At 36.8% G+C, this 72089-nt stretch overlaps 1 protein-coding gene and 1 long non-coding RNA gene across 3 annotated transcripts; one reads left to right on the forward strand and one right to left on the reverse strand.

Moving 5' to 3' along the window:
* Positions 1-21763: 21763 nt before the first annotated feature.
* Positions 21764-44091, reverse strand: LOC121425236 (glyceraldehyde-3-phosphate dehydrogenase-like). 2 transcript variants are annotated; one of them, XM_041621254.1, is made up of 8 exons: positions 43755-44091; positions 38508-38613; positions 37174-37286; positions 36117-36326; positions 29677-29815; positions 28247-28341; positions 24120-24285; positions 21764-21851 (listed from the first exon to the last, which is right to left on the reverse strand). In XM_041621254.1, exons 1-8 carry the CDS (start codon positions 43778-43780, stop codon positions 21846-21848), a joined length of 861 nt encoding a protein of 286 aa, XP_041477188.1. In that variant the 5' UTR covers positions 43781-44091; the 3' UTR covers positions 21764-21845. The 2 variants fall into 2 exon arrangements, with proteins under 2 accessions (XP_041477188.1, XP_041477187.1); XM_041621253.1 differs by lacking the exon at positions 21764-21851 and adding an exon at positions 22879-22980 and having other exon boundaries at positions 43755-44090.
* Positions 30714-33951, forward strand: LOC121425237. The gene is made up of 3 exons (XR_005971483.1): positions 30714-30888; positions 31777-31869; positions 32396-33951. It is a non-coding gene; the product is annotated as an uncharacterized LOC121425237 (long non-coding RNA).
* Positions 44092-72089: the final 27998 nt, after the last annotated feature.

The following is a 72089-nucleotide window of genomic DNA, read 5'->3' on the forward strand; positions in this document are numbered from 1 at the left end:
AATAACTTTTTTGGTAGTGTAATGAAAGAAAGCAAACAAAAGTAAATGATAAAGATTTCTATCGAAGCTAAAATATGGCTTCTCTAATGAATATATTGGCGCAGAAATGCATCGCAAACACGATTTGATTCCAAGTCAATAGTATGCCTGCTTTACCAAATGTCCCACATAATATATTGAAAAAAATATACCATGCGTATCACAGAGCTAGTAATAAGAATTGTTTGAAAATGGACATGATAACCATTCATGTCATTAATGAACTGAAGCGAAGGAAATTAAGTACTTTGTATGGCAGAAATACCGTATAATTTTTAACGAAGTAATCGTTTTTAGATCTGATGCTATTTGTAGAAGAGAATTGTAATTCTAAAGGGTCTATTAGAATGTCGAAGAGATGTACATGTAGAAGGGTTGTGAAATGAGGAACAGTGTCTGTTCGTGTAATGAAAAATTGACTGACCGAATTAAAATCGCTGATATAAAAATAACAACTTTAGGATCATCTCTGCCAGCGTTGACGTTCCAGGATTGACATTAAAATGTAATCAGGAATCCTCCACGACGCTACATCCCACATCCCTAAGGTATTGTCTCTGATTAACCTGCAGTGCCAATAGAATCATATTTCAACTAATAAGAAAGTGAAACCAATAGGCCTGCTTGTAATTGGAAACATCAAATAATGACGTCTAGTCAAGAGATATATTTTGATTGGTTTTGATGTTGCATGGTATTCGACCTGAAACAGGGTACGCCTCTCGGATCGCAAACAAAAAAAGAGTATATTTTGTATCTTCTGCAGTGGGACTGACAGCGTGTCAAGGGAGGTATCGTATACAGAAACAAATAAAAACGTAATTACATTTAGTTGTACATGCCCGCGGGTATATTCTCCAACAATGTAATCACGTCCGGGCGAGTGCAAGTGAACAAGAACAAAGTTGACGAAAAAGGCAAAGGAAGATATTAAAAAGTTTTAAAAGGAGATATTAATGTCTCTATTGTCGAGGGGAAGGGGTTCTGCAAGGCACCAGTCTCAGGAATTGCCGGGAAGTAAGGCAGAGGCTACCAATGATTACATTTCCTCCCACACTCTATCTAATATTGGTGCATTTCTTCATTCCCAGAGGAGGCGGGAACGAGATCTAGAAGCTAGATAAGTAATCGTCAAGTTGGGAGCAGCCTTGTCCCCGTTCGCTGGTTCATCACGATGGACAAGTAATTATACAATCTCCAGGAAGTACAGCGAAACCAAATCAACTACTGGAAAGATGAAGCGAGGAATATGTTTCTCCTTGATTTGATTAGTACAGGAGGACTCGGCACACCGCGCAGAGGGAGACGCTAAATATGGGTTATTTACTTCTGCAGACGACACTTGTATCAAAAACTTCGGTTCGTATAAGGGTCATTCACGTAACGGTTTGAAAAGTAATCTAACGTAACTTCTTTTCTCTCTTATTTTAAAGGAAGATAGAATCTGACCGATAGTGAACCGAATATGAACGTCGCCGCAGGACAAATATATCCCAAGTTTAATTATATATTGATTTCATCAGCGGAGGACAAGGAAAAAGTGTTAAGTATCCAGGTTAAAAATTTGATAAACCATATTAAGCAATAAGCATCTATTACGAATTATTGACAGCCGCTGAGCGCATAGACCGTTGTGATTTATTTAGTTGATGGGCTGGCATGTATAATAACTGTAATCTGACCTACTTGGATTTATGCGCGTAATGGATTTAATGGAATCGCTGACGTATTTTTGGCTTTGTGGTTGTTGTTTTTGTCATTAGACTGGGATATTGCCTATGAAATAATACTTTTAAAGTGACGAGCAAACCCCACTTTTCAGACACCACAAAGTGGATAACTTACAAATTATTCAAGGCAGTTTTGATCACATATTTACGGCTGCGTCGCCTGCTGCCTTCAACACAGAACATCATTTTCCCATGACCGAAACCTAACGCTCATGACGTTTAATTAAATTCTGTATTTAAAATATCATAGCTCTTGGGATTGAAAATTTGGAAAATGAAAAAAGAAAATGGTAAATAATATTTTCCACTGAATCTATTCCTAGAGATTCTTTGCGGTTACAATTCAATAAGATAGAAGAAGCGAGAGATAGAGAGGGAGGGTGAGAGAGAGAGAGAGAGAGGGGGGAGGGACAGGAAGATATAAAAGAGGTACATAGCCTGGGAGAGACAGAGACTGACAAACACATAAACGGGGAGCCCCCCCCCTGCAAAAAAAATCTTTCCATCAATACCTTTGATGTATTTCATACTTTGCCAGTCTCTTCATTAAAACAACAACAACAACAACAACGAACTTGGTGCGTCCATGAGAAATGGGTATACTACACTAGAACACCCCCTTGAAACAGTCTTACGCCATCACTCGTATACATGGCGATTGTACTATGATTTCTTAAGGCAGCAAAAAGACACGCGGTGTAATTAAACTCGAGGCAAGTATTACAAGGGCGAAGCGCGAATACTAGTCTTCATGGGCGGAAATCCCAGGGGGACAGGGACGACGCGTCCCCCTATTGTAGGGGGATACAATATCAAATGCCCCCCTACTATTTTTGGTCTTTTGTGATGAAAAGAAGTACATCATTCAAAATCGAAATAAAACATTTAACCTTTTTTCTTTCTTTTTTATTTTCCCGCCCCTTGTCCCCTTTCCCTTCTGGGCGAGATTTCCGCCCCTGCCTGTCTAGTACGACGGCATGGACAGGGCAAAGGATTTTTTTTAGAATATTGACAGTGTGAAAACGCCCTGCGCCTATCCTCATCTCCATGGGGTTCGCATCATGCGCATTATAAACGTCCTCTATGCAGTACACCCATTCACACGCACAATAAAGAATATTGAAATGATACTGCAAGGGAGGTGGATTACTGAGACTTCTATTAGCTTTGGCAATTACTTCCTGAAATGGGGGTGACCTTTGATATGTTTTCTTCTAACAGAAAGTATTTTACGCACCACTGCGCCTACTAGTCAGTCCTTGGTTCGTCAATGGACACAACAGCTCTTTATGAACAAAAACCTGTTTTTTTAATAAAACAAATCATGCAAACAATTTAAAAAATGATGATAGACTGTTTCCTGTTTCCATAACAAGTATCCAAATATCCTAACATCTCGATAAATCAACTCCATGCCCCTTTGTGCTCATTTATTGAACCAACTCATAGCAGGCAAAGTCTGTATGCGGTCCATAAAAGCAATGAAAGCAAGTAGGTCCATGACGAACCCCAAGTATTTATATGGTCTAACGAAGAGAGGGTGTCCCATTTTTTAAACTCGGTAATAAAATCGAATGTTTCCACTCCAAAGTAATGCGCCGAGTCAACAGCCTTCCATCACCGAAGAGTGGGAATTTCCTTGGGTGCCGAAGACATCCCATCTTCCGTCAATTTCATGACATCCTGTGCGCGTCAAGGCCCTCGTACGCAGCATCGTTACAGAAAATTAGCTATTGCTTTTACCCTCATCCCCTCATCGATCATGCCAGACTGGTCCTTTCCTTTTTGCTGAGTTGCCTTTCCGTCATAAAACCCTCAAAGGTGATTCGAACCCTCGATGGTAGGGCCCAAGGGACAAATTATAAAAGCAGAAAAAGAGATCTTGGAAAAAGAAGAACAGGGTTTTGACTTCTTGATAAATATGCGGATAGGTTCATATCGCATTATGTACCATGTATCGTGTATGTATATATCCATTTCACGTATATCAAACCCGACTTCTAATAAACATAGCTAAGAATTATCAAAATTTGAATGAATACTTGTCTAATCAGCTATACAATGCCGATTACATCCTACGTGGAGGTAATCATAAGAGCGTTTTTGTCTCACCTGCGAAGCAAAGTGAGACTGTAGGCGCCGCTTTTCCGACGGCGACGGCGGCGGCGGCGGCGTCAACATCAAATCTTAACCTGAGGTTAAGTTTTTGAAATGACGTAATAACTTAGAAAGTATATGGAGCTAGTTAATAAAACTTGGCCATAAGGTTAATCAAGTATTACTGAACATCGTATTAGAGTTTCATGTCACATGATCAAGGTCAAAGGTCATTTAGGGTCAATGAACTTAGACAATGTTGGAGGAATCAACATCGAAATCTTAACCTGAGGTTAAGTTTTTGAAATGTCATCATAACTTAGAAAATATATGGACCTAGTTCATGAAACTTGGACATAAGGTTAATCAAGTATCACTGAACATCCTGCATGAGTTTCACGTCACATGACCAAGGTCAAAGGTCATTTAGGGTCAATGAACTTCGGCCGAATTGGGGATATCTGTTGAATTCCCATCATAACTTTGAAAGTTTATGGATCTGATTCATGAAACTTGGACATAATAGTAATCAAGCATCACTGAAAATTTTGTGCGAGTTTCAGGTCTCATGATTAAGGTCAAAGGTCATTTAGGGTCAATGAACTTTGGCCGAATCGGGGGTATCTGTTGAATTACCATCATAACTTTGAAAGTTTATTGGTCTAGTTCATTAAACTTGGACATTAGAGTAATCAAGTATCACTGAACATCCTGTGCGCGTTTCAGGTCACATGACCAAGGTCAAAGGTCAATGAACTTTGGCCGAATTGGGTGTATCTGTTGAATTACCATCATAACTTTGAAAGTTTATGGATGTGATTCATGAAACTTGTACATAAGAGTAATCAAGTATCACTGAACATCCTGTTCGAGTTTCAGGTCACATGATCAAGGTCAAAGGTCATGTAACGTCAATGAACTTTGGCCATGTTGGGGTTTTTTGTTGAATAACCATCACATCTCTGTAAGTTTATTGGTCTAGTTCATTAAAAGTGGACATAAGAGTAACGATGTATCACTGAACATCTTGTGCGAGTTAGAGTAGTATTCAAAGTCAGCACTGCTGCTATATTGAACCGCGTGATGCAGCTGAGACGGCCAGAGGCATTCCACTTGTTAATCTAACAACGTTAGTTTGTTAGAAGTACACGTGTCTTGTCGCTTCTACGGTAACTGTCGGGTATGTTCATACTTTGTCGAACAAAACATTTAATTATTCTATTCCTACGAAACACTCCCTTGATCTGGGAGGAATGCTACGTTACACCAACGAAGCCGATACCAAACAGATCAACATCATCACATTAATTCGAATGGCACCATCGATCGATCAGGAGTCTTCAAAACTTTTGTGTGTTTTTGACTGCACCATAATGACATAAAGACACGCAGTAAAACTGTAGTGTTAAGACTGACACCAGTTGGTGTTGATAGAGGGCCACACCCGGAGGTGTTAAAATTACACCCTAGAGATTGAAGATAACACCAAAGAGTGTTATTTTAACAAGCAAAGGTGCTGTATAGTACTAACACCTATAGGTGTTAAACTACCACTGTCAATTTAACAGCGGTGTAGAATAACCGGTGTGGTCCTCTATGTACACCGGTTAAGACACCACTTTTTGCTATGCATATATATATATATATAGTGAAATAATGTATTTTATTCATTTACTTATTTATTTATTGGTTTTCTTTATCTTATACTGCAGGATAGGCCTGTTCAGTTATGCAAAACTGCTTTCCAAAGGCGCCCTGCAGTTTAACATACAACTCAACATCATAGCAATTCAATGTATGTAACATACAATACAGTAAAAACAGAATACATTAGTTCAGTTAGTATATTTCACTTCCATTTTCTGATAATAAGCATTACAAACATACATATACATGTATATTCATATGTATAAATGTATATAACAGAATAAGTGTGATAAGAATACTTTAATAATTAACACATTCGTAGGAAATAGTCGGAGTATATAATTCTTTTTGTTCCAAACACATTTTGATAATTAGACAAATTATAGATTATAGTTAGCATGTGAAAATGAAAATGAGGGATATTAAGGAGCAAAGCTTGTAATGGTAAGTCCCTTGGGATAAATTTATAGTAATCTTAATCGTACGTAATTAAAAGTAAAAGTAGGACAATTTAGACCATATATGAAGAACGGCAAAATAGGTTAGAATAACAAGGAAAAGGGGGGATATTAAAAACTGGGGGGGGGGAACCCCAAAAAGGTTATGTGTCCAGCAGAGAAAAGAGGAAGGGGAGGGGATACAGACATAGGGTTGAGAGTCAAGTATCGTGGAAAAGATAAAGCACTTCATATGTGTTATACATTGTAGTCATTAAGGAATGAAAGTTTTAGGTGTTTTTTGAAGGTGTTTATATTTCTATTTTGTGTAAGGCTTTGGTGAATGCCATTCCAGTATTTGGGACCTGTGCAGTAGACCTATATACATATAGAGTGAAATCAACAACTTCTCATGGAATCGTTACATTAGCATCAAGTTATTCAGTGTAATTAAATGTATGATAGTCAGAATTTTAATGATTTACAAAGTTTTTGAATGCAAGGAGAGACGTGCATTTTCAAATAATAACTATCAGCTGTAGATGTGAAAGCAGTATCGATGCTATTATTTTTATTCTTCATCCTTTGATCAGAAAGATCTAATTAAATTACTCATTATGCACTCCCGCGATATATATACATCATCATATCATGCACAACCGCGGTTATTGGATGATTTTCCAGAAACCAAAATATGTACTCTGTGATGCTGCTGTTGAGTAAGTGTTAAATCGGTCTAAAATCCACAACACACACACACATACACACCCTCACACACATACAATATAATTATTAGGCCTATAGGATCGAAAAACCGTTTTTTCTGTTTCGTTTGTATAATCATCGTAATGTCTCCTTATATTACTGACCAATCAGAGTCGTCGGAATCAGGAGCCATTTATGGAATTACTTTACTGTTTTTAGAATGTGTAATATTTCTTCTGCGTCCCCCTGAAAGATTTTTTTGAGAAGACCGTAGTACCTTCCATATAATCTTTTGCGATGCAGCTTTATGAAGAATACATGAGGGTGTTTTTAAGGTAAATAGATACGGCCGCTAGGTGAATGTGGTCTGATTTGCAAACCTCTGTCCCTTCGAGGTAAACACCTATACGCTATTAATAGGTGTTGCAACAGTATAGCCGTAGCTGACAAGCTGCAACCGTGGGTTTCCTATACCCATGACTGTAGAATTAAGACATGAAGCTTGGTTTACACGGGTGTTTTGTAAGTTGTTGTTTTTTAAGTAGTATGTTGATACAGAATGATCTGCTGAAAATAACACAAAAATAGGGTCCCACGACATGATGGCAACACGTGACGTAACATGAGACATACACTGTAACGTGGGAAAATAACAATGTGGCAGATTTCAATATGATATCCAGATTAAAGTTATTTTACCCTTTTCCTTTTTATTTTCTTTCTATTTCATCTCTCCTCACCTTAGACTATTATTTGTTGCTTTTTCATTTAGTTCGTTCTTTATGGGAGGAGCTCACCCCCCCCCCCCCTCCCCACGTCTTTCTGTACATTAGTAATACTAGCCCCAGGTTCATGATGTTTAACTGCCGAATGGTTCACATTGATGTTCTGAAAAGAAATCGAATCCCCAAACATCCTTACCTCGGAAAGTCTCCATACAATTTCGGAACATGATACCAACTCCTTTAATAATATTTGGTTTAAGCCTAGAGTAAAAAAATATTAATATGATTCACGATTGCCATTATTCTAGACTCTTTTGGTTAAAATTCAGTAAATTTTGTGTTATCATTAATCTGAATATTAAATATGTTGATATAAGTTATAAAGACATTGTGATTGGTAGACACGGCGGTAATGGACACAACATTTTATATTTCTTTAATGTATTAATTGGTTCAGCTTCTTATACAATTTTTCAAAGAAAAGGAAATAAAAAATGTTAAAGAAATATTTGAAATATTCTTAGAAGAAATAAAATGGAGAGCAAAATTTAAAAAAAATGTAAGCAGAAGATAGAAAAGTCAATTTAGGCACTATGTTTGCTTACTATTGAATTTGTATCTCATACACAGAATAATGTCAATTTTTCATGTTGAATTTTAATGTGTATTGTGCTGTTTTTTTTTGTTCAATGTGCAGTGACGATGTTAATAAGAACATACAAATAATATATATATATTTGAAAGGGGGAATACATACAACGTTCAAACAAAACCTACTCCTCCAACAATTATTCATGAAGCCATCCAGTTTCAAAGCCTTGCATATACATGTATAAACCATCTAATTCTATGTGCTATAATCAATGCATTTTTTTTTTGCCTGCTTGTTCCAAAGTGAGTGTATATTGGGTTATTTCAAGTACGGTGTTGAAATCTGATGTTGGTGTTGTGACAACACCAAACACCAGCTACAACACCGTACTTGAAATGATGCTGGTGTTGCATGAGATCGACCTCGGAAGATATGACGTAAATCCGGCAGTTTGTGTTGCGCGCTGGTGTTGAACGTCGTCTGCTGAACCGAGCATCACAGCTTACACCCCGTAAAAGTATCAGAGCCTTAAAACATTTCAATGGCTAACAATATTTATCCTTTCGAAATCTTGAAGTGATTTTAGCCTTTACGTTCTGTACGAGGAGATTTTAATGTAATTTCTCCCCTATTTTACTTACGTCGTCGAGAAGTTCTCGCGTGAAATTGAGATGATCATGCAGCGCAGTGCAGAGGCCTGGCGTCATGAGCTATCAATAACGCGTTTGGTATCGTTCCTCTGAACCCAGCTCGGCTTAGCAGTCTTTTCACGCTCTCAACACCAACACCAAACACCAAACTTGAGAATCACCCATTGTAACAATAAAGCTGACAAATGACGGCATTAAAAAAAACATTAAAAAAAAATCTTGGGGAGAGAGAGAGGGGGCAGAGTGGGGGGAGGGGGACTTACGTTTGAATGGTCCTAACTTAGTTGTGAGTACGATGCTTTTGGTAGATTATTTCTACGATGCATTGTTGAATAAAAGTAGGGAAAAGGCGCCAGTGACAAAAATAAACACAGACAACCGATTGATTTTCTTCCCGGTACATTAAACACATTTTGACTCTCCTGCATATTTACGTTGTAAAACACGCACACAGCCATGCACCCCCCCCCCCCCCCCCCTCTTTCTGTCTCTCCCTCCCTCTCTCTTCCCGAGCAAACCTATTCCTCTAAAATTATATGTTAGTGCATGTATGGCAGACAATCTTTCTCCATTTTCCACTTTTTCATGTAGCCATGGTAACACACGCCAATTACTGTCTGGTAGTATAAAAACCAGAACCCAACATGATTCTTTATCACAAACATGACAAATAATGCTTGTTTTAATCAGAGCCGCGTCGATACTAAATTGGCGATATTGATGTCACTTAATCGTGATACATGCGACGTTCCCACGAATTTGTTTATATAGCTGACGTATGTAACCCTAGCACCTGTCCCATCTCGAGTCTGCATACGTATTTCATTCGTGTTTTAACAACATTGCTATCGATTCTTTTGTGAAAAAAGGGAAATGTAAACGTAGTAGAAATAATGCTCACAGGCTACACAGTTTGTCATGAATACACCCGTGTCTTATGGCAACGACACTTCCCTACCCACTGCTTCTGAAACCATTCTACCTGGCAGAAATCCGAGTTAAATGACCTCTGTGAATGCTGGTTCGTGACAAACGTCATTAAAACAAAACTGAAACGAAACCTTCATTGATGAACGGGCTTCTCTTCTAATTTTGATTTCATTAAAGCCAATTTGACCTTATGATGGACTTTAATTTCTCAGATTTTTTACATATAGAGTGCACGCAAGAACGGTAAGGTCATCCTGCAATAAAATCACAGAGTATAATCAAATATTGACCTAAAGTTAATATGTATTCATTGAAAAAAAGATATTTCAAAAAAATTATCAAGATATGCGCGAAGCCTTGATTGAAATTCTGGCTTTCGGAAAGGGGAATTTGATATGAAATTAATAAAAATATATTTTTTCACTTGTTTCATCAAAAACTTGGTCTCTGGATCTGTTCTTTTGGAAATGCTTCATAAATAATAAAAAAAAAAGCTGTGTGCGCTATAACGCCTAACTTAGCCGGGTAATATAGGAGCGCTTGAGCACCTAACAAGGTGGATATGTGCGCAATATAAATACCCTATATTATTAGTATTATTATAAATGCGTTTACATCTAAATTATACTTTACATGACAAGCAACGGAAATATGAAAAAAAGTTTCGGGAATTTCCGATCCTCGTGGTCATTTTATTAACATAGCTGATATGCTAAATGCTACCAGTATCGTTTTTGCTGTATTTATGACCATTAGTTGATTATATTCTCCAAAATAAGAATAAAAATGTGATCTTTTAATCAAGCTAGTTTTGGCAGAAGATAATTTGGACCATTATAACTTCTGTCACTATCATCTTAATGAAAGAAATCTTCACGTAAAATTATGTACGAGTTTGCCAACGGATTATGTGTATGAAGAGCCAAATTGTTTTCTAAATCGTCTCTGGTTAAACTTAAATGCAATTATATTGATTGACCATTAAATCATCCAACTAAAAAATTATACTGTTCAATTTATGCATAATGAATAATAATACATATTTATATTGAAAATAGATATCAGCGTCTGTAACACGTCAGATCTTATCTTATGCCGATCTCATAATGAATTCATTTGCAATACCGTGTTTGATAGCTTTATGACACAATCCCACATCTAAATACAAGCAGATACTAATCCCGTCCAAAAATTTTCGTGGACTTACAAATAAGAGGGTAAAGGGAATATACAATTGCGTTTTTAAGATAAGACACTTAAGACAATGTAATTGTTTCAAAATATTTCTATTTTACAAAGGCAATTGAAGTATATTCACTTGGAGAATGATACATGACAAACAGGTCAGAATCAAAATTCTAAGAAAATTTGTACTCATCTATCATTCACAAGAAATAGGCACGGTAAATACTGTTTTGCACAAACAAGATCGTATTAGTTATTATTGTTAATTGATAACGCTGCCTCTTAGAAAAATATTTTTTTTCTGTGCCAAATAATATGGCAAGCAATGTTATGTATGTATATATATATATGTATTGTATCTAAAACATAGTGTGTCATAAAAGAGGAATTGGATAAAGGATTCTTAACATTAAAGTTTTAACCTGGTATAAACCATTCACAAAGTCAACAATGAGTATTTGAATCCAATAGCTGGTGTAAATAGCGATAACGGTGGACGAAAATCTTTCTCTTAAGACCAAAGGAAGTCGTTTTTTTTGTTTGTTTTTTCTCATTTACCGACACAATAAGAATGTATATATCTATGCAATCTCGAGGTGCACATATCTTAATAAGTGGTAATAAGACATTTTTGGAAATTCATCGTAAAATCGTAAACTGTGTCATCCAACGGTCTCTTCCAGGGAATCCTTGATTCTGATTGGCTGTTGAGCATTGTTGCCATGGTAGTTACCACAACAGTAACTTCTGCAACGGTACCCAGGATCATTCATTCTTCAATCGCCCGGAAAGCCAATTAATACTTGGGGGAAAAATAACATTTGGTCTACTTGATATAGTAAGCTAAACATAATGGCCCGTATTATGAAGTCGGGTTTAAAGGTGTGGTTTAAGTATGGATAGCCAATTGTAACATAAATCACTAACAGTTGAGATATCATATTTCAGCTCATTTGGCTCTCAAATCATTCATGATACAAATAATGAATGTTTATGAGTGCGATGGACAGAATACTTCATGGATCATTATTTCATATTTCATCTGTCCATTACACGAATGAAAAAAAAAGTTCATTAGTTTGTTTATATGACACCTGAAAACCGATTCTTTCTTTTTCATATGAAATTCATGAATTTCGATGCAAAGCATGCTCATACAGTGCGAGTTCGGTCTGTTGATTGTTACGTCATGACAACATGCATTCGCACTGCTGGTGCATGAGCTGCAGAGCTGGTGCTGATTGCACGAAAGGGTCTTTCCAAGGACCGTCTTTCGTGTCGCCCATCTTTTATGATGCGCTGTATGCGGGGTACTTCTGAAATGTATGATAAACAAATAAAATTTGTTAGCTAGCATTTAAACCAATTTGTATGCGATTTCATGATATGGCACATCATTTCATAAACAGAGATTTTGTTTTCTTGAACGGATGAATAAAATGTTTGCAGGTAATTTATTTAAAATGCGTTTCACATGGCGCATCATAATAAATGGGCGACACGAAAGATGGTTCTTGCAAAGACCCTTTTGTGTAATCGGCCCCGGCAATCTCGGTGCGCGAGTCCAATGGACAAAATCGTATGGATCCAAAATTGCACGTTTGGTAACTTCATTGCAAAGTGGGCTGAATGATCGATATCAAACAATCAATCAAATCACAAGGATCTATCTAGGTGTCATAAAATTGTCTAGGAAAAGATTGAAAATGTTATTGTCTTCACCATAGGCGGGGGAAGCGGGGGGGGGGGGGGACGGTCCCCTCTAAATTTGTTGTTGATGACCTTGTCAATTTATTTTCCTACGTCCCCCCTAAAATTTTTGGGTTGAGAACTTTTTTTTTTGCTTGTCAAATTTTTTTTGTTTGTCCCCTCCTAAAATTTTTTGATTCCGCCGCCAATGGTCTTCACCATGAATGAATCAGGAAAGAGCACAGTAAACATAAGAAATATACAATCTAGTAAAAATGTTGACACTTTAAGCTTGCCATAATTTTAGCACCGAGTTAGACCATGCTCCGAGTTAAACCTGGAGAGCGTTTCATGAAAGGACTTGTCGGACGTTTTATCTGACAAGTCCTGTTTTATCCGACAGTTAGCATAGTAACAATGCTTCTCAGCCAATCAAAATCAAGGAAAGTTGTCAGGTCTGACAACTTGTCGGACAGAAATGTTAATGAAACGCTCCCTGACTTCAGAATACGGGTTAGAACTAGAATCACGAAATTTGAGTTACTTCAGAAGAAAGTGGAATACGAGTTCCGAAGAAAGTCAATATGAGTTATTTCCGAAGACTAAAGTGGAAAGGCTTTGTTTTAAAAGGTAGACCCATTCGATTGCATTTTCTGCAAAAAAAAAGACTTATGAAAGCTTGATTAACATTTACCCTTTTTAATTACTTAATTAATTTGATCTATATAACATGAAGGTTTTCTTATATTAATGCAGGGGGACATGTCATTTTTCAGATTTAATAAAGTTTTGGTAGAAAAGCACACACATGATTTTATTAAAATGATTTTATCGATTACAATCATGTCAACATTATAACACTTAACTATTAATTGAATTTACAATCAAATACTCTCAGCGATTATGCGTTAATATATTGATTATCACCATTTTTTCCATTTGATAATTTTCAAAATCAATTTTACATTGCAGTTATTCATTATCAGCCGTTGAGATTATCATGATTGTTGTTCTACTCAAAGATTATTTTACAAATAATACAACCAGCAAAAAAAAACCAATCACAATGCCGTATATACATGTAAATACACCCGTATCACACTATATGAACACATATGAATTTTTCGTCAGAATATAGCCCCCACAGTGTACAGGCTGTAACTATTCCATACTTATGTTTCAAACTTTCCGGTAAATGTATCCATTTAAATGGATCAGTGTCAAATGCGTTATGACGTTATCCTGTCGCTTCATTCATTCGACAACATGCTCTCGTAGGTGACACACGCGTATTTTTGAGCTCCCGAACATTGTACCGCTTTAAAGATATGAAATAGATCTGAGATGAGCAACAGGTCCTACAACCTTAGACACCCACCAAGACTTCATCATCACCAGAAAGTGACCAAGAAAGCGAAGAAAAAAATGGATTCTACATCGAATTCTGCTTCAGAAAAAGTACTTGAACCTCAAATTCTTCATACCAATGAGGGTGCCTTAACGCAACTACACGCAAACGCCGACGACCTTGGCAGGAATAGTCACGTGACCGCAGATCCCGCGATCCCGCCCAATTCGGATCAACATAAGCAAAGCGACTCAACTGGGAGCAATCTTATCACCGAAATGAAGGGATTATTCGCCAAACTTTCTGCCGATATGAGCCAACGCTTCGATTCTGTTTCGGCTGACATTGCTGAGTCTAGGAAGGCGATTGAGGGGCTGAGAGAGTCGGTAGACTTCAATTCGGGTAGGATTGATCAAGTAGAAAAAGAAAAATTGCCCAGGTTGAAAGAGGAGATTGATTCAAAAACTAAACTATTGGAGGAAAAGATAACTCTCTTAGAAATTCACGAAAGAAAGCAAAATCTTTTGGTGTATGGAGTCGGGGAGCGGGGCATTAATGAGAATGTGTATGAAACTGTTTATGACATCTTTGTTCATTTTATGAAAATCTCGAGAACTGAAGCTGTCCGGATTCCCCTCGTAAATGCACATCGTCTGCCTGCCCCCCAACGAGCTAGTAACCAGCCCACGATTCGACCAATTATCATACGATTCGTCAGAATGGCGGATCGCGATCGCTTATTGAACGCGTATGAGCAGTCTTCAAGGCAACACCCCAAGCAGGCTGATGACATGCCTTCTACGAGCCAGGACTCTACTCGAAACATCCCCCAGGCCGCGACCACGCCAGGGACGTCCGATCAGATGACCACGCCCGATGAACAATTCGCCCGTGTCACCATCAGAACGGATCTCCCACCCGCCATGAAAAGGGAACGTGGACGCCTCGCTGCAGCTGCATTCAAGCTCCGCAGAGAGGAACGTTTGTCTACAAGAATCCGCATAAACGGAACGAAGATTTTCCTTCAAACGAGGCAACCAGCATCTGGGACATCGACTAGACCCGGAAAGTGGACCAACTTCGAAGTTAAGTAATCTTGTCTTTAATAATTATGTAATAACTTCTTCACAAATTATTTTCGAAGAATTTCCAGTTTTATATGCCAAACTTTAAACTGCTAAAAATTATTGAAGTTTCTTCACAAATTATTTTCGAAGAAATTCCGTTTTATACTGTATGCCGAACTAGTCTACCAACCTGATCAAAGTTATCGAAATCATAAACAGAACACTGGATTTTCAGATCATTATAATGTATTCACTTCTCAGGATTTATAAATTACCTTTTTCAAATTTGATGAAATGACAACCGATCTGAGAGTGTTTGAGTGTCATGTTTTTATATAGGCCTACCAATGTTTCATTTGCTGTACATTCACATTATCTACATGGAATTGCAAATGGCCACGATCCCGAGGAACGCGGACGTCTATCTTGCTGTAGCTGCATTCAAGCTCCACAGCGAGGAAAATCTGTCTACAGGAATCCGCATAAACAGAACGAAGAGATTTCCTTCAAACCACTGCATCTGAACATTGACAAGACCTGTGAAGTCAAGTAATCTGTCTGTCATACATAATTTCTCCACAACTTATTTTCGAAGAAATCTCAGTTTTAAATGCCGAACTATTATATTGAACTGGTCAAAACTGTTGAAATCATGAACAGAACAATATAAAAATGTTCAGGTCATTATAATATATTAACTTTTTCAGGATTTCTGAATTACTCTATTCGAAATTCGATGAATTGCCAACATGTAATTCTACCAATGAGTCTAATGTTTCCATTTGCAGTTCAATTTTACTTTATATTCTATACATGGGATCACAAATTGTCATGATTTAAGTATTCAATGATGCAGTTTATATGTTTTTTTTTCAACTATGAGTTGTGTTAATATTTGTTGATCATTCCAATTGACATTCAATGCATGGTCATTTGTTTTCATTTTTTTTTATTTATTTTGTTTCATTTGTTTCCATGTGTTCAAATACGTCGTGTTAATGCCATTGTTAATGCATGTATCCTAGATATCTTGAAAAGGTTTTGCTTTCCCCGTATTTAGGCAAAAATAAGATTATTTTTTGGTTGTTGTCCTCAACCGACCGACCCTCTGAAAATGGAACTATGAATTATAGCTTTAAAAAACTACTTTGGAAGGTTTTTGACAGTTATTTCTGCCACCCCCCCCCAAAAAAAAAGGTTTTAAAATAATAAATATTTTACGAAATTAATTTTTTTCCGACCAAAAATTGCAAATCATTCTCAAATAAAAACCTTTTTTCCGACTAAAAATTCCACTCATTGGACAACCAAAAAATTGTTCTTATTTCGATTAATTTCGTTGTTTGCTTATTTTCAGTTCATGCAAACAAGGTTCCTCGGTTGAACTCTTTTCGCAAAATGAAATTATAATAAAGATTTGCCGACCTTTGCGGCATACTTTATTTTAGATCCAAAATGTTCTATTACGCTCTTCCTGAATTGATGACGGGTGAAGGAATTGATCTTGTCATTGTTTGCATGTGCAAACCTTTTGATCAGCTTTTCACTGCTCGCAGTGAAAATACTCAAGCTGAATACAAATACTCAAGCAATGACCTTTTGTTAATTCATCCTTTTGGCCTGTTCAAGGTCTAATGATGAGGTCGTACTGAATTATTCTTTCGTTTTTCTCTTCCCACACGTGCTATTACGTAACATTCATTCTCGTTGCACAGAATGACTTCGTAAGTGGTATGCGTTTTTTTGTGCATTTGTTTATTTTGATTAGTTTAATTCTTTGTAGGTGTCTGTTACGTTTGTGAATATCCCTTTATTATGGCATGCTCATATACACAGATTCGCTAGGCATGTGGAACACTTAATACAATTTATTCTCATATAGGTACGGTTCTTCTTAAATTGATGGCTAGGCAAAGGAGTCTGGCTGCACTTCATGATTTCTTACGATTAAAACTATTTTGTTTGGCTCTTCGGCTCGTCGTATTTTATTTTTATTCTCATGAGTGTTCCGGAATGGTTGGCATCTCCGGTGCAAACGATCAGGGAGACAAAATTGAATACCTTACTGATTTACCAAGGCAATGACCGTTACCTTACCTTTTGATAATTCATGTTCTATCACAGCTCTAATGACAAGCTTCATAAATGTTGGCAAGTATTCATTATATCATCACGCCTACTTAATGAAGTATAATTATTGATGTATTTACTCCTATAGTACTCTGAAAGCTGTATATGAACCTCCCTATATGCATCTATGTATTTTTATTTTTTTATTTGTTCGCTTATTTATTTCCATCTATTTTCATTTCTTCGTGGCATGCTAAATGCATCTGTTGTATGGCAGATTTGTTGGCCATTACGGAATACTTAATTAGATTTTCATCTAGGTAGCACAAATTAAATGTATTCGTCCTTTATGGATGGCGTAATTGTTTAATAAATTTAGCGGGTTGCGTTCTCTTAAGACACTCAGTTTTACTTTTTACTGTTTGAAATTATCTTAACCATCCTTATCCTTTTTTTTCTGTTGATTTCTTTTATAAACAAATCTCGTTTTCAATAAAAAATAAATAGAAGAAAACTATCTTTAACAGATCAAATCATTCTTAGATTTTTTTTCGACAGTTTTTAGTTGTCGTGATCATTTTTCCAATAATTGTTGCATGTTATAAAAAATTAACTTTGTTCTTGTTCTGTTCTTATGTTCGTAAGAGTCAGTTGATATGAGTATATTGATAGTGTATATATTGTAGTTAGTGCAAAGTTGTCATATATTTGTTTCACTATGACGTTGAAGAAGATACAATTTTGTTTCTCCCCTTTCACTTGCAATCTCCTCTCTCTCTCCCCTTCCTTTGTTTCCTACATTAAGTATTAATTCATAATGTGTTTCCTTTACATCTACAAAAATCTCATTTTTTTTTTCTATCTGCTTTATTGAAAATCTATTTCTTAAACTTCGTTTACTACCAGGGAGCTCAAATTTCGTGTTTTTTGTAATGATGTATTACGATTTCTCATACCTGAGTCATGTGTTTTTCAATCCTGCGAAGATCTTTTTTAATTCATATGTTTTTGTAAATGTTATGTGTTTGTATTCCGTTTGTATCTGTTCACATTTACATGTTTTGTTTTGTCTTACATTTTTCTTTCATACCCTCGCCGGAATAGTAGGTCTATACTCTGAATCACCTCTCCAGGATACTGTGCTTTATCATATTTGTTGTATTTTCTACCCGTCACAAAACGCTCGTATTATCAATGGTTTAAATGGATACATTACATAATCATTTAGCGTTTAATTCTCTTCCAGATGATCAATACGACGATGCTATAGCCAATTCCTTAACTGAGTATATTTCTAACGAGCAATTTAAAAACATGTTGTGCAATAATAACGATAAAAATATATTTTCTTTATTTCATTTGAATATTAGAAGCATTAATAGACACTTTGATGATTTTCAATTGCTCTTAGATAATTCATCTCAATGTCTTCCCTCTGTAATTGGGCTCACTGAGACTTGGTTGTCCACGAATCCTAACCCACCTTTTGCCTTATATGAACACGATTTTATTTTCAATAGTCGGATAGAAAAGTCTGGGGGCGGTGTTGGCCTATACGTTTCAAAAAAATATTCTTTCAATATTTGCAAGGATGTTACTATAATGAATGATATCTTAGAATCCCTTTTTATTGAAATCCAATTGCCAGGCCGGAGAAATATGATAATTGGTGTAATTTACCGCCCTCCAAATAGCAATAACATTGACTTCCTGTCATCCCTCAGGAATATTTTGCATAATCCAGTAATAAATAATAAAGATTGTTGTATAATGGGCGACTTCAATATCAACTTACTAAAATATAATAATGAAAGTTCATGTCATGATTTTTTAGAAACATTTTTATCAAATGCATTCTTTCCTCTTGTTACTAAGCCAACTCGTGTCACTAATGTATCGGCAACATTGATTGATAATATCTTCAGTAACATTATTCCGCATCCCAATTCATATGTCATACTGTCTGATATATCTGATCATTACCCAATTTTCTCTCAGTTTACTCTTTCTAATTTAAGTAGTGGTGGACAGCCTCCCAAATTAAGACGTCAAGCTTCCCCTGAAAACATAGCTAGACTCGGAGCGAGTTTAGAACACGTAGACTGGTCAAATGTCTACAACACTGATAATGTTAATAGTTCGTACAACACATTTTTAGATATTCTGAATAAAGAACTAGATGCGTGTATTCCCCTTCAAAAATGTCAAACAAATTATAAAATTACTCCTAGACTTCCCTGGATATCGAAATCTCTTTTAAAGTGTATAAATAAAAAGAATAAATTGTACTACAAATACAAATCCGAATTTACAGATAGAACAAAACAAAAATATACTTCATATAAGAATGCTTTAACCAGAATTTTGCGTTTTGAAAAGAAGAAATATTTTACAAGTCGCTTAGAGTTGTATAAACGCGACATGCAGAATACCTGGAAAGTCCTCAAACAAGCTATGAATTTAACCAAAAACAAAAATGAAATTACTAAGATAAAAAGAGATAATGATGTAATCGATAATCCCAACCTAATTGCTAACCTGTTTAATACACATTTTTCCTTAATTGGTGAGAAGTTAGCACAAAAAATACCTACATCAAATAAATCTTTTAGAGATTTTTTAAATCCTCCAAATTCAAGCTCTATTTTCTTTGTTCCAACTCACAGGAATGAGGTAATGGATATTGTTTCTCATTTAAATAACAAAAAGAGTTCTGGTTTTGATAGTATCAACAATGTTATATTAAAGGGGATAATACCTTTTATTGTTGATCCACTCGTACATATATTTAATTTGTCTTTTTTAGATGGGATAGTGCCAAATACGATGAAGATAGCAAAGGTCATTCCATTGTTTAAAAAAGGCGACAATCAAGATGTGAACAATTATCGCCCTATATCTTTATTGTCATCCCTCTCAAAAGTTTTAGAAAAATTGATATATAAAAGAACAATTGCTTTTTTAAAAGATCATGATATTTTTTGTGATAATCAATATGGGTTTAGAGCAAAACATAGTACAAATCATGCGTTATTATCACTTGTTGAAAAGGTAGCCCATGCTCTCGATTCATCTTCTCATATGGTTGGAATACTCCTGGACTTCTCCAAGGCCTTCGACACTATCAACCACAACATTTTACTTCATAAACTTTCACATTATGGTATACGTGGGAAGGCTTTGGAGTGGTTCAGGAGTTATCTTTCCAATAGAAAACAATATATTTTTCTGAATGGCTGTTCCTCTGAATTGCGGGATATTACTTGTGGTGTCCCTCAAGGGAGTTTGCTAGGCCCTCTATTGTTTATTATCTATATCAACGATTTTTATAGATCATCAGATATGGCATCTTTTATATTATTTGCTGACGATACAAACTTGTTTTTCTCTCATTCAAATCCAAACACCCTTGTTGAAATTGTGAATACTGAACTAAAAAACATTACTCAGTGGATTCGAGCAAATAGATTATCTCTAAATTTAGAAAAGACCAAATATATCCTTTTTAGTAATTCAATTGATGCCTTACCAGCTGATATAGTTTTTGATGACACTCCCTTAGAAAAGGTATTATATTCTAAGTTTCTTGGTGTAATAATTGACAATAAGCTTTCATGGAAGATTCATATCGATAATATTTCTAAAAAGATTTCACGCAACATAGGTATACTAAATAGACTAAAGATCCAACTTCCACCTTCTGCCTTACTAACATTATATTTTTCTCTAACATTACCGTATTTGAATTACGGCTTACTTGCTTGGGGCAACGCTCACCAAACTATCTTAGACAAACTTTTAATGTTGCAAAAAAGAGCGGTTAGAATTATTAATCAAGTAGATTTTCGTGCTCATACTGATCCACTTTTCTATGATAGTAGTATTCTGAAAGTAAAAGATTTATATCTGCTTCAATTAGGTCAATTTATGTTTAAGTATACTAACGATTTGTTGCCAAATTCTTTCGAGAATATGTTTTTAAGAAATCGCGCAATTCATTATTACCCAACGAGACGATCAGAAGAGTTTCATTTGCCTTTGCTTAGAACTCTCTTCGCTAAAAATACGTTTATATATGAAGGTCCAAACCTCTGGAATTCCTTTTCTGATTACTTAAAAAATTCTCCTTCTTTACATGTATTTAAAAAAAGATTGAAATTATCGTTACTCTTAAAATACAAAGATTAAGTTATTGTTCCTGCTACGCGCGCACCCATACATTATCTGTCCTGATCATCTGAATGATTTTGCATTATCACTCTTGCTTTCTTTTATTATTTATTCCATACGCGCAGTGTTACCTTATTTAAATATTTAAATTTTAAAATGTTTTATCTGATGCTATGACAATTTTGTTTCGACAGTAATTCTTCAGGGTATGAAATATTTAATTTTCGTTTAATTTTTGTGCTATAATTTTTTGTTCTTGTTATATGTTTGTGTTTTGTAATTTTGTCTGTCCTATATTCTATTTTACATGTCCGTCTTCGCAGGATTATAGTTACTATAGCATAATAATTGCTATTATAAATATTGTCACCGTTATCATTATTTATTTTTTTTTTCTCTTACAAAATCAAGTATTTTTCAACCAACAAATTTGTTTTTATTTTTTTTGTTAATGTTGTATAAATAAAAAATGTTATTTCACTGGGTCCTAAGCAATACAAGCTTTGCTTTTAATTTAGGTTCCCCCACTTTTGTTATCTTTTTTTGACAAATTATTGTTAATTTTTCGATTTTGTGTAACTATTTCTTGATTGATATGTATTATTGTCATATTTGATTTGTTATTGTAAACGAAAGTGGAAAAATAAATTCAAATCAAATCAAATCAAATGTGAGTGATATCGTTGCAGTTGTAATCTTGTCGTGATTTTGAGGCCATATACTCGATGAGATCGATCACTCGGGTACTGTAACTAATCTCATTGTCATACCTATGTAGGAATATGAAACGATATCAACATTTTGAGGAATTATGGGATTTACTAGTTTAAAGGGATGGTCCGGGCTGAAAATATTTATATCTAAATAAATACAGTAAAATTCACAAAGCAAAATGCTGAAAATTTCATTAAAATCAGATAACAAACAATGAAGTTATTGAATTTTAAGGTTTATCAATATTTTGTGAAAATAGTTATATGCACATCGTCATGAATTTTCATTAGATGGGCTGATAATGTCACATCCCCACTTTCCTTTTTCTTATATGTTATTACATGAAGTCATAATTCATTTTTTCATGCATATGCGTAAATTATGTGTCTCCATTATGATGATATAAGTTGCGGCAATAAATAACTAATGCACTTAATTGTCAATCCAATTGTTTTAGTTCTTGGTCGAAAATTTTTGAATAAACCTAATTTAATGTAATAAAATACAAAAGAACAAGTGGGGATATGACATCATCAGCCCAACTAATGAATATTCATAAAGTCATGCCTAGAACTGATTCACCGGAATAATGCAAATCTTTTAAATTAAATAACTTCCTTATTTGTTATCCAATTTTGATCAAATTATCAGCATTTTGCTTTGTGAAATTTACTCCATTTATTGAGACATAAATATATCCAACCTAGGCAATCCCGTTAAACTTAAACACTAAAATCCAAGCAACGGGCTGTAGTCGTTATTAGAACCAGAAAGGCAATACCGGGCCCATCCAAGAAGAAAACAAAAAAAATGGAATGATAGAAGCGTACATAATCATTACGGACATTATTTTGCAAATCTGTCATATAGTTCTAATTTCGTATTTAAAAGGTTATTCGTTTCTTTTAGAGCCCCTCCCCTTCACACCCTTCAATCCACCTTAGGCGTCGTTCTGTCCTCAAAATCTTTAACTCATAACGCCACTTATTCTAGCATTCATAAACTTTTTTTTTCTTTCTTTTCAGGAACCACACCACCCCATCCAGGCATGGCGGGACATGTTGTGTGAGGTTAATTTTGGACTTACCAGGACACCAGCTTGACGAACTTGTCATTAAGAGCGATACTAGCTCCAGCATCAAAAATGCACGACCGGGAGTCTCCACAAAAATCTTGGGAAACCACCTACAAAGATCAATAAAAAAAATATTAACAACCAGTAGAGATTGTAATTAGACAAACGGGTTTTTCTAGAACTATTATTGTTTAAGACAATAGAGTTTTAACGGTTGGATTTTGCTTGCGCCGTTAGGTGCGTTCATCACCCCCCCCCCACCCCCAAAGAGAGAGGTCGTGTAGTATGATACGAGGAGTCTTATTCATAGAAAGATGAAAGTGATTTGTGCCTATACATCATCCACATTACCATTAGACACATTTTGCCATGGCCGTTGATTTATACCCCGAACTTGATCATGCTGGTGTCATAAAATAATCAGCTTAAGAACTCGCAAAATATACACATGTATACTTTCATCAAATTTCTATAAATCATGTCTGTCCTTTATGATACTAACTTGACATTTAGGTCAACTTCCCTTTTGGATGTTCTTTAATCACACCACAGGAGTTGATATTCAAGGTTTATTAATTTACTTACTTTACCTAGTATACATTATTATACTTACCTTCGTTATTTGAATATATTTAACTCTGAAATATTTGATTATTAATTACTACTATTACTACTACTACTAGTACTAGTAGTAGTAGTAGTATACTGTATAGTAGTAGTAGTACTAGTAGTAGTAGTAATTAGTAGTAGAAGTAGTAGTAGTAGTCGTAGTCGTAGTAGTAGTAGTAATTAGTAGTAGAAGTAGTAGTAGTAGTAGTAGTAGTAGTAGTAGTAGTAGTAGTAGTAGTAGTAGTCGTATAGTAGTAGTACAAGTAGTATTAGAAGTAGTAGTAGTAGTAGTAGTAGCAGTAGTAGAAGAAGACTAGAAGTAGTATACTGTATAGTAGTAGTAGTAGTAGTAGTAGTAGTAGTAGTAGAAGTAGAAGTAGTAGTAGTGGTAGAAGTAGTAGTAGTAGTAGTAGCAGTAGTAGTAGTAGTAATGGTAGTAGTAGAAGTAGTAACAGTAGTCCCACTACTTCTACCACTTGCCAATATATTTTCTCCCATAACTGTGAGAAACCACTTCTCCTGCCATTGTCTATTCCTTAAGTGCCTACAATTACTTTAGATTTATTATGCTTTAAAGCTGATGGCTGATCAAATTTGATAGTTGCTTCGCTAGATTAATAGTCAATGAATAGTCACCTACCTGGTCTTCAGTGTATCCTAGATACCTTGCCATTTCTTTAGATTCTGATGCAGCTTTCATTGTTTGTTTGATGGTGTCGTAGGAAACGGGGTTCTTCAGTCTAACAGTCATATCAACAACCCCAACATTTGGTACGGGTACGCGGTAAGCCATCCCGGTCAGTTTTCTGGAGAAGCGAAGAGCAGAGAATCCACTGGGTTTGTATCAAGTAATTGGGCTATACAAGCAGATGGCCTACCATGGCTAAAATCCACTTGGCCAACCATCAATTTTGTCAAATCACCGTTTGGTCCAATAATAACGCGGTCTGATGCTCACCAGGTTTAGCTTACGTTAAGCCTCATGGGAATATATACACAGCAAAAATAGTAAGTCCCCCCTAAATCAAATTGCTCTAACTTTTGAATGGAATAATTTTGAGATATGATATTTGTAGGTGCTTATTTACTCTCATTAAGCAAGTCCTAGGCAAATACGAGATTGATCAATTGAGTCATGCATGAATAATCAAAGATTGAATTAAAAATGATTTTTTTTTTAAGTGACAAGAGCCATTTTTCAGATTGTGTAAATACAAAGTGGAGCAAAGATGTTTTGGGGATAAATTTTATGGTGGTAATGCTGTTTTACGATCCATCATTTAGCAACTCCACACGAAAGTTTGATAACGCATGTTCATGGTTGAGTGAGTACATAGGCCTATTTTGTGACAAAGGGGATTCTGGTAGTATACTCTATAATTTGTTAAAACATGTTAAAATTTGAAAATGATGGTAGCTCTTCCCAATTACTCGGCCCAATGTTTTACTCGGCCCCTCCCCATTTTCAAATTCTGGATCCATCACTGTTTTGTCCATAAATTCAACTGATCCTGAGAAACTGTTAGGAAAAGAATACATTTATGCAGTATAAAGAGTATTTATTCCCAAGTTTTCGAATGTACTCGCTAAACCATGAAAGTGTATCGAGTTCGGAGAGTATTGATGGATGATAGAGACAACAGCAATAAAGTCACATTTGAAACCGAATTTGCCCCCAATATTCACTTTATAACCCCTCAAAATGAGTCTGTGCCATTGGAAACGCCCCGTTTCCCCCTTTGGTGCGTGCTCACTCATCCATACAAATCGATTTCAATTTTGCACAGAATTCTGCCAATAGGTTGATAAACATTACTGCCAAATAACATTGCTAAAGACAGCTTCGAAAAAAAGTTCCACCATATTGAATAAGGGCTTACTTATTCTTAAACATATGCACCCATAGTGTATACAAGTCTATGGAAGAGGAAGTCAAAATTTTAACAAATGTGAAATGAGGTTTTGTTTATGGACGGTTTTTGTTACTTCTGCCAACAGTTTTTTTTCATGAAACTTCGCACATTGCTCCAGAGTGACACTATCCAAAAGGCGCGCACACCAAAATAATCATTCGATACGGCACAGAGTTGCGCCAAGGCCTTGAACTTTCTTCTCATTTGTATAATTCTAGAATATTGTGTGCTCACTGAAACATTAGACATCGGGATTTTCATAAACATCAAATCAAATGAATTATGCATAAAAGGTTTGTGACAGATATCCATAGTTAGCAATTGCCCTTTTTCTAATTATGTATAAAAGAACTAATCACATTCCACATGTTCATTCAAGCATGAATGTTTAATCAATCGCCTTTGATTCATTGGAGCGTGTTAATTTGTCATACTCATGAACATAGCGAGAAAAGATGATTTCAGTTACCAAAATGAAACAATACTTGCGTATGGTATTTGTTCATTGAACCGTGAAATGATGAATATTGTTGAAGCTACTCTTCCCAAAAATGACGGTCATCATTTCTGATCATTTTTATCTATAGACATGCGTAAAAATCTCTTATCATATCATATTATGTATTTTGTTAATATTTCATTTTGTAATTGCTGAAACGTATTAGTATTAATTTCTAGTATTTTTTAAGTTTGATGTATAATTTGTATAATTATATTTGTAATAGATTTATTGTATGATTTATAATTATATTTCATATAGTTTGTACAAATTGTTTATAGAATGTGATTGTGTATTTTGATTTGAGAGAATATAATAAAACATCCTTTAAAAAATCAAATTGTAGCAAACTTTGACTTGTTTTTATTCAACCGTGAAATTTAGCATTAGAAGTTGTATCGTCTTTTAAAAAGTACCTTTTACAAGCCTTCTTACTATTTTTCATGATGAAAATGTGGTATCCGTTCCAATAAAGTGGAATCAAAGTCATGATGTTTGGTTTGCGACTTTAAAAAATGTGACAAGTTTGCCTTCTGGCGGTGCTCACTAAAGCATGACATAAAATACGTCCGTAACATTCACTTAGAGGTATATAGCTTATAAAATTATACGCGCTCATGTACAAAATATTTTTTAAAACTCCCGGTGGTTCGACAATTATGGATGTTTAAGGGGGACTTACTTTTTTGTTGTATATAATTCATATCACATGTCTCAAATGCATTTTAGTAACAAAGTTACTGTCCAATTACCAAAATATGTCAAATATCTAGCTCATAAGATTATGAAGATAATATCATTAGAATTGGTATCCGTGATTGGCCATCGATCACATAATTCAGGTTTATTGAAAGTAACAGCTTCCAAATTTTACATGGACTTATTAGAAGAGTGGGTAAATATAAGACATACTAGAAGTACAGAGTTTGGGAAAGTGGTGATTTTTAATAAGCTTGTTCGATATAAAGGGAGTTGTATATTTGATAAGATTCTATACGATAAAGGGGTTTATAGACTGCATCATATTCTGGACAATAACGGTAAACTAAAATGTGATACACATTTTCTTAATTTGAATTTAGATGCAAATGATGTTGAAAAGATTAAGCATATTTATGCCTGTTTACCTGTTAGTTGGAAGAACAATAGTGAAATGAATGCAAAGCATAACTCTGGAATCGATTTCAATTTGGGTAAGAAAATGACTAATTTGATGTTTTTAAAATCAAAAGAAATATACGAACAGCTGTTATATAAAAATGAAATTAAACCTTCCATTTTTGACAGAATTAGAACAAATTATGATCTTACCAATAAGGAAAGAGAAAGTATATTTTTAAGACTAAGATGTTGCACACTGAATAGTCGATTAAGGGAGTTCCAGTATAAACTCTTGCATAATATATATTTTTTTTTTTATACACTAACCACCACCTTTTCCGTTTTGGTCTTATTTCGACCAATTTATGCTCATTTTGTGAAAGGGAAGAAGAAACGTATGAACATCTATTTTATACTTGTGAATTTTCAAAATCACTTTGGGATCTATGTGCAAGAAGTTTAAATTTTGAAATAGATAAATCTAGTTGGCAGGAAATTCTTTTCGGGAAGCAGGAGAAAAGTAAAGGTAAATATCAATTAATTAATCATGTCTTGATTTTAGTTAAATATCTTATTTACAAAAACCGAGAATTAAAAAAACCTCCTTCATTGATTGAAATAAAAAATAGTATTAGGGGGGATCAAAGAGAAGAAAAGAAATTAGCAACAAAGAGGGGGACTCTTACAATCCATTTCTGTAAATGGGAAAACTTAAATGTTAGACCATATACTGGAGCCCAGAGCCAGTTCTCAACCGGATAGGGGATGGGGGTGTTCAAGGGAGGGTGGGGGGGGAATGACAAGGGCTAAAAAAAAAATCATAATCCTTTTTTCTTTTATCCTTTTTTCTCTCTGATCATGTCATATATTTTGTTAATATTTCATTTTGTAATTGCTGAAACGTATTAGTGTATTAATTTCTAGTATTTTTGAAGTTTGATGTATAAGTTGTATAATTATATTGTAATGGATTTATTGTATAATTTATAATTATGTTTCAAATAGTTTGTACAAAGTATGTATGTTGATTTGAGAGAATATAATAAAACATCCTTTAAAAAAAAAAAATTCCGGGGTTCGATCCCGGCTGCGGCACCTATGCCCGTGAGCAAAGCATTTAATCTACAATGCTCTTTTATATTGCTTTCAAATAAATGGAAATGCTATATGCATTATTGGTAACTAGGTGTGCATTTGTTTAAAAAAAAATCCAATTAGCACATTGAACTCAATTTAATAGGATTCAGACGTTACCCATCGAGTTCTGGTATAACTTTTCCTACACCCTTTGAAGCGCAAGTTGAAGTTGGGATGATGTTTTGAGCAGCACCGCGACCTTTTGGCCACTTCTGGAAGCAATTACGTAAAGAAAAAAAAACGAAAACCACAAATTAGACAGTTAAAGGTCTGGTCCCACTGCACTTACGGATGCAGAGAGGATGTAAAACCGAAAACGATCTTGCCATCCGTTGGAAAACGATATGTATCCGTTGTGTACTCATACGCTCTATTTACACCGAGCATCCGTCCACTGTGATTCCACTGTTCGCCCATTTTTGTCCATTGTCTGGAGCGTATGAAAACGGATGGAATTACCCCGAAATTTTGCCTGTCCGCTGTATCCGTTATGAATATGTTTTGTGTCCGTCGGCTAGTGGGACCAGGCCTTAAAGAAAAAAAATGCATATCGTGCAAGTTCGGGGAATTTACCACGTGTAATATCTTAGACAACAGTCACAATGAAAAAGTAATACAGAAATTACCATCAGTAAGATGTTTCATAAATTTACGACATGATTATTTAATCGATTATCATATAATCTCGGACAAGTCGGAAAGAACCTATTCATACAGCGGTCTAAATTGTCTTTTTGATGATACTTCAATCTATACAGATTACCGACCATGTTGGTTGACATTCCGTGTAGAGCCGAGTCTCAGGTCGATTCATAACCCTACAACTCCTTAAAAAACAAACCTTCTAAAGCTGCAGTTATAAATTGGTAGATATGAGGTTTTGTCTTTAGGTATACCAAATGGATTATTGGTATACTTAAATCATTTTCTCATCATAATTATATACACATGGTCGCTATTAAAGGGGTATTCCGGGCTGAAAATATTGCCCGGTGATTTTTACTTTATCTATTTACTTAAATTTTAAGTTAATAAAGTAAAACTCACCGGGCAAAATGCTAAAAATTACATGAAAATCAGATAACAAATAAGTTTTGAAAAAATTTGTGAAAAAAACATTTATAAGGAATTTACCAGATATTTTTAACGATTTTTTTTTACTCTTAATAGTAATGTAAATAAGTGTATAATGATTTTTATCCCCCCCAAAAAAAAGTTTTCTAGAACTGTTATTAGATATGAAGGCCCTGTTATCTGGACTGGTTTGCCATCAGAAATTAAAACTTGCCACTCACCATTGACTTTTAAACATAAATATATATCATATCTTGCCAATTTTCCATCAACTTCTAAGTAAAATGGGAGCCTATGTTTTTTTCTTCTTTTTTCTTTAATGTTTTTTTCTTGTGTTTGTTTATGTTAATGCTTTTTTTTGCTGTACGTGTGACTGTTCAATTACTGTTATTTTGTATAATTTTGTTAATTGGCATTGCGCAGAACATGAGGAAGAGAGAAAAGGGGTAGAGATATTTTCATGAACAACATACCGACGAGCTGGTCCCATCTACGCTGTTCTGTGTTGCAGTGTAACCGTGTACAGTTATCATAAGACCTTCTTCAATGCCAAAGTTATCATTGATCACCTTAGCCAATGGAGCCAGGCAGTTGGTTGTACAGGATCCATTACTGATAAAGGATACAAGAACAATACAACAAGGATGTGACATTGTCATATAAAGCAAAAGGAATGTTGGCAAATGTGGTGGCCTTCGAAGGGACTGTACATATAGGAAACTGACTATAAGGTCGCGAGCTACCTAGTATACAAATAATGAATGTTAGGAGTGCAATGGACAGAATACTTCATGAGGTGAAAGATGAAATGATCCATCAAACGAGGCGTAGCCGAGTTGAATGGACCATTATTTCATCTTTCCGCCGAATGAAGTATTCTGTCCATTGCACGAATGAAAAAAACATTCATTATTTGGTATATATGACACATAAAAAAATTGGGGGGGGGGGGGGGGGTGTTTCATGTGAAATTTATGAATTTCGATGCAAAACATGCTCATGCAGTGCGAGTTCGGTCTGTTGATTGTTACGTCATTACAACATGCGTATTTATTTGTATGAGCTGTCTCGGTGCGCGCGTGCAATGGACAAAATCGTATGGATCCAAAATTGCACGATGAATGGACACAAAATTGCACGGTTGATGACGTCATTGCAAAATGGGTTGAATGAACGATATCAAACAACCAATCAAATCTCAAGAATCTATCTAGGTGTAATATAAATTCTTATCACCTGTAAAGTCTAAACCCTAAGGGGATATGACAACGGGATTGATCATTGCAGGAAGCCAGCAAGAACTATGAAAAGTATGGATGTGCTTTCTCTTGATGTCATTTCGTAATCTTTGAGATTAAAACAAACCGTCCCTGTTTTCACGAAGTGACGGATAAGAGGAAAATTTTCACTTTTTTCAATTTTGAGTTTTTTGCATTTTTGGACATCTATGACTTATATCTTGAACCTCAAAAAGTTTCAGATCACAATAATGTCTAATTATGTTGCTATGACGACATGACATTCAATAAAATACCGGGTAAAAGGATTTCTTGTTTTCACGAAGTGACGGATAAGCAGCCGTCATTACGTGAAAACAAACGAATACGCTTTGCACTCAAGAGTTTTTTCACGAAGTGACGGAAGGCAAATATTTACAGTTTGGAACAGCCGAAGACCATGAAATGGTGAGTTTTTTGTAAATGTAGGAAAGGAAATAAATGTAATGCAGCCTTTAAAGTCATTTCGAGTGATTTCAACCCTTTTTAAACGTCTCTGATAGCAAAAATCCTTAAAATAACGTCCAATCTCTACATACATTGCCCCACATATTTATTTTCGTGTCAGTGAAAATTGAACTGAGTATTGCGTGTACTTTATTGTCACTCAATCGAACTTGAATGTAAATTCAGTCAAACCATAAGGGTTAGAATATTTTATAACATTTATCAAGACTAAATAGATTTAATGAAGGCTGAGGATTTGGTGAAATAATCGTATATAGGTGCAAAAGTTTAGGCCTAGCCTAGATCTAGTCTAATTTACATGCATTGCCATTGTGTTAACTCATACTCGTTAAGTTCTAACTTGTCTTCACAAGTTCCCAGGCCATATGAATAGTATTTGCAATAAATTTCCATAAAAAAAATCACAAATGAATACATAGATTTTATTATCTGCTTTGCTATAGTGAACTCATCATGTAATTACATACTTTAAAAAATATGTAATGGAAAGATACCCCCCCACCCGGGGGGGGGGGGTCTATAAATAACAATATGAATGCTGAGATCATGAATTAATTTGGTAAAGTTAGTGGTCAACCTGTGTGGGCAAATAAGTTGAGTCCTTAGTTAAACTGAAGATTACTGGGGATTTATGTTTTAAATAAATCATCTCAAGTCCAGACTCAGTCTACATCTAATGTAGATAGAGCTTTATACTTTGTTGTTTGGTGGCCACTTCCTCGCCCTTATCTCTATAAAATTTTACAGAAACTGAAAGAATCTACATAAATAACTGCACCTCGGATTTGATCATAATCATGATGATGAAGATATTTTCATTTTTTTCAGATGCAGTATATACAATAAGTGATGTTTCAGAGAACAAATGAGAGAAGTCCTGGAACTGGTACACTTGTTGCTGATGGTCAGATACAATTCCAGGTGAGAATTTTCATAGTGTTATAAACTCACATGACATCCTGTCAGTATAAGCAATTCATTGATTTTCACTCACTACCAAAATTAATTTCAATTGCAAATCTGGTAAACAATGAAGCTATAAAACTACGTTGATTCAAAGTTATAATCAGAAAATATTAATTTTGGAATACGTTATAATTTAGCAGATATACATGTATTTCTAAGTTGTAAAAGAACATTATTCTCATTTTAACAGATGCTTTGTGTACTGCCCTAGAGCATTACAAATTTGACATGTGATCATATTTTCAGCTGAAACTTTCTTATAAATTGGAAACATCTAATTAAAATATTTGCTTAAATTATCATTGGTAAATAGAGTGTATAAAGTATATTCTTGTACCATACTGACTGGGGAGGTTTATGTTTGGTAAGGGCAATTTAAAATATTGAGTCTGCTATCTATTTTACAAACTTGATATTGGATTGACAAAAAACTTTGAAAACAAACAGATAATTTGTACATTATTTCATTCCACACACATAGGTTAGATCCAGGGGCCGACACGCTTGTCAGATGTGTCATTGATGATTCCCTGAACATCGCAGATATGATCTGATTTGGTGACATGACAGTGGAATTGGTAGTGACTGGATTTTTAGTGTGCCCTGGTTTTGAACTATTGAAGTAACCAAACTAGAAACATCTTTTGAGAACTCTGACTGCAATTCTAATGATGAAACTCTGTCTACACTTGTGAAAATGTGAAGGAGTTGGCTCTACCTCGTGGCCTTTCAGGTTCAGTGCTCTCATCTAACTTTTTCTTTTTCCAGCTGGGTAACTGATATCAATTTTAATTTTCTTGAGATTTTGACTTCAACATAAGTTTAGTTTTAATTTTGATAGGACTTTCAAATCTGGTTTCATTTTTAGAGCAGTGTATTATATAAAGAAACTATACTGCTTGAACTATAAGTCTCTGCTCTTATAGTGATATGATTATGAACTCCTTTAAAAATATTTTATATATACAGTCAAATATAAAGTTCAGAATAGTCACTTATCTTCTATACTTACATGTTAAAATTGCTTATACACATCGTCCACATATGGATGCAGAATAATTACCCTTTTTCATTCATTTGATTCGCATGTTTTCATTTTGCTTGGTGCTATCTAAAAAACAGAAATACTGCATATTTCCAAATTTAAAATAAAACTGAATGTTATTAGCTGTATTGTGCTTAAATGAATTGTGTTAATACTACATATTCTTTAATAATAACAATCATACAATTTAGACTGACATGCATTGTGAAACTCGATAGCTGCATGATATATTACTAGTAAGGATGTAGGGGTGAAAATCATATTAGGTTTTTGTAAATTCATTTTCAAAAGCCAAATGTATTAATACAGACACCCCCCCCCCCTCTTCCATGAGGTAATGTTTTATTGGTTTATCAGGGGTGTGAGAATTCTTAAGCTGATTTTAGTTATTTTTTTGCTTTTTATTTTAAGCTTGATATCCCCCATTTCTGTACAATAGTTTGAGAGCTCATTCAATTTAATCCCCCAACTCTTTACAGAATTTTCAGGTCTTTATTTGTCATCGCTCACACACCTGGTTCATGCAGTTTATGTGTCGTAATTTTATTCCAGAAAATCCAACTGTTAGATTTTGTTATTCACGAAAGAAGTAATACATGATTATGTTTAGCTGGAGGTTAAAGATACACTGCAGCACATGTTTTTCTGTCTATTTGTAGTAAGAATTTTACTCTTTTTTTAATCCCACTAGATCAAAGATGTTATTTTCTAAAACCATGAAGACGATTTTTGTAAAGTTTTCAGATTTGGAAGAAACTAAGGTGTATTTTAATATATGTTCCTGTTTTGGACTCTGACAATAATTTGCAATTAAAAAACAAGTGTTTGATTGGAAAATGTATTGATGAATGTTATTTAGCCAATGACTTGAGAATGATGGAAAAAATACAAATCTACTTAGTCATTCGTATTTTTTATCCTTGCATTTTTTTTTTGCTTTTGTCGCTGTTTGGAATTTTGATTATAAATTTGTTTAAAAAATTATCCTGTTTGATATGACGTTAAATTATTGATTTAAAATTATATTTCTTTCTTTGACCATCATAGTTTATAATTGTTTATTCAAATGTTTGCATGTTTCCTTCGGTAAAGATAAGCTTTTTGTACTATTAGACTTTTTAGTCCTTGACAGTGTGTAAAAACATGAAATAACTCTCAAGGCAATTGATTTAATTATGACATTCTTTTCATTAAAAAATTCCAAAGAGTAGTAAATGTAATAAGTAATGTTGACTATGTTACTTCTATTTTGATGGAAAAGAAATAGGCCATTATACTTGTATATGTGTATGTTAATACAAATATACATTAGAGAATACAACTTTCCTGCACCACTAGCATTAATTATTTTCCAGTAATCTTGTAATTGAAAGTTTATTAATTTGTCATTGGAATGTTTTGAATGTAGAATTTGGTACTTGATAGCAATTCTGTATTTCTAAATGTGGCATTCCCAGACTAGGATTATACTGATTGTGTTTAGCAAGGTATGACGGTATATTAAAGTTTTATGAAATGTATAAAATGACAAAATTCTGACAATGTGTACCCGATGGTTCATTTCCTATACCTTTCACAGTGCAATATTAAATTAATTTTAATAATTATGAATGTTGATGTGTTTGTCACTAGCGATTATGGTCCTATATATTATTGAATTTAAAATTTTGTCAAAAATATATTTCCATTGTTAACATTGTATGGAGATGATACTTTAATGAATTTATTAAGCATACCTTTATCATGTTATCGAAATGATTGATATGAAAAAAAATGTTACATTTTAATTTTCTATTTGTCACTTGCTGCTATGATTTTATATGTTATATAATTAAAAGTGTTCTTCTAAATTTATTCACATTGCTAACTTTGAAGAATTTATTTTATATCGTTAGTATTTTCAATGATTTATGACATAATTGACAAATTCTTATTTTTTTTTTGGGGGGGGTAGCAATTAGTCATAATTTACCAATTCTTGTTGACTTTGACAAGTTAGGTCCACATTTAGTTGACTACAATTTTCGAGGTATTAGTCTCAAAGAATAATGTTGAATTACTAACTCGGCCTTAACAAAGAATTAATACACAACATTTAAGAGACATTGATCAATCGGGATTTCATTTTATGAAGGGGGTAGGGAGGTTAATAGACTAACAAAAGTTTATAATGTTGAATTTTCAATTTCCAAACGGAGTCAGAGCACACAAAGGGTATATAATTAAACTCTTTATAAATTAACAAGAAAAAAAGACAATTCGACTACATTGTAGTCACATTTTTCATGACCTGTTATACAAAGCTTTCGAATTTCATTGTTCATCTATCAAAATGAATATGATATTGAAATAAAATAGGCCTAAGAATTTAAAACGTGTGTCTATTGGGCTTCCCTTTTATTACGTGAAAAAAAAGAAAACAGTATTAGAAGTAATTTTTTGTACTTATTAGCGGAAGCTGCAGGCCCTATTAATCTCACATTTAGGATTAATTTTGTTTGCAATAGGAAATAAAGAGTTTGTGTATATCTAAAACATAAGTATGGAATTGCATCCACTAGGCTATACGTGGGACTAAGGCGGAACCTCTTCCCGTCACTTCGTAAAAACAAAATTGAAGCGCGTCCTTGAATTTCGGGTTTTCACGAAGTGACGGTTATGCGCGCGGAGCACTATCCGTCACTTCGTGAAAATAAATCTAAGCGTGTCCCGTAATATTTTTTTTTCACGAAAATATGGTTCTGTTTATAGCTCATTATCTTCGTAAATACTAAAGGAAAATGCAAATGATTGGAATCAAAGATTGTCTAGAATATGCTCTCTACGAAAATATGATATTTATTCACCCTGCATACATTAAAGAGGTTGAGATTGAGGTCTAAACCTTTGCAAGCGATTTACTCAAAACTGGCTTTTAAAAAGTTGCGCGCACATCCGTCACTTCGTGAAAACAGGGACGAAACATTGGATCACTTCTTATCCAAACCAATTCGTGTCACATTGTTCAGATAATTGGTATGCCCATTTGCAGTGTTAAATGTTACAGTTATCACATTTATATCGTCTGCTTAAATATTTTTTAAACATATATTATGTGACAGGCAGAATAAACTTTATTTTTAATCCTTCTGAATAAACTTGGACGAAGTCGACTAACCTTACAATGTTCATGGTTTCCGTATCATATCTGTGCTGGTTGACACCCATGATGAATATCGGGGCATCATCAGATGCTGCCGTGATAACCACTTTCTTTACCCCTCCCCGTAGATGTGCCTTCGCCTTCTGCGATGATGTGAATTTACCTGAAGCCTCTATCACGTATTCTACTCCAGCGTCACCCCATTTGATCTCAGAAGGCTTGTCTCTGTACGAGAATGTATTTTGAAAAAATAAAATAACAAATTCCTTTTTGTTGGAACAAAATGAAAATACCGGTTAATAATATCATAAATCTCTTAATAATTTGTTTTTCTAATCGTTTTACATTGGAATCATTACTATCCCAGTCGTGAGATCTTTGCATGATGTACGTATTTTCGCGGCTCCCTTGATGGGAGCATTTCGATTAAAGAGTTCTTTCTCTGATGTGGTAATGGTCAAACCTTTAAATGTCTCAATATAATGTTTTTTTTGACTGGCATGAGAAATTCTTTCACTGATGAATTCTGGACAAGAATGCGGATGTTGTCACCAAAAGCGTGTATATAGGCCCCTTATAGAGATTTTTTTTTCAAAAATCGTTAAGCTTCGTCAGGCATCACTTCTTATTCATCTTCTCATCTTCACTTTCCCATCACGATGCTCTAAAAATAACAAATTATTCATATCATAAAAGATGTTTGTGTGGCAGTGAGGGCAGTTGCATGTGATTCTCTTTTTTTATTCTTGATACAATAAAACCTAATAAACTCATTGCATTCAATCTTTATTTGAGTGTCAAATATTCACAAAATAAAAGGATATTTTCCACATACACAAATATCAATCATATATATAACCTAGTCGAATTGCAGCCATTAACAAATAATTTCATAAAAATGGGTTAAAACACAGTGATTTTAATCGATCACACATTAGCCTACTTTTTTTCAGAAATGAATTATTCAAAGCATTTTTAATTCGGTAAATTAAGCAAAATTATACTGGAATCGGATGATACATTCAGGAGACAATCCGGCTATCATCAATTACCAACAAATCTATTGACTTACTGTGAGAATACTTTGATACTATCTCCATTAACGGTAAGGACGTTTGCTGATTTGTCGTAGCGTATATCACCTTTAAATCTTCCATGCGTAGAATCATACCTGAACAGATAGGCCTTTGCAACGAGCAGAACGAAGCAAAGTTAATACATGCATATAATTTGGACAGTCGAATCTGTTTCTGTAAGTATAGGCCTATTTTCGACCTGAACCTCATTTTGATGATGGGAAGATATTCGCAACCTACACTCTAAATATATATATATATAGGCCTATATATATATATATATAAATTATATAGCGGCTAATTATGTCCTACGATAAATGCGAAATAATTTGAATTACCCTGGATGTAGTAAAGCTGCTGTTACGCGTTTTAAGGCTAGATGATAGTAGTTGCAGTAAAACACTAATTTCGTGAGAAAGTCTGTAAAACCAAGGTTAATTATGACTCTATCATCGTGGATCTAGATCTGGCAGTTACATAAACTGAACTTTGTGAAATCATAAAATCTAAGCTGAAATACGATACACTGAAGATCGCCAACACAGATGGGCACACGTGGGACGGTGTATAATTATTGCTGGAATAAAGACCCGACGGAAGTGACCGAATCCGCGCTTATTTTGCTTATTTCTCAGCAGTTACAAAATTTCTTCCAGAATCCTTTTGCACACATTTTTTTATTCATACAGACACTTGGCATGCTTGGGTGGTCATTATATTAGATTCTGTAAAAAGTCATTTTGAGATCGTTACCAGAACTGGAATTTATCTTTAAGGACGAAGTTCCTGCCAGATACCCATTTTCCTTACTGGAATGAGTACAGCATAATATGAATCAGTTTCTTACTGAAGGTAATTTCACCAAGGCTGAAATTCGAACCCATGGCCTTATGTTTAAATGTCTGGAAACTTATCCACTGGGCCACAACACCCCAACATCCAAAAGCATTGCAAATAAACTGGCAAATCAAATGTTTCCGTGATTTTTTTTAGAAAATAAAAGTCCTTTGAGCAACATAGTATAAAAAGTCAACAGATTTAGAATAAAAATATTGACATGAAGGTGACGTAATTTTTCCAGTCTAACAAAATATTTTCTCCTTTTCTTTGCTTCTCTTTAACAGCACCATGGGAGGCAGTGGCGGATCCATGAAGACACGCCCTCTTCCCCTTGTTAGTCATAAAGAAATAGTGAAATAAGTGGTGTACACGCAATAAAAGATCTTTTAAAAAAATTTTGCAAAATATTCTGGAAAAAAAAATGTCCCCTCCCTTTGGAAAATCTTGTCCAATGCCCCCGTACCATTGCGCATATTTCTAATACACTTACCATGTGTTCAAGTTCAATATAAGGATCATTGATTGCCACTACCTGGACATTGGAGGCCCCGTTTCGAAGAACAGCTCTTAGGGCCAGACGCCCTATACGTCCAAACCTATCAAAGAATGATAACAATATCAGTTTTAACACTACAGATTGAATACTTGGCTATGCAATATTCACAACAGAGATAGCACATTAAGCAGGGGGATAAGAGTAACCGTTATAAATAGAATGGTACACCAATAGAATAAACGCAAAACAACATGAACAATGAAAATACGTGACTTGCAAACGAAACCAATAATAATTCGCCTGAAATGAGTTCCCAAATTTTTATTGAACTCTACCGACTGAAATAAACAGATTTTCTTTTCGGTTATGATTATTGTATGGTTATTATGTGGTTGACCAGGCTCGGTTCGAGACAATCCCAGGGGAGGGGGGAACTCGACCAAAAACGTGATAGGTATATGCCACGGGGGTAATTTTACAGGGGGTAATTGTCCGGGGGGTCATTGTCCTCGAGGGGTAATTGTCCTCGGGGGGGGGGGGTAATTGTCCGGAAGGTGATTGTCCGGGTGGTAATTGTCCTAGAACCGGTATTTGGACCTATCAGGGATTGGACCCATGGCAACGATACCAAATGATTATTAGTCGAAATGGGTTTAGACAAAGTGATAGCGAACGAACTGAAGTTAGACCAAATGGAACATTGACAAAATGAGAGCAGACCAAGTGCTTCTTAGACCAATTGGCTATTAGATCAAATGGCAATAGACGTTATGATGTTGGACAAAGTGGATACTGACCTATTGAAAAAAATACAATTAGACTAATAAACAAAACGGCTATTAGACCAACTGGCTATTAGACGAGATGGTAATTAGACGAAATGTTTATTGGACTATGTTAATGGTTGATTAACTAATGGTAGACGAAATGATATCAGACCATGCGCTAATGGGGAAAAGGGCAGTAGAAGAAATGGCAATAAACCGATAATATCCATACAAAGAGTTATCCTGATTTCCAAATCACTTAATCTTCTTTCTCGTGTCTCAAAATACTTAGTGAAAGCATATTTTATATCTTATGAGTCCTGAAGAAACTACCGCTGCGACATTATGCGTTGCGACATGTGACATTATGCGTTAGAAAAACTACGACATTATGCGTTGACTGCGACATTATGCGTCGGACGCTCTTGGCATAATGTCGCAATCTGCGACATTATGCGTTGCTGCGACATTATCGGTTGTAACATGCCCCACTCAGTCTACTCTGTACTTAATTTGTTGTCATACATGCATGCTTTGTTTGTTTTAAATCTTCGCCACAACTTTCTTCATCTTTCTGGTCCAATCCTCTCTCTGTACTTTCTATCCATATCTCCTTTTAATTACCCTTCCCCCTTACTCACCTTTTCTCTGTCTGTCTCCCAATATGCCGTCTTTATCCTTCCCCATTTCTCTTTTCTAATATTTCTCATTCATGCATGTACAATGTGCCTCATTGTAGTGGTTATAATTTGCGTAATTAATATTTATAATGTTCAATACAATGTATGATTTTATTTACTTTCAACAATTTATTTCCTTGTATTATGATAAGTACGAGTAATTTTTATTCAATTTTTCATTTCATGTTTGTACTTGAGTATTATTTTAATATTGTAAAATTGTACACATGTTTTTATTCAGCCTTTGGCTGCGAGCCATATTTTTGATAAACTATTATTGAATGGAATTGAATAGAATTGAATAAAGTAGATTGACAGAAAAATATATATTGAGTTCATAACAAAAATCGAAGAATCACGAGCTAAAGAATTTTGCGTAGTAGGACCTTAATATTTGATTGTTTACCCGTTTGGACAGTTGTTTGTTCATTCAAATTGAAGTATGTAAAAGACATTACATTGATTGAATTTAACTTTTTAGTTCATGTACAATATTTTGACCACAACAGTTAATCTATTTAAATGGAACTTTAATGAAATGACCAATGTTTTTATTGTATTCAAACAGGCGATTGTATGCATAAGTTTTATTCTTGTAAAAAAACATAGTTAAAATGTTTTGTGAAAAACAAATTGAAAATAGTTTTTTAAATAATATTTCATGCAAAGTTTTCTTTTCCAGCCATTTTAAACATTTTCTGTTATTGATATTAGTTTAAAGATAAGAAATAGAAAATGAACATTATTTGATTTATACAAGTTTTGTTGGAAATGAGTCCAAAAGAAACAATAATTACAAGACTAATTAATGGTTTGTTTTATCTTGTATCGTTTTGAAATAGAAGAAAATGAAAAATCTAGAAAACCATTTATCTCCCTCCGGAAATTGAGGCAAATGTTAAAGAATGATGAAAATATATTACTTTGAAATGAAATGAATGTTGAAGACCAGGAATGGTTGTTTTACAAAAAAAAAAAATACGAGGGAGCGTGGTGACCGGGATTTTTTGTTTTGTTTAAGTGACACCTATACAGTGCGTATCAAAAAAAAAGTTTACACTTTATAAAAACCCTGGGAATTAAAAAATATACAACATGTGGGTAATTTTTCCACATATAATTATGGGTTTGGGTCTCATCTATCCAATGAAAGTAAAAGTTTTGACAGAATGTTACACTTGAGTGAGCACTGTCCATTTTTGTAAAGCTCGCAGAAATCTGTTTGCGCAGAAATGCGTGTTTTCACGCTGTGTCAAGGGGAAAGGGCGAAATCAAACCAAACCTGCGAAGCATTTCTCATAAATTTCCCTAGCACTTTTAGCCAATTGAAATAAAATGGATACATTCAAGCATTTTGTAACAATTTTGCCGCCCAAATTTGAAATTTCAACACTTAATAAGCACAACCTTTACACCTTTTGTGCCAGCTAGATCTGAGGACATAACTGAATCTGAACAAAATTTTATATCAGACATCTCCAGCATTTTTTACTAAGTTTTTATCATTTAAAGTTGGTTTACATTTCATTTTTCATTTAATACTTGTTTCTCCACACTTTTCCCAAGCTTGGCAATGATTAACAAAATGAAAATCAAGCCTAAGCCATTTCATGTAAATCACAGCTCAGTGTAAAGCAAATATCGTCACGATGGACTCGGTGTGTGGGGGAGTGGGGTGGGGCGCAATGCACTCTTCGAACGGTTTTGGGCAAGGAAACAAGTTTAAAAAGGTAAAAGATATCTTCAAATCAATTTTACTAGCTAATTTCCACGTGTTCTTCATGATTAAGGTATACTTTTATTCGCATAACTATTTCAAAGTTCTGCGCAAATCATTTTTCTCCAACTTTTCAAAAGTAAGTGGTGCTCACTCAAGCGGAAATATTTTTCGACAGTTATATCGTCACTTGCTTGAATGGATCTGTACCAATGCTAAAATGTGGAAAAATCGTCAGGATATTACAAATATATAATTTTACAGGATTTTTTCTAAGTGTAAACTTTTTTTTGATACGCACTGTATAGTATCTGGATCACTTTATGAACTTCCAAATGTACAGACGCAACATGAATACATGCTAAATGAGATACTCAGCATGCATATGACACATGTTGCTTCTATCATGGGGCCGGGACAGGGGGCGATCGCCATGAAAATATTGGGGATGCGGCAAACAAACCGATTTGCCCTGCCCAATTATTTTTGAGAAAATGAAAAAATATGAATCCCTTGCAAAAATAATTATAATTATGCTTGGGGAAAAACATCTGAAAGCCCTCTAAAATCATCAAACTTGACATGAAAATACTATTAAACACATAAATAATTGTACATTTTTCGGTGTGCTATACGAGCAAAATTCTGCATTATAATTTGGCGCGCAGAGCGCCCCGAAATTATTTTATGGCATAAGTATGTTACATTCGCGGTGGGTGAAGTAGGGAGATTAATTTGAAAATAAAAGTTGAAAGGCAGTCTACTTTATTGCAGAAGATCATTGACTTCCTATATTCGCACTTTAAGAGACATTAATATATTTTTGCATGTATTGTGTTATTTTGTGAGGGCGCGTTTAGCACTCGAGCGAGAGAATTGTTGAATTTGAATAGTAAAAACTTTGATTTTAAAGCACTTGACGATATGAATAGCATACTGCATTTATCAATACATGTATACGCATGTAGGACGTACATGCATAAATGTTTTTTTTTTCTTTGCGGTCGATAATTTTTTCCGGGGGGGGGGGTCTTCAGTCCCCAAAGTCCCCCTAAAACTGCGCATGCATTTGACCACTTGCGCAGTGCAACCACCCTGTCAGTCACTCATTCAATGAACAAGGTTATGATATAACCTTGTTCTCAGTTACATCTCCATGTGTGGCAAAATAATGTGGCAATGTTTGGCTTATTTTCTCTTTTTTTATGGGACAAATGCTTGATTTTCTTACACTGTCAGTTTTCATTACAGCTATTCATCATATAACTTTTCTCTTCTGTAAATTTAATTTTTTAATTATTTGTTTCTTAATTAAAAATAGAGATTGAAAAATGAAAATTTTCTTGCCATATTTCTTTCCACCAATAGAGGGCGTTCACAAAAATATGCCCAAAATTCAAGTTTTTGAGCTCTCTGGTGAATACAAAAATTATTCCCAAGTCACTAATGAAAAATAACTTGCAACTGTCACGACTGTATGAAAATTAGTAATTTTGGTCACAAAAGTGATATCTTAATGATTTTTTTAAAGTGTGTGCTCAATACAACATTGGCATACCATAGTCCTACCTGTAGATTCTCCACAAGCAGGATGGTAGCAGTGAACAAGTGCTGTCAGTGGTGAATCTACATGCAAATATAATTATGGATCATACAACATAATTCTTTTAAATATCACTTTTGTAATACAAAATATTCAGTTCCATTCAGTTATGATTTTTTTTTTCATTATTAAATTGGGAATGAAAAAAAAAATATTTTTGAGCATTTCTTTGTGTGGGCCCTCTTTTAGTAGAAAATAAAGTTGGTATGGATTGCATCTGAACATTCTTTCGTATTTTGTTATGAAGAAAAACAATATTTCAAAGAATTCAATTTATTTTAGAGCCAAGCTTTATGATGAAAAGCTGTAATGTAAACTTACGGTGTAAAGACAAATCAGAGAAAATCATGACCAAACATTGCCAACCTTATTTCACCATACACGGAGTCCTAATAGATAACAACTTTCATATACGTGTGCATTGGATGGGTTCAATCCACCACCATTCCGAAAGTAAAAGACACTTCCACTTACCCGTTGATTCCAATTTTAATCACCATGATGGTTGGTAAGTCGTTTTATGCCTAGCTAGTCAGTGGAGGAACGTAGACGATCTTAAAAATAAAACTACTGTTGGTCATCACCTTGGATGATTTTACAGGGTGGAAGGACTAGGGTGTAAATTTAATTTGCGCGGGTTAACATGGCGGGAGCGAACAAGACGTTTCATTATTTTCTTGCCATTACAAAGAATAGTCCGGCGTGCTTGAAAGATGAAAGCACAGCCTGAACGCTTGAATGAATTGCTTCCATGTTTTAGAACAACCGCCCCTTTTCAAAGAATGGAATGCAGTCGATAGAGAATGGGATTCGCATGACTGCACCCGGGCCTTTCTATATTAGCTGTGTTCAGACGGAGTCAGTTTTGTTGGAGTCACGTCGAATGAAGTTTCAGAGGAAGTTCGTGAAAATTTTCCAGTCGGGGGAACTTACCACGACCTCTTCCTCCGACCAGGATACTTCGGATTTTAAAAAAATCTAGATGTAGCTCACCGCTACCACGATTATCCGGCCGGGGTAGAAAGTAAATTTCCCGTGCAGACAAGCCCTTGGAGGATGACCTTGCACCCTTCGACCGAGGTATAACTTCCGAGGTCAAATCGCAATGTTGACATTTGTTCTGCTGGAATAGCCTGCAGTACTTTTCTTACCTAGCTGATCACTACAAGAAGAAAGCGCTAAGAAATTATCGTCAACAATAATGGACAATGGACAGGAAAAGTGTTGATGGGGAAAAAAGAAACGCGGACAGTTGCAATCGTCATGTGGCGGCCTCGTGCTACCAATATACCGACCCGCCAAGGTGATCCCCGAGAAGGTCCCGGAGAAAGTCGTGGAAAAATTTGATGAGTTTTTGCTCACGACCGTCGAATGGCCACATGGTACTGGTGAGATTAATATCTTATTTGTAAATTTTAAATGCTGTACAATCAAATTGCTCTTCGACTAGGAAATTAATCTGAACTTTGCTGTCGTTAACTTCCTATTCATAAATAGAATGGGGAAGGGTGCAATCCTGTAATTTCACTATTGTGGCGTTATAAAGACACAATATAAGGGCCGCGGCATGGCATAGAAGGGGGTTCAAAATAGCGACAAGAGGGAGAAGCGAGTGAGAATAAAACGTCGCCTTTTGTAATAAAAATACGAGCTTGTAAAAGATTTTAGTATGCCTTCATATTTTTCAATTTCACGTTTCCTCCCGCTTCTCGGTTGAGGATTTTTTTCCGGGGGGGGGGGTCGATTTTTTATGCGCTGATCAAGCCGGGTCAGATACAATAACGTTTGGAGGCCGGGTATTCTTCAAAAAACAGTTGTGGCCCCCGAGTCGGTCTTGTGTCTAATACTATTTTCGGTAACTGATGATTGTTTGGTCTGCACCAGGCCCGCACTATAATAGTCTGCACCACAAGCGTTCAGTAACTACATACATAAAGCAGAGCGACGCTACTTTTTACTTAATCGATCACCCATTCAAAATACTCGGGTAGATAATGGATGGCGCGGGTCTGGCGCTGATCAAAGCAGCGCCTTGTGGTATACCGCTTCAGTAATCTGGGCTAAGTCGTATAAAATTTTGGGTTTTTGAATTGCGCGGGCTAAAATAGCCCGCGCGAGGCCGAGACTATTTTGGTGCTGCTTTTATCAGCACCAGATCAGCGCCATGCCTGCATGCCCGAGTTTTGTAATGGGTGGTCGAAATAGTAGCTCGAGTCGGCTCTGCTGGAGTTACTGAACGCTATTTTGGGCCTCGTGCGGACAAAAAAATCATGAGTTAATGAATACAGTATAAATATATAGCCCGCGCCATGGCCAGGATATTTTACCCGACGCCATTCATACCGTTTTCAGCAACTCATGATTTTTTGGTCCGCACCGGCCCTGCACTAAAATAGTCCACATCAGAAGCGTTCAGTAACTGCAGTTGCAGATCCGGGCTACCATTTACGCTACTTTTAAAATGGCGCTGGTATTGTGCTGATAAAAACAAGACCAAAATAGCCCGGGCATAAACTTAACATTTTACGACCGAGTCCAGGCCTGGTCAGGACCAGCGAGTTACTGAAAGCGGTATAATCCGAATGGGTCCACGCCTATCATGCCTATTTGGTGTTTCTACTGTAGGCCTATTACGTTTTCCATATTAGCTCTGAATTTGAATCAAGTCTTCCTGCCGTTAATTTTTTTTAACAGAAATTTAGTGTTTCTTTCTAAATACTTTTAAATATCAACAGTAATACTTGTTTCTCATATCATTTTCTTGAATTACATCGCCAACTCATCGTTCGATGTACAGAGGACTATATCCTTCATTGTTTGCAAATATCAGTAAGCTCAGATCCAAGGGACAGGGGGGGGGGGGGGGTCGGAAGGTTTGAAAAAAAAATGGTTGACTCAGTAGAACGCCTGAATTGCACTCACTGTAAAAAGAGTAAATAACTTTATTTGAGAGCGATTGCCATTTTTTCATTGTAAAGTCTATCGGGCGAATTAGCACCTCTCAAAATCTGACCCTGGATCATTTTATTTTTCCCCCCTGTTAATGGGTAGATCGAAAGTTTTGCACTTTTGTTCCCTGTATTTTCTGCGGCGTCGAAGCACAATTTTTTTAAAATAGATACGTGTTGAAACTACATGTAAACGGGAATTCTATTCGAGAACATGTTGACCACTCTGTTGACAAACTCCTTGTATTTGCGGACGTGTGCTGACGACTTCAGGTGTAACAGGCGGCGAGCAGGGGAGCGGATTGCCCTCATCCCTGGCGTAGCTCACCGTGAAAATGAAAAAAAAGAAACTGAGGAAAGAGAGAAAGAAAAAAGTAAAAGGGAAAGAAAAAGAGGACAGGGTGAAAGTGGGAAAATGGAAAGGGAGGAACATAAAGGAAATAAAGGTAAAACGGAAGGAAAGAAGAATATCATGGAACAAAATCGTCCTGAAATCCAGAATGAATGAGAAAGGGGAAATAAATTGAGAGATGACAAACGGAACGGGAATTTATGGCAGGAAAGGGGGATGATGTAGAAGGTAATAAGTTCAAATGCAAGGGGAAAAGTTGAATTGTAAAAAAGGGGGGAAAAGGAAAATGTAAAAAAAGGAGTTTATAAATCAAAAACACGGCCAGGCTGCCGAGGATTCAACATAAAGAACGGGGGAGCGTTTCATGAAAGGACTTGTCAGTGGTTTAATCGGACAAGTCCCATTTTATCCTATAGTCACCATAGTAACAGTGCCACTCAGCCAATACAAATCGAGTAAAAATATCCGATGCGACAACTTGTCAGACGAATCCCCTGTTAGAAAGAATGGGATGACGTATAGGGTGTCTAAAGTATATGACAGATTAATAAGGGTCGCGATATACTGAACTTCGAGAGGTTCCGGTGGTACCGCCCAATCATTGCCCGTGTCCCCAGCCAAGGGCTAGACATGTCCCTTTAATTTCATAAAAGAATATCATGGCAAAACTATCACTAAGTAAAATTGTAATGGAATGGTGAAAAAAATATCTGCTTGCTTCGCTCGCTCAGGACTTTTGCCACGCGCACCATGTTATGCCTCCTTATTCATTTTATCATTTTAAGTCATGCTACTCCAGCAGAGAACTTCACGCCAATGCTCGCGTATTACAGCCATGAAAAATCCTGTTCACTTCATGGTATAACCGGGATTTTTTTTTAATTACCCATCCGCCAGTAACTCAATATAAAGGTCCAAAGTTCCAAACTTAAGTCGATACCGACTTTTGTTTTGGTAAGTTCTCGATAATGTCGAGCATATAGGATGACATGAAATCATGCATGCACGTTCTTTCAAGATAATCTTACCAGGATTTGGAATAAATGCGATTTGTCATTTTGCATCTTGGCGTCTGGCCATTGACCTACTTGAAGTGGACACCTTCCTAAATTTGAGGAAATTAAGCGTTCATTCCTTCTTCATTTTGGCTAACATGGTATTGTAATCCACGCAAAAGTTCCTTCATCACATAAAATGCGATTTCGATTGACTATCTAATAGGTTATTCTTACTCTGTCTTCATGAAAATTCTTGAGGAAGGCCAAAGCTTCCGCATTTCGCGCGGAAGGAAAATAATCCACCCCCCTTCCCTTACATCCAACTATAGTGAGCGCACTTTTTTATGATGTTGAGTCATTGTATATTAAAAGAAAACTCGCAAAACGGGGGAGAGGGGCATTTTATTTTCATAATAAAATGTATCGTTAAATGTCAAACCTATGCAGGAGAAGATCGGTGCTAATATTTCAATGTTGAACTATTCCTATGAGAATTGTTATAAGGGAAAATTTGGAGGAGATCGAGCTATCTGGAGAAGCAGAACTTTTCACAAGCTACAAAGAAATTCCAAAGTTTGTCACTGAGAGCAGGTTAAAACACTAGCTGTTTACCATCTGTAGATTGAATAGCTCAAATATTAACAATTTACCTTATTACAGATCATCAAATATTGAGGATTCAATGTATTTTAAAGTCATAATGACTTCCGCACATCATAATCATTTTGTTTCCAAATCGTGATTACCCAGTCTCTTGTGATATAACGCAAGAAGCAAGGAATCCAGATTGTTTTTGGTTCTTATATTGAGCAGTATGTGAGATTATCATTACATCAATTTCTTTAGAGACTGTTGGAAAGATTAACTTGAAATCGAAAATTAAGGATGGAGCCAGAAATTTTCGCAAAACTAATTTCAACATGACGACCTCCCCCCCCCCCCCCCCTCTCTCTCTCTCTTACTCACTTCACATCCTACCCCAATGCTTCTTCCCTCATGTATCTGCAGTATATCTATTGGTGTATTGAGGAAATATCAATTAGGGTGAGGGCTATTTATACACTTCTTTCGCTTACCCCATTTGCGTCTTAATACCATGCATACCACCCATCCAACTTTTGACACCGGAAGCGTATTGGGGTAGTACATTCGGTTTGTCATAGTAAATTTTGAAGGTTTTCATTCTCTGTGCGCCCCCCCCCCCCCCCTCCACGTTTTTTGTTGCCTCCTTTAAACTTGCAGTCGAGGCACAATGTCCCCTCGCCCCTCTTGTGCGCCGCTATTTCCTTTCCCGTTCTTACTTTCTCCTTCTTTCATTTCCCCTCTCCCTCTCTTTCATTTTCTTACTATTTTCTTATTTTCCATCATGTGTTTGGTTTTTTTATTCTTAATAAGCCGTTTAAGCTGATGTGAGGGAGGAAGTTAATTATTTCACCGCAATAAATTGTGCCTTGTAATTATTTCATTTCATATCGGGGGCATTCAAGTGGACTCTCTATTGCGTGACAAATCTATCCAAAGAATCGCTGCAACATGGGATGCCTGTTTTAGTGTAAGAAGATACGTTTGAGGAAAGAGTTGGAAATAAACGGTTGAAAACTCAATTGCCTTGCTGACGGATGAATTTAACGCTGTCACCAATCTGTAGATAGACGCCATACCCCTACTCTTTTTTCGTCTCTCCTCACTTCCATTATCACCCGTGCTAAAAATAAAAGGGGAAAAATGCCTTCCAAAATTGTTCGAGATATATTGCCTGCACAAATACTGCGAAAGAAATAGTTGACAGGACTAGGAATATCTGAACAAATAATCTTTTCCTCGGGATCAGTTGCTTTCCAAGACATTGCAACATTATATACTATCATGACTATCATTAGCCTTCTTTTACGACGATCGGGATACGTGGGTTACAATTCACCCTTTTAAAAATGAAAATTCTCCATGCAGCTATATTCATTATTTCTGACTACATCGACACATGAAAATAACTACTATTTATTTTCTTTTTAAATTCTTATTTCATTTTTGTCATTGTTGATAAAACTGTGGTATTTATCGGTATCTCAATTATATTGCTCTGAATCGTATCATCACATACTTAGTCCGTATTCTCTGAACGCCATAGGGAACGGTAATAGGTGACTGCGACCCAAATCTCTAACATTAAAGAGGATAAATTCCTGAATTCCTCATCATATATACTTCGTACCAAACTCATTCATAAGTATCTGGAATTGATAAGTGGAATATTTTTCCTTACCATGTAAGCATTCATTAAAGAGAACACAGTTAAATTATGAGAATTTTTTCCTCATAATATATTTCATTTCATTTCATAATATATAAATATACACCATTCGACATATTAAAACCTTTCAATCTCAAAAGAGGGACCTTCCACGTTCAAATTTTAATATTCTTAGCTCCCACCAAGAAACATTTAAAAAGAAAAAATCTCCTCCAGCTTTACCCGAGATTTAAAATTATAATGGAATCGTTTGTGTCAACAAAACTTACCGATCAAAAGGAAGCTATCCTGCAATATTGAAGACAGTGTCACAAATATTTTTTCCCCTTATACTGCAATATCTTTATCAAAATACGTCACCATATTTGTCTATAGCAAAGATAGAAGCAAAATATTTCACTGTAAACAATCGTCAAATCCAATGGATTTTTACACGAAATGTTCACGGGACCTACCTATTTATTGTGAAAATAAAATATTGCGATATCATGTGTTGGGCATCGTACAGTAGAAGGTCAACGCCAAACCCATAGAGACCGTAAGGAGATCAACAGATATCGTACAATTTCCATGCGCTGATATTACAATGGCCCTACACTGTAAAAAAAATATTGGGTACAATTTTTACCACCATGAGGGTAATTATGTGTCCAACCAATTTGGGGCAGTATTTTACCCAATTTGGGAAGCATATTGTACAGTAGGTTAAAAAAATGGCAAAATTTTCATCACACTGGATAAATAAAAATGACGGGGGGAGGGGGGCTTCTTAAAGGGATGGTCCGGGCTGAAAATATTTATATCTCAATACATAGAGTAGAATTCACTGACCAAAACGCCGAAAATTTCATCAAAATCGGATAACAAATAATGAGGTTATTAAAGTTTAAAGTTGAGCGATATTTTGTGAAAACAGTCGTCATGAAAATTCATTAGGTGGGCTGATGATGTCACATCTCCACTTCCCGTTTTCTTATGTTATTACATAAAATCATAATTTTTTATTATTTCATACCTGTGTGAATAATGTGCCTCCCTTATAATGAAATATGTTACAGCAATAAATATCTAATGCAGCACTAAATCTGTTGTAAATCCAATTTTTCTAGTTCTTGGAGGGAAAAATTTGAATTAACCTAATTCCATATGATAAAACATAAAAGAACAAATTGAGATGTGTCATCATCAGCCCACCTAATGAATATTCATGACGACTGTTTTTACAAAATATTACTTAACTTTAAAATTCAATAACTTTGTTGTTAGTTATCTGATTTTGATAAAAAAAATTTGGTATTTTGCTTAGTGAATTCTACTCTATTTATTAAGTTATAAATACTTTCAGCCCGGACCATCCCTTTAAGATTTTTAATAGTTTGTACCCGAGACGGTTCTTCAACCCCAGCTTGAAAGTAATTTTGGTCTCAACTCCGTCTTGCAGGCTCGATCGAATTGCATGCTAATCACATCCTTTGGCAAACGCCCTCTTTGTTTTGCCAGAACAAACAGCCACTTCTTATCTAAGGGGAACTCTTATGTTGACACGACAAAGCAAACACACCGAGCCGGCTGAGAAAACGTCAATTGAAGAAAATGGAAAATGGGAGGAAATTCCTTGACACTGCCAGTTTGTGAATAGCAAATATATGAACATCTTTCATTTCATACAATTTAAAGCAATTAGGGGTACATTAAATGCTTTATTTTGGCGACATGAAGGATATTTTATTTGTTAGCTTCCCATTTTTTAATATCAGACTGAAAGATATTGATGAAACAAAACTCGCCCGAATTTAATTATATTTCATAATTCGTGACATTTCAGACTTGTTACAAAAAATCTTAACAATCTGGCATGTCCTTGATTTTTTTAACAGAAAGAAGAAAAAGTGACATATAAAAAGAAAGGAGACCGAAATTATAAATGCAGTCAACGCTAGACCCTTTTTCCTTAAACTTCTTGTGTGATTAAGGCAAATGTACTTCAAAACATATATCAAACATGCAAAAGTCTATCCAACTATTTTATAATTAGAACGTCAATATTTTAATACTCTCTTTTCCATCCACCATATCTGGCCCGTTTAGAATGTTTTATTTATTGTGTCACTGGCCTGGTGTAGTGTGCACATCTGGGGTCTAGTGCAGAAAGAATTGCAATCAATCTAAACTAAAAAAATCATGCGCAACTTGATTTTCAACCAATCAACAGCGCGCATTAGAGAATTGCGATTTATTTTTTATTTTGTACTTTTTCTGCTCTGCAACGGACCCCTGAATGAAGGCTTTAATGTTTTCCTTGATTCCAGGAAAACCAGTTTGATGTTCTTTTTTTTACTCTTTTAATCAATCTACAAACATTTTTAAACTATTTCATCTAATCTTCAGAGAAAGGGAGAAAGAGAGCGAGTGAGGGATAACTCTTCAAGATAAATTCCAGTTCTGGTTACGATCTCAAAATGACTTTTTACGGAATCTAATATAATGACCACCAAAGTGTCTGTTTGTATGAATAAAAAATATGTGCCAAAGGATTCCGGAAGAAATTATGTAATTGCTGAGAATTAAGCAAAATAAGCGCGGATTCGGTCACTTCTGTCGGGTCTTCATTCCAGCAATAATAATACACTGTCCCTCGTGTGCCTATCTGTGTTGGCGATCTTCAGTGTATCGTATTTCAGCTTAGATTTTATGATTTCACAAAGTTCAGTATATGTAACTGTACCAGATCTAGATCCACGATGATAATCATACTTTACCTTGGTATTACAGGATTTCTCACGAAATTAGTGTTTTACTGCAACTATATCATTTAGCTTTAACTTGGCAGTTAATCATCCAGTGGCGTAGACAGGTTCTTAGACCTGGGGGGATGATCCCTAGCTGGATCATACTTTATATATATATATATATATATATATATATATATATATATATATATATATATATATATATATACATATATATATATATATATAATATATATTTATATATACATATATATATTTATATATATATATATATATATATATATATAATTGATATATAAATAGAAAGAATGAAGGAGATAACGTACTCGATAAAAACAAAATATCATGGGCCAAAGTAGACGAGTTAAAGATAACAAAATAACACGATCTGCCTCATGAATTATCTCGTGTGTATTTAAATCACTTTGCTTTCAGCAATAAACAGGGCATCCAGTAATAAACAAACTTCCTTGCACATTTTTCATGGCAGTAATCTTTTGTTTGATTAATGACAATGAGTAAAGATGATCATAAGAGAAATGTCATTTGTCGGATGTCTGGTTATCATCTTGGTCATGACAGTCCTTCTAAACATGATCTAGAATAACTAGTACTCCTTATTTTACTAGTATAGTAGTATACTCTTTTAAAAGTAGCGATATTTACTTCAATAACTCCATACATCTACTTGATTTGCTAGTTCAGCCCTCTGGACTGCCATACCCGAATAGAACTCCCAAGGATTTAAAAAGCGCGAGCGCGCCCTCTCCCGTTCAGGCTTACTACCCATGATCACCGCGCAATTAGCGTCCATCTTCCTCTTTTGCTTTCGGCAAGCCACCTGTCAAGACGTGCTCAGATAAGTCTCCTAAGAGCTCAAATCTTTTTGAGCTTTGGTATATTATTTTCGCTTATCTGTGGTGCATTCTCCCTTTTAATTTCAATCTTTCCATTTGTGTGTAAGATTGTGTTCAGAATTTACACTTGGCGTGACTTTTTAGACGTGTTTTTGGTGACACTTAAATTGTTTTTCTAACGTTTGAGTTCTCGTCGCGCCGCATCGCTAGCGCGTTCGCGAGGCACCGGGCTTGGCCTGCCTACGTGGCAGCAAGCCTTCACCACCTGTCATGGTTATTGTTCTTCACGTTCAAAGCGTGGTGGCTTTTGGTGCCGTTTTTGAATTAAATTCTAGACAGCCTCTACACTTTGTTGTCGAGGGTGTTATTGTTATTTCTTTTTGCAGGTTGGGATCTTCAACTCTGTTCCTTCCTTGCTTTCTGGAATTGATTTATTAAGATTTTCGATTGATTATTGATTGATTAATTTTTCAATTCTCTTTCCTTTCTGTTCTGAATAAATTTCTTAATTGATATTTTATTCACAGGCGGATCTTAAAGCTCAATTCCTTTTTCCTTTTGTTCTGAATAAATTTCTTGATTGATATTTTATTCACAGGCGGATCTTAAAGCTCAATTCCTTTTCCTTCTGTTCTGAATAAATTTCTTGATTGATATTTTATTCACAGGCGCATCCAAAGCTCAATTCCTTTTCCTTTCTGTTCTGAATAAAATTCTTGATTAATATTTTATTCACAGACGCTTCGGGGATTGTTTAATTCGGCTTACGCAATTATACCTGATGATTGTTCGGTTATTCAATCCCCCCTAAAAAAAAAAAAAAAAAAAAAAATTTGTTCTTTACAGGTGGGGTCTCCTTCCTGTTAGAAATTTTTTTGACCTGTCCCGGAATTGTTTTCTTCGTTCAATTCCCTCTTCCCTCCTAGTCTTATATATTTTTTTATTTCGACAGGCGGGCTCTACGATTCCCTTTGAGGATTTACTGTGTCGTTCTTCCTCTTGGAATCGTTACTAGAGACGTTCCTCCTTCCTCCTGTTCTGAATTTCTTTACCTTTCCACAGGAGGTTACTTTTTTTTTCCTCTTGGAAATTATCGTAAAATTTCTCTTATCTGGAATTATTTGTCTCTCAATCCCTTTTCTTCCTGCTCTGAAATGCTTGTTTTTGTGTTTCTTCGCAGGTGGAAACTTCGTTCTCTTCTGAACTTGCATTCATTTTTGAATTTTTGTTTCGAATTTTTCCTTCGGGCACAAAAAAGAGAATATAGTAGGGGAACCTTGTAGGAGTTTCTTTTTTCAAAGTCTCCGACCTCCTTTTTATTTTCTTACAGGCAGATACCTAAACTATTCTTAGGTTCTTCTTCCTCCCTACCCCTCCCCTCTTGTTTTGTTCTGTTTGCTCAAACAAACTCCTTTTAGGAGGAGGGAAAGACCACTCCGGTCTCCACTTTTAATCTAAGCGAGATCTTTGTAAAAAAAAAAAAAAAAAAAAAGAAAAATTCTTGTTTTTCCTTTTTCAGGGTAGAGAGAGGTATCTTTGAATGGGACTAACACAGCCCCAGAGGACCTGGTGCCCTCCACGGGGACCGTCCCGATTGCAAGTTACAGAAGTCGGCCGCCTCCAGGCGAGCAGGAGGGACGCCGCGGTGAGCGCCCAGCGGCGGTGAGTATGAGGGTGCGTCGATCAGCATTCCGAATTTGCGGTCGGATGCTAAGAGAAGGAAGGCCGAGACTGTGGTGCCACGGTCTCGGACAAAGGAAAAAGTGGTAGCCAAGGCTTCCAAGCCTAAACTAGGTCCTGCCGCCGCAGCACCCATAGGGCTATGCGACCCACCGGCTACCGGGTCACCAGAAGTCCGGAGGGAGAGTGCGGTTCTCTCCCCCCGGCACAGGTCAGGATCTCTGCCGTATAAGTCGTCCTCCGTTGACAGCATCGGGAGAGATCGCCCAGCCCCTGACCGCGAGAGGCGTCACACAGACTGTAACCACAATCTGATCGTGACCACAATCTGACCCCGTCAGATTCGGGTGAAGTTTCGTTGTTGGCGGCCGCCCTGCCAGGGGCGGCAAATCGTAAGAGATCACCCGTGCCTCTTGTGCCTTCTTCTGCTCCGGCCACGCCGGCGGAGCCCGCAAAATAAGAAGAAGAAGAAGAGGTCGAAGGAGAGGTCGGCCAGCCCTGTTGCCATGGGCATTCCTCCTTCAGACCCTCTTATCGGTGGCCAGATGTTACAGTCATACATGTTATGCTGCTATATTCTGCTACCGCGAGAGGCGTCACACATCGGGCTGTGACCACAATCTGACCCCGTCAGATTCGGGTGAAGTTTCATTGTCGGCGGCCGCCCTGCCAGGGGCGGCAAATCGTAAGAAATCACCCGTGCCTCTCATGCCTTCTTCTGCCCCGGCCACGCCGGCGGAGCCCGCAGAAAGAGAAGAAGAAGAAGAGGTCGAAGGAGAGGTTGGCCAGCCCTGCTGCCATGGGCGTTTCCTCCTTCAGACCCTTGTGTCGGTGGTCAGATGTTACAGCTATTCATGCTGCTACATTCTGCTACCGCGAGAGGCGTCACACATCAGACTGTGACCACAATCTGACCCCGTCAGATTCGGGTGAAGTTTCGTTGTTGACGGCCGCCCTGCCAGGGGCGGCAAATCGTAAGAAATCACCCGTGCCTCTTGTGCCTTCTTCTGCCCCGGCCACACCGGCGGAGGCCGCGAAGAAGAAGAGGTCGAAGGTGAGGTCGGCCAGCCCTGTTGCCATGGGCGTCCCTCCTTCAGACCCTTGTGTCGGTGGTCAGATGTTACAGCTATTCATGCTGCTACATTCTGCTTTCGAGTAGTGCGGGTTCACCCCACCCTCGACGTCTACTCACCCCGCTGATGCCCCTGAGCATCAAGCGAGACAAGTGGGCAATAACCACCAGACACCCGGGATATCCTCGAGCGATTCTGTTAAATCGCCAGCCAGTGCACCGACTAACCGGGTGCCCCAAGATCGCGTGTGCTTTCCAGCATTTTCGTCGATCTCAGAGCACGTGCCCCAGCCGACACGCGGGGCCACCCCGGCGCTTACTGGACAACCCCCCGGTTCAGTCCATAGAGCGAGACTCCCTTTACGAGGACAACCCCTATCCCGCGGTCAACTTTTCAGTAAGCGCTCAGGCGCTGCTTGACAAGTATCTACCTCACATCTACCCTCCGAGCGGGGGTATTGATGAAGCAAGGGAGTCCATATTTTCTCGCCCCGCCTCTTCAGGCGCTCCGAGCTCAATCGGCTGAATTGGGGGTCTCGGAGAGTGACGGGGTCGCTCTAGACGAGGCGGCTCCTACGACGAGGAAGCCGCCAGCTCCGTGGGTGTAAACCCACCCCCGCTCTGCTGCTGCCCGGAAGCGCCAGGCTCCGGCGCCGCCGTCTCGAAATTTTCAAGCCTCTCGAGGCTAGCGAGAAGGCAGAGGCAGGGGGGGGGGGCGATTATTATGCAGGTACTCCCGAATTCGCCCTCTACGTCAAGCTCACATACGGCGACGACTCCTTCAGCGGTAACTCTCTCCATTCTTCCCCCTAAGCGGGCCCGTAGATTGGAGGTATGAATCTCTTACATACCGCATGCCGCACTTCTCTCGTGAGAATGTTTGGCTGCTTTGAGAGGACAACCTATCACGTCCGCGGACCGTCCGCCCAGGCGACGGGACCGTCGCTTTTCTGGCCTGAACCTCACTTTCTATTCGAAAGTAAGGGTGCCCTGTCTTACTTAGCTCCTACCCTTGCAACGCCAGAGTCAGGGCTAGTACAGACACCCGTTCTCCAGCGATCGCCGCTGAAGAGAGGGCGACTCTGATATGAGCACCATCACCGCTCAGCGGTATGTCTCACTATCTCATAGCTCTCCGAGCTTATGAGTATGTATATTGGATCTGAATGTCACGGCGATTAAAAGTTCTCCTGTGCTTAATAATCGCTATGCCTTCACCACCCGGTGCATTATGGTTATGTTAACCTATTTGTCTCGTATTCGGGCGGCTCGTACGAACCCTGCCCGAGCTGCCATCACCGGTCGTCCCCCCGGACACCGCCGGCAGCACCCGCACCGAATACGTGGAAGGAATCAGCTTTTCATATGCTAGATATCCCTCCTGTTGACATTCACAGCTGTTCCCCGAGTCTTTCCCGGTTGGGTAAACATCATCTCGGAGGAAAGTAACCGCCGTACATCTCATGAGATTGTTGGCTATGTACGCGCGTTCAAACTTGTTTAAAGCCCCAGGATTCTCTGTCGGCATTCTATGCCTACTTTCTGGGCACACCCACCGTACCGGGTCGGCGAGTTCACACCAAACTGTACACCGCCAGACCATCGGTCGAGCTCTAACTGTCTATCTTATAGACTGCCCTCTATGTGGGTCAATCTTGCGGGCGTCTCCGCCGCTCCCTCCTTGTGCGGAGTGGTCTACGGTGGATGTCTTTACCGTGCCCGTTAGTCGAATCGGCTTCTTTCTTAGAAATTTTTTCACGGCACACTCGAGTCGCCCCGCATGCTGCTTTCATCCTCCTTCCATGCAAGGCATGTGGCCAGGGTCACCGCACGACCGAGGATGATGTAACAGTGGATGGATGTATGCTTATGCCTTCCTAACCACGATCACTACGACCCGCCTTCTCTCGGGCCGACTGTGGATGAGCCTCTCCATGTAAGTGATTTACTTCACTGGAGTTCTTCTTTTAGAAATTTAGATTCTCATCCCCCGCTGCTTAGGGCGTCATTTTTGCCGCCCCCCCCGCAGCTTTTTGGAGCTCCTTATCTTACCGATATCGGACTGTTCCACGCTGCCGCAACCGGCGCCGGCGGTGCTCGCTCTTACGATCACCTGAGAAACAGGCCTTGTGACTGTTTTCATAAACAACTGGTTCTCACCGCAGACTGATGGAAATTTTGTGATTACTTCCTCAAGTCTCCTTCGCTTGTTTCTTCAAGCGAGGACTTCGACACTCTTAGCCAGTTTCCGTCCCTAACTTGATAGGACAGGGCCGTTGCTACCTCATTCGATTCCGTTGGGAATGTAACGGTTGAGGTATCATATCTGGCGATGTCTGTTCGTTTAGAGCATCTCTTGATGGTCGTTTACACGTAATATCGTGACAGATTTTTTTTCGCCAGCTCCCTCTGGCGTACACTTGCTGCTGCTAGGGATTCCCCCGCCCAGCGGACAGCCATCGCAGCCTAGCCCCACGGGCTCTCTCGGCGATGGTGGCTTGAGCCAAGCCACCTCTTCCACCGCGGGCACTGCACCCTCAGATGGGTGCTTCAATCAGTATGGGAGAAAGGGGATCCTGAGTTCTCTCTCGATCACTCGGTCTAACACACTTTTGTCGTGATGTGTACCGCGCTGTATCCCTGACACGCCCGGTTGAGCTGTTTTGACCAGACTGCTCTATTCTACATAGGCAACATGTCCGCGGCATTCCTTATTAACAGGATGGCACTCAGTCGCTTTCTCGACCCTTCTCTGCCTTACGAGTGGTTTTCTTCCTAAATCCCTACTCTCCGTCGTTCCTGGTCCCCTTCGGACCGCTAGTAACTTTTTACCACAGCTCTCTATCAGAATTCTGCAGATTTCTGCCCTCACGCATTTGAGACAGATATCGAATTCTGGGCGCTTTCTCCCACGCGGAGGCTTCCCCTACAGAAATTTCCAAGCTTGCGGGAAGCGTGCGACTAGCTTGCGCAAGCTTGCGGCATGCTAGTAACTAGCATGCGGTTAGCTTAATAAGCGTGTGATATGCGTGCAGAGTAATAGTTAAGCGATCTTTTAGCGAGCAGGGACTGTTCGCTAGCATGCACTCGCTTATTAAGCGAGTGCCCTGCTAGTCGCATGCTAGTTACTAGCAAGCGGCACGCTTAAATTTCGGTAGGGGTTCTGAGATATCTCGCCTTCTCAGATTGGTCGATTGATCACTTACTGAGCCTTAAAAGCTTCAGTTTTCCGATCACGATTCTTGTTGAAATTTTCAACAAATTTCAATTCTTACGCTCTAGTCAGCAGGTGATGTTGTTCTCCTGACACTAGGCCGAGGGCCCATGATACTTAGTATTCCTGAGTATACAGGGCATTCCTCTCGAGGACATTTTTGAGGGCCGCCTTTTGGCGCTCAACTAACTCCTTCACTTCTTTCTACTTGAAGGACATTCCGTCCAGCGAGGCGAGATTTGCTGCTTCGGCGCTTAAAGCAGCTGCGGCTTTTTCCCCCTCTCCCTAAATTTCGTTGTTTTTGTTTTTTCTTTTAAATTTTCTTAGGCTTACAATTGAAAACATGCCTCCCTACGGTTTGAGTCCGTGCTGGTCTAGCAAATCAAGTAGATGTATGGAGTTATTGAAGTAAATTATGAAAATACTTACCTGATTTTCTTATTTACGAGATAACTCATACATCTACTTGATACCCTCCCACCGACCCTCCGCCTTGCGTAGCAACATGTTTCAACGTATGGGCTTGCGAAAGGTGAGGAAGATGGACGCTAATTGCGCGGTGATCATGGGTAGTAAGCCTGAACGGGAGAGGGCGCGCTCGCGCTTTTTAAATCCTTGGGAGTTCTATTCGGGTATGGCAGTCCAGAGGGCTGAACTAGCAAATCAAGTAGATGTATGAGTTATCTCGTAAATAAGAAAATCAGGTAAGTATTTTCATAATTGTTAATGATCAAACGAATGAATCAACAACTAAAGGAATAAACAAATAAACAGCCAAATAACTAAAAAAATATCAATTAAAATTATAGTAATAGGGTTAAAAAAAAAGCTCAACATTATATTTCTTATCCACGTGCAGATATGCGGACACTAAAATGATAAGCACATGTACTCTGTTTAAAATTACCATGATTACAAAGGCTTGATTGAATTAAGTATGGAAATGAAATAAACCTCACCGGGTTGTCGGAAGTAAACTGTATAGATAGTAACTTGTTATAATTTCGATTCATTTCTTATTATGTACCTTGTTATGATGATTATGATAAAAACATAGGTAAGGAAATGTAACAGTTTATAACCTTCAAACCTAGAAGACTGCGCACGTACAGAAATCACTGGTATAAGTAATTCCAAAATACATGGCGCCAAAAATATTGAGTGAAAAAAACCTCGGATATCACTGAGGCCATCCAAAATTTGCACTTTCATTCCAAAATCATTCATTTACTAATTCGCTCCTTAGAGACTGAAAATTTTCACCTTTCCTTTGCAAAGTAGGGGTTGAGGACATGGCCAGCAGGGAAAAGGGTCAGTGTATGTGTATAGGTAATTTCTTATTAATTCGTTTGAACAGTGTTAATGTGTTATGAAACAATTGCTCTGAAAGGGAGTGATTAAGCGACACTTTCTTAAATCTGTAATGAAATATTTGAACTTATCTCCTTTGCAAATACATAATTATTATAAGGAAATGTACTTGGTGAAACTCTGAATAACGATCCTTAAATGTATATGACGACGCAAGACAGTTGTTATTACTTAAAACTTGCAAGTTGTAAATGCATATAAGATGATTGACTCTGAATAAAAGTCCAATTTTGATCATGTTTGTCATTGCTGTACGTTATGATTATTACTGCTATTATTATTGATTGATTTTAACTAGCATTCATTGCTTTATTACTGTATAGTTTTGCTTCTTCCCCCACAGAAACCTGGGGGGGGGGGGATGATTGTACACACCATCCCCCCCACCTAAAATTCTGGGGGATGCATCCCCCCATCCCCCGCTATCTACGCCCCTGTAATCATCACATCTTTTGAAAATGGCGCAGTGCAATAACAACGCAAATGCTTTCTAAAAACAAACATTATCCAATAATTATGGGCATGTCAGATGATTTACTTCGTTTAATAATTGAAAACAAAAACCATACAGCAAGTATAAGACCGACCAATCAAATTTTACGAATGAAATATATCGAGAAGCATTGATGAGAGCAAACTATAAAGGCAATACACTAATCGGGACAGTGACCATGGTGACCTTTGTTCTTGCGTTGAGACTAGTATTACAGCCTTTTTTTTTTTTTTGGTCTTATTTTTACGACGATGTACAGTGCGTCCCAGAATAAACGAAACCGAGATTTAGCGATCATATATCATAACTAAATCATAAATAGAATAGACAAATGACCTACCAATTTAAAGCTTAGAATCTCCTCTTTCATCTGATATTACTTAAGTTATTTCTTATTCACGCATGAGTGAGCAAAAACAATTTGAAGAAAGGATACCAAAAACTCATTTGGCGGGGGGTATCCGGGTTTCAATAAGAAAACCACATTTCTGAAAAGTTCAATATCTGCTCTTTAATTTGGTACCTCAATGACAGAAAATGGTCCAGAAATAAAAAAGTTCTGGTCATTTGAAATAAGGCTTGTATTTCCATAATTTCACGAGATAAACGTGTTTTCACCGGTTTCCCAAAGAAGCTTTCGGATGGTGAACAAAGATTTAATGCATGGCTGATCGAAACCGGAGTGTCGAGTGAGTTTGAAAGCCAGCCTGGAGAACCTCTTCATTTTTTCATTTTATGAAATTATTGAAATTCAAGCCTTATTTCAAATGACCAGAACTTTGTTATTTCTTGACCATTTTCTGTAATTTAGGTATCAAATTAAAGAAGAGACACTGACTTTTCAAAAATGTGGTTTTCTTTTTGAAACCCAGATACCCCCCGCCAAATGAGTTTTTGATATCCTTTCTTCAAATTGTATTTGCTCACTCATGCATGAATAAAAAATAATCTGAGTAATATCAGATGAAAGAGGAGATTCTAAGCTTTAAATTGGTAGGTCATTTGTCTATTTTATTTATGATTAAGTAATGATAAATGATCGCTAAATCTCGGTTTCGTTTTTTCTGGGACGCACTGTATAAGTATAAGTTAATAAGAATATCGGTATCGGTACCCTCTTTTCCATTATTTTTTCCATTTCCTTTTTTATCTTCTATCTAAATGTTCTAAATTAATTGTTCCTCTTGATTGTGTAAATTATTTCTTCACGTGTCAAAGTTTATCTATTTTTTTTACTAGTTATTTATCTGTCCGAGCTTGATGACAGAATATAAAAAAGTGAACTACCCAGGCTTCATTAGGGTTCTGAATACTATTGCCTATCTGATATGTACCGGGCTAGTGGGCAGGTTACTGATCGCTTGAAGGAGAATGACGGGCGAGCTAGGCCCAGCGTGAGCTTCGCCCTCGCCCGTCAGTAGTTTGCCCATTCGCTCGACGCATACTTCACGTTTTTACCTCTTTCATTATGTTTGTACCTTCTTTTCTTCAGACTTTCTGCTCCACCCCTTCCCTTCACTCCCCTCTCTCTCCCTTTCCACCCCCCCCCCTCACACTCTATCTGCCTCTCCTTCCCATCTCTCTCTTTCCTTCTCCCTTTCTGGACGTCACTTAAAAAAAAATAAAACTGACAGCTATTTTGCAATCAAGTTTTAAAAATTAAAACTGACAAAACTTTCTAGAATTCCACAACACAAGTAGTTTCAGTATCATTATTTTATCCGTATTATTTATTTTGTAATTTTCTGTGTTTTTTAAAAATAATTTTTGTGTCCTTATTACATCGCAATTCGACCTTAGCCGCGATGATGTCTTGATTTTTATTAATAAACCATTCATTTTTATCTATAGGCCAGGATTAATGTTTTTATTTTTATTTGGTCCGTCTTGAATCACACAGCCTGTTCATATTCACACAACCTGTTTATATTTCTCTCTCTCTCCCTCCTTCTTTCTTTCTCTCTTCCCTAGCTGTTCCTCTTCCTCTCCTCTCCCTCTCTCGCCCCTCCCCCTCGCTCTCCCTCTCTCGCTCTCCCTTTTTGGACGTCACTATTAAAAAAATATAACTGACAACTATTTTGCCATCGAGTTTAAAAAATTAAAACTGACAAAAAAAAAATCATAAGCATTCAATTGGATCCAAACGTAGAAACGCTCTCCCCACCCCACAGAATAATGACGGAGAGCAACATTTTCAAACATGAGACAGCTGGTAAAACAATCTTCTTTAAAATGTTTGGGAAATGTGCTACACTTAAGGGTGAAGAATTCTGTCGCCTCAGCCTGCGTGCCAAAACTGCCTAATAAATGCAACTTGATATTTCTGTTCTTTTGGAGATTTGTTTTCCTTCGTTTTCCATCGTCATTGCCATTTGGGATTTATCTTTGTTCTCGTAATACATTTTTAATTCATAAAAGTGTAATCGAAATAAAGAATAACTATAGCGGATGAATTAATTGCCCCTCATATCGCAATAGAATTAAAAAAACAAACATCCTACATGTTCATGATTTTGTTCTGATTAAGAATTTTGTACGTTATCACATTTTTTTATTCATTCTTTGTTTCGTTTTGTATAATGAATATTTGCCCTATTTTGCTTACTGTTAACAAAGTGTTGTATTGTTCTGCAGATAGGACGAACAAAAACTATAATGGTGAAAGTATTTAACAGTTAACAAAATCATGATAAATGCACTGATGATGATGGTGATGATGATGATGACAATGATGATTATGATAATGATGATGAATGATGATGATGCTGCTGACGATGATGATGACGATGATGATGATGATGAAGGATGATGATAATAATGATAATTACAATCATATTGTTATTGAAATAAAATAATTTATTAGAAGATGAGACGCATCAAAAACTCAAAAGAAGTCGATAACCATGGCTACTATATTAATGTTGTTTTTTTTTGCTAAGCAGAATGGCTGCCACGCCAACGACAAGTTTCTTTTACCCTGCATGTAGTTGGGCCCATGTACTGGGTATGTATGGCTTGTAGATGGGACACCGGAGATGGTACTCGGATGAACCTGGTGAAATTTGTCGATTACATACGGAGGCACCTGTATTCGATCCGGTTTGTTCTCTCAATCTCGTTCTTCTTTCGATGCATTCCTATCGATCGAGTCATACACTGTGATTTCATCATTTGTGAGAGCGGCGAAGTCGACTGGATAAGCGCCATGGGGAAAGTAAAGCCAACCACTGCCCCCCCCCCCCTCTATGAACCCTGTTCCTTATCTCATTTACGTTTACGAGGAAGGGGGTGAGAGACAGAGGAAAGAAACGGAGAGATAGCGGGAGAGATATATAGAGAGGGAGAAGGGGAGAGGTAAAGGGAACACGATGTATGCAATTTCTGGTACTATATAGGTCTAATTATATACAGGCCATATTCCTAAATTAACATGAATCACCGAGACACCCAAACTCGCATAGTTTTCTGATGTTTTATTTCACAAAATTTGTTTGTTGTAAGAGTGCTTCTCAGCCAACGAATTGTCGGACGTAAATATCACCCCGGGACCACCCCCCCCCCCCCCGATACACAATCTCAGTCTTTGTAAAGTTTGTGGTTATACCCCCCATGCACATGCATTGTATTGGTAAAATCAATTGACTTTTCCTACAGCTTTGTATGAAACAAAACCTGCTCAACAGTAAACCGATGCAAGTTCATGAATTTAAGCGCTTCTATGTTGAAATTTAAGAAAAATTTTCTATGTGGTTTGTAACATATGGTAACTTTCACTGCTCTTCTCCAACGCACTAACAAATCATTTGATATGTGGGGTTGCTGCATGTGTGGTCAAGTGGTCAATAAGATAGCCTTACACATTAATGAAATGATTTTTTTTTTAAGATTGGTCCTTCACAGTATTTTGGTTTAATACATCTAATTGAGTTTTATCAGGCGTGTATCAGATTTGATCATCTACGTCTGTGACCGACCTTTCACATCACCATCCGAACAACTCGTGGCCGGGCTCGAACCTCGGACCTCTGCATCAATTTGTAACTTCCCCCACATAGCTGGGATTACAATCGCGCGCCACAACGCCCAGTTGTTCAAATATGGTTTTTTTAATGGCATATCGTTAGCGTTTGGGGTACTTCAGATTATTAGTTACATTAAGATCATCAGCCCTATCATAATACGTTCCGTCACAGGACATAAAGAATGGACATTTTTAATGTGAAAGCAAATGAAGACATGAATAATAAATATTTGTTAAAATAAGATCAAAGTCGGCAATATATTTATACGAGACGACCTAGCCTCTGTAGTAGACAAGTGTCGGTAAATGTATTTGCAAACAGCTGACCTGGACTGGTTCATGTCCTTCACATACGACCCGATGTGCCATGATTTGTTTCGATTTTTCTTCTCATAATTGTTATTTCAAGAAAGCGATAAAACCCAGAGGCAAACATACGAGTTTGCTTTTACTATTGATCTGTGGCATTGCTGATTGCCGGTTTGAACGCTTAAAATAACCCGGAAATCATGGCAGTATGGCAGGCGGTGCGTGGCTTAAATGAAAAAGAAATTCTCGAGAATACATTTATATAAAGTTGAAACGATATCAGAAAACTTTTTTATTCAGAAAAGCTGTTAAAGCACGAATACAGGGACGTCGATCCATGTTTTGGATGAAGGAGGAGGGGGGGGGGGATAAGATAAAAACAAAATGTCGAGGATTTCACAGGCGATGAAACACACACACAAAAAAAATAATCCAGAAATTTTCGCGAAGCGCGCTGAAATATAAACAATCGCATTTGTATTAGTATTTTCACATATATTTGCATTGCATATTATGTCAAAATTATATTTGCCGCTATATTTTCATTAGGGAGGGATATCGCCCCTCAACATGCCCCTACCCTATTTATCCATGCCGTTAAATTTAAGCTTCAACTTTACAAATGAAGGATTATAGTTCGCATAATACGCGTTCCTCAAAGCATGGACAATAACAAATCTTTTTCTGATTTAGGTGATTTTGCGTGATCTTTTGTAAAGGGGGAAAAAATCAATAATAGTTTGTTAAAGAAAATAAAATTTTCTCAGTAATTCGAACTGCATTTGGAAAAAATGCATAAATTTATATACATTTGTATCTCCTAATAATCATAGCAAAACAGAGGACGATATGCATGACTCGAATTACCCCCCCCCCTAATTAAATTTCCGCAAATGTACGGCTATACCACTTGGCTTTATAGCATAGTTATCTCCATCTCCACATCAGAAAACAAGATTAGCAGTTTCAGAGATCTCATGAATATTTTTTTAATCTGTGATGATAGGAATTCTATCTGAAATAATTATACTTCTCTGTTTTAATTTGGTCTGTTCTTGGTGGAAGAGCGCCACAGTAGTAAGTTAAAGAAAACAAAGAGGTTTTGTGGTACGGAATTGCATTGAGAAATTGTGGCGCAAGCTGCCTGCAATGTAAGCAATGCTGCTTGCTGTACTGATGAACGAATGTGTGACTTTGAAAACCATCGACAGATATTTTACATAACATGACAAATAATCGACGAAGCAATAAGCAACTCATACCTCAGTCACATTCATCCCCACGTCCGCAGTACGGCTATTCGAAATCAGCCGTTTTAACGTATTTTGATACCAGCTCCATTATGGATGGTATGAATATGATAAGATGAAAAGGCTGTTCACGACTCGCCGTGCGGCGGTCGTAGGGGAAATGTGACTGCGGTATTACAGTTAGGAGAGGTCTCTTTTGGTGCATCATTCCAATCAATCATGGTCAGATTGTGAAGTGAGGTAGGGTTATTGCCCGCTGTTTCGACCATTTTATACATCCTCCTAGGTACTACAGTCACACCAAAGAAACCGATTTCAAACCCACCGATGATAGTGCCATTCGAAATGAAAGGTAATGACTTCTATCGATTAGGAGGCATTAGCATTGGTGTGGCTTGATCAACTAAGAGCGGCGGGCGTCTTTGAAAGCAGGGGCTCTATTAACAAAAAGTGCAGGAGGCAATGCCATTAATATTTTTGGTGAAACATTTACCATGTTTACGTAAAATCTCTTTGAGATACTATACATGCACATCTTAATTGTCCCTTTTTTCAGGCACTACAGATTATTGATTAATGTAGGCCCATACTATGAATCGTTGATGTTGATACACACCCACCCCATCCTCCCACCTCACCTACACACACCCACACTCGTGACCCCTGGTACCAGATAGGTTGACACGACATTGTTTCGGTCTTAATATCTCAGAGGGCATAGTATATTAGGATTTTTTCTGTGATATGATTATTTGTTGAGAATAATGTAAATATTGATGATTCGGGTTTACTTAGTTTTGGAGGATATGCTTTACATTTGGCTTTAAGTGCAGATTTTCCATCGGAGCAATCGTCGCCGGAACAAATGTCATGGCACTTCATATATACCCGATGGAAATATAAATTGCCAAGCGCTCTGATGTGTTAAATTGGTAAATCGTGTATTTGCGAGGGAGGGGGGGGGGGGGGGTGGCGAGTATTATATCTTATATCTCACAAAACAATGCGACGGATTACTAGAATATGCGACAAAGACCAGCGAGCTACTCATATCATACGTTACATTGCCATTCTTTGTGTTTTCGAGATATTATGCAAACAAGTCCGATAATGTACCTTATTGGCATATATATACTTTTCTTTTGAACATTTTTTTAATGACAGCTCAACTTTTAAAAAATCAACAATATTGTTATTACATATGATACAGCATGACAACCCACTACATTTACGTCACTCTCCGTTTCTAGGTTAACTTTTCGCCGGCAGTTGCCATAACATCTGGCCAATTCTTTTATACTGTTTACCCATGGTATCCCTGAAGTGAAAACGTGTTATTAAATAAACAAAAATTGAATGTGTTTTACAGGTTAACTTGGGTGGAATATCGAACAGTAGGAACAACATTATGCTTGGGCAGCTGTCTGGCCCCGGATATTTATTCCACTCATTAGCCTATGATATCTGGAAGGTATGTTATTTTTTAGACATGAATGGTTTTGCGCTTTCCGGGTCTTAATGAATGTTATTGCTGGTTGTGCGGGGGCTATTGGACTATTTTGCACGGATAATTCACTTTTATCAAGTCTAAAATGGAAAAATTAGAATGCTGAAATAGCGAAAGTGGCTTCCTCTCCTGTCATGGAATGCGGGTCGAAGGATTTAAATAGTGTTATAAGTTTGATTTATTGATCCAAAATTCCCTGTCATAACGCATCCAGATCTTGCTATCGGAAAATAGTTAAGAACCTATAATTATCCATCGGGAGTGCAAGGCGCATGTAATGATGATTTCATTTTCGTTAACCAACCTATCAGAAAATGTGTTGTTACCCTTCCGTTAAACAAAAATAATGTTTGCTCCTTTCTAACATTGTAAAATATGCAAGCCCTGGTTGCGATTCGTTGTTTGTCCTGTACATACTAAGAAAATCTGCATCCAAGCACCATTTTGAATATTTTAGGGCACCCCACATGAAAATTGTAGATTATGGACGACTTCTTTTCTCCTGTAGAGGTGCATACATTTTTGCTTTTAAAAGGGTGAACAATTTATATCTATCCTAAAGGATACAACTCAGCATCCGTTAGGTACCTAGATGTAGCTAAATGCACACATACAATGCTGCAAAAAGCTTCTTTGGGTATCTAAATAAGAAGCTTCTATTTGAAGAAATTATTATTTTCTTTCTTTTCTTAGTGTGTACAAGAAAAGGCAAAGATATAATTGATTAAAAAAAACAGGACTATAATGCAATCGCAGTGAGGTGAACAAGTGAAAGGGATTCATGTGATCAAATCTAGGATATCATCTTTGAAAAAAAAGAGTATTTGATTTCAGAAATGGTATATAACCAAGGACTGCTAAAATGTGAAAGATTGCTCCAGATTACTCGAATTTCACTTTGCTGCCCGTGTAAAGCAGCCTTGGATCCATCCGGCATGTCCGGTTTGAGCTCTGCCAACCTGCGCCTGCGTATTTTTGTTTTTATCTCAAACAATGTAATTCAACCAGAGAGATTTCAACCCGAGGTATATTGACAATTCGTGCATCGAATGCTCGAGATCATCATCATTATCATCATCGTCATCATCACCATCATTATCATCATCACCATCTTAATTATCATTATCAACATCAGCATCATCATCATCATCAGCAGCAGCATCATAATCATCATCATCATCAACGCAACATCAGTATCATGTAGCAACTTCCTCTACAATAATATGTTTTCTTTCGCAAAGTTTACTACCTATCCGTTAAAATAAAATAAAAAATTAAAAAATGATAATGGTGAATAAAAATAATTTTTAAAAACCCAATAATAATTAATGAATAAATATATAGATAAAAATAAAAATGGACAACAAATTATAATGAAGAATAATGATAATATATGATCATTTCTTTTGCAGTTTATCATCGTAATAATACGGACAGGAATAAGTACGTAAGAGGAACGTAACTTGATATGGTGTGATTTCATAGGAACATAATCTCAGTAGACTCCAACATAAAATCCTTTTTAACATCCTCCCCCTGTTCATAATCTCGGATTTGTGATGATTCTCAGTTTCGAAGAACATTGACTTACACAGATTATCATTTCACATCAACTGTTCAGTTGGTGGTGATACGTGGGGGAGGGTTTAAGGTATGTTTAAGGCCATACGGCTATGGTGATAATGGTGAATCGAAGAGACAGGTATGTACGTGTTTCTATATCACAATGTAGTCTTTAACTGTATATACAATATAACCCCGTCACACATATTCTGAATCAGCAGGAATCGAGCAGAACCAGCCGGAATGAAACTTTTTCAAAATTCGAGCCACATTTGGGAGGGAATTTCGAATTGATCTAAATTTGTAAAAATGTCTTTCGATGACTTCAATGCTCCTCAGTGCTGACTGACGTTGCAGCAACAGCTAGCCGTGCTTTTATGCGCTTCGATTCTCTCATGAATGCAATCGGAATGCCTCGAATGCTCTTAGAATGTTGTAAGAATATTGAGAATGCAGTCAGAATGCACTTCGAATGTCGTTCGATATTTCTCCACTTCGAATGCCCTTCGAAAGTTTTGAACATGAGCAAAACATTCGGGTCGGTCACAAGAATGGACCCGAATGTTTTGAATGCACTCAGAATTTTTAGAATGCGCTTCGAATATCCAGGAATGTACCAAGTATTTTCATTCCGACGGCATTCCGGCTCATTCCGCCTGTGACGGGGATTTTACCGATAGTTTCCTTTGCATGCATTTACCAATTAGACAAAGGCCTAGTTATTAACGTCTGGGACAGGCTATTAACTTAACTAACCCCAATAATTAGGTACAGAAAATGTATTTTCAGGTGCACAATAAGTTAGGTCAAGAACGCCTGACGAATTTGTTGTCAGGTAACTTGCATTGCTTGTCTTCTGCAGTTTACTGAATTAAATTTTCATTGGTTATTTTTTATCGTGCTTTCACATTTTAAATATCATTCGATCCTTTCACTTTGTATGACAAGGTCACCCCTTAATATTGTCAGTATTTGCGCAGTCTACCTGCATGACTCTAGTGTAGGTATTGATACTTAAAAGGGAAAATCAAGCTGTGTTGTAAGTTAGCCTTCACGGTAGACACTCCGCCTTGGTTGAAGTTAACACTAAATATCAATTTTAATGTGATCCCTCCAATTCATCACCTGGTCGTGAGATATAGAAAAAAAAGGGGAATATATTTTTGAATCCTCATGTAAAATTCAAAAAGGTCGACCAGTCGATTTGACGCTATAGCATGCATATACTATCGACCACCATTTTTTTTATATTCGAAAATAAAAGTAAATAGATTTCACCACGGGCAAGATAATCGGAAATAAAAATTTCTTTGAGAGAACAAAATATGGTATTGTAATTGTTTTTGTAGTGTAGTCTATTCCTGGAAAGTAACATTGTTTAATGATATAAACAAGACTTATTGAAATTATAATTTCCTTGCTCGGATAATTACTATCAATTTTTCTCCAAACAGCATCGAAAGATTCTTAATCAGAATACCATCAAGTATTATCATAATTGTTATTATTATCATTATTATCATTAATGTTATTATTATTATTAGTAGTAGTAGTAGTAGTAGTAGTAGAAGTAGTAGTAGTAGTAGTAGTAGGTAGCGGTAGTACAAACGTAGTATACTACTTTGATTCGTTTCCCAGGCACAATTCCTCAATTTCTTTGTCGTTTATACACATTACGGTACTTTATTCATGTTAACCATGCTTTGTTGCAATAATAAATCAGTCATACATACCTGTAAACTTTTCTTTCATTACATATGATTAGCAATCAGATCTCTCACTGAAAAGAACAAATGAGTTTTGTTTTGTTTCTTTTTTCAATGATATTTGATATTCGTTTGGCTTGAACTTTCTAGATTAACCTCCCAAACAACTCATGAACTAACCCGGGAAACAGGAAAAAGAACAAACATATTTTAGTCACATGCCTTCTGGAAATTTTGGGAAAACTCATGATAATGTCTTCCAGAAAAATGTATTTTGACAGTAACCAAGCAACTGATTGGTTTGACAGCTAATTGATTCAACCGTGGTAACACGCATAAGCAGTCAACCGGAATAATTATTTCCTCCTTCTGTATCCTACTATCGAAGTTACTTGGAATGTATTTTCTTATTAAACGGGGAGAAGCCATGTAAATGAGTTCATATCTTAGGTAGATACATTAATTCA

Source organism: Lytechinus variegatus, chromosome 12 (assembly GCF_018143015.1).
Source record: "Lytechinus variegatus isolate NC3 chromosome 12, Lvar_3.0, whole genome shotgun sequence".
NCBI lineage: Eukaryota > Metazoa > Echinodermata > Echinoidea > Temnopleuroida > Toxopneustidae > Lytechinus > Lytechinus variegatus.

Coding starts and splice junctions, on each gene's coding strand:
- LOC121425236 (XM_041621253.1), bottom strand. CDS start 43,780: ATGGTGATTAAAATTGGAATCAACGG. Junction 29,816..36,116: donor GAAACCATGAACATTGTAAG/GTTAGTCGACTT, acceptor ATCCTTTATCAG/TAATGGATCCTGTACAACCA. Junction 24,286..28,246: donor GTTATACCAGAACTCGATGG/GTAACGTCTGAA, acceptor TCGCTTCTCCAG/AAAACTGACCGGGATGGCTT.